This window comes from Meles meles, chromosome 1, assembly GCF_922984935.1.
Source record: "Meles meles chromosome 1, mMelMel3.1 paternal haplotype, whole genome shotgun sequence".
NCBI lineage: Eukaryota > Metazoa > Chordata > Mammalia > Carnivora > Mustelidae > Meles > Meles meles.
In genome coordinates, this window is record NC_060066.1 from 193,196,188 (window position 1) to 193,265,122 (window position 68,935).

The 68,935-nt window shown below is 58.0% G+C and overlaps 1 protein-coding gene across 8 annotated transcripts; it reads left to right on the plus strand.

Annotated features, from left to right (window-relative positions):
* Positions 1-21,140: 21,140 nt before the first annotated feature.
* On the plus strand, positions 21,141-57,547 carry ADGRB2 (adhesion G protein-coupled receptor B2). 8 transcript variants are annotated; one of them, XM_046021677.1, is made up of 30 exons: positions 21,141-21,323; positions 28,205-29,042; positions 40,064-40,147; positions 40,400-40,564; positions 41,756-41,920; positions 42,526-42,690; positions 42,780-42,947; positions 43,024-43,125; positions 43,298-43,404; positions 44,212-44,406; positions 44,556-44,624; positions 44,708-44,816; positions 45,155-45,485; positions 45,816-45,921; positions 46,089-46,132; positions 46,365-46,491; positions 46,949-47,052; positions 47,174-47,276; positions 47,943-48,093; positions 48,274-48,343; positions 48,723-48,789; positions 48,935-49,020; positions 49,312-49,410; positions 51,511-51,682; positions 51,983-52,078; positions 52,421-52,460; positions 53,090-53,706; positions 56,005-56,040; positions 56,406-56,501; positions 57,073-57,547. In XM_046021677.1, the coding sequence occupies exons 2-30, from the start codon at positions 28,220-28,222 to the stop codon at positions 57,256-57,258; spliced, it is 4,683 nt and encodes a 1,560-aa protein (XP_045877633.1). In that variant the 5' UTR covers positions 21,141-21,323; positions 28,205-28,219; the 3' UTR covers positions 57,259-57,547. The 8 variants fall into 8 exon arrangements, with proteins under 8 accessions (XP_045877633.1, XP_045877640.1, XP_045877632.1 ...); XM_046021676.1 differs by having other exon boundaries at positions 21,145-21,323; positions 56,403-56,501; XM_046021684.1 differs by lacking the exon at positions 49,312-49,410.
* The last annotated feature ends 11,388 nt before the right edge of the window (positions 57,548-68,935 follow it).

Here is a 68,935-nt window from a genome sequence, read left to right on the forward strand (position 1 = left end):
GTTAATTTCTCCCTACTGAAAGCTGAGAATAGGTCCCTGTCCCTCTCCCACCTGTGTCTGGGGGCTTTCCATGGAAAACCTGCAGAGCCAAGACCCAAGCACCTCACCTGCGGTCTGTGACATAGGTCGTCATACACAGAAACCCCAGACCACAAGGATCCAGCCATGCGGACACACAAACATGGACAGTCATGAATACAAACATAAAACTCCACTCACGGTCACACCCAGACCCAGCCACCCATGCGCAGTCTCGCCACACGTGAAATCACGCGCACATGGGCACATGTGCAGCGCTGCTCACACACACCTGAACTCCCACGTGCCCCTACGCCCGGCACTCTCTGAGAGGAGCCCAGCGCCAAGCCTGAGGGCCCAGAGGGGAGTCCTGGGACAGGTTCCCCCAACTCTCCCATCACCAGCCTGGCCAGATGGTGGAGGCTGCCAGGCCCCAGGAGAGCTCTCTATCACTGCTAACCCGCCAGCTGACAGGCGGGAGCACTGAGGCCTAGCTCTGCCAGAGGCGGGGGCAGAGGTGGAAATAAGGAGGTAATGAAGCTCACGGACACCCACACCCCACACCAGGATGAGACCTGCCCCGGGGCCTCTCATTGTTGAGCAGGGAGGGGCTTTGGGGCCCGGACACGCAGACACAGAGATGCAGGGGTTCATACAGAGCCATCCCCACATGCTCGGGCTTCCACAGGACATAGAACGACCCAGACACAGGCAGATGCCCCATCCCCCTCTCGCGCCCGCAGGTACAGCTACCCCCCTTCCCAGGCACGAGCCACTCACCAAACCCCGGGCTTTCCAGAAAGCCTGGCCAGGGGCGCCTGGGTGGCTCAGTGGGTTAAGCCGCTGCCTTCGGCTCAGGTCATGATCTCAGGGTCCTGGGATCGAGTCCCACATCGGGCTCTCTGCTCAGCGGAGAGCCTGCTTCCCTTCCTCTCTGCCTGCCTCTCTTGTGATTTCTCTCTGTCAAATAAATAAATAAAATCTTAAAAAAAAAAAAAGAAAGCCTGGCCAGACCCCTAAGCCCCCGCTCTGCCTCCTACCATCTAATGAAAGCAAACAGGAAACAGCTCCATGGGCCTCCAAAGCCAAGACATCCTCTATAGCCCTATCCTTCTTTTTTTTTTTTTTTTAAGATTTTATTTATTTATTTGACAGAGAGAGATACAAGTAGGCAGAGAGGCAGGCAGAGAGAGTGAGAGGGAAGCAGGCTCCCTGCCGAGCAGAGAGCCCGATGCGGGACTCGATCCCAGGACCCTGAGATCATGACCTGAGCCGAAGGCAGCGGCTTAAACCACTGAGCCACCCAGGCGCCCTAGCCATATCCTTCTGTTAGTGAATCCAACTTTCTGTTTGACTTTTAGTCATTTAATTTTTATTTTTCATTCATTCATTTGTTCACTCATTCATTCAATTGGTAAGGACATTAAACAAGCCATTCTACCCTGTCCAATGACCTGGCTGTCCTGGCAGCTGGGCGGCCTGGCCTCAGGGTGTGGAGCTGGGGAGGCAAACAAAGGGGGAAGCTGGGCTTGGAGGGATGAGGGAGAGGAGCGGAAGGGATGTCCCACTTCTTCCATCTCTGAAAGTGAAAGAGAAGGTGCTTCTTCTGCAGCTGGAGGGAAAAAAGCCAAATCCCAGGGTAATATAGACAATAATAGCGAACGCTTGCAAGCCCTTTCTCTGTGCCAGGCGCCGCTCTAAGCGCTTTACGTGAATTAAGTCAGTTCTTCCTCCTAACAACTGCATGAGGCAGGTACTATTATTAACCCCACTTGGGGGCACAGGGAGGTTAGGTAGGTTGCCCAAGATCAAACAACTTATCGGAACCACCCAAATGTTTAAAAAATCCTAGGGCAAGAATATAACAGGAGACCCCCTAGACCTCCCCCCTAGACCTCTCTCTCCTCTTCAGCCCGGGGGCTCTAGACAACAGTGCAGCGTGAGAGGCTTGCTTAGTATGCAGATCTGTGGATGCCCCCATGCTCCTGGAAAAGGCCACCCTCTGCCACCCGTCGAGTTTGAGGAGAAGGGATGTGGGGAAGAGGACATCCAGGCCTTGGCTGCGGGCTTAGGGCTGCTGGGGCAGGGAATTCTGGGGTCCTGGTTTGGGGTGTGGTCTGGAAGGGGGTGGAGTTCCAGGTGGGCACAACCCTGTGGGCCTTGAAATTCTTCATTCCATGCAGAAGAGGGCTGTCAGAAGTAGAGGCCCAGGGCAGAGGTGGCCGTTGCCCAGGGCTGAGATTATTGGGGCTGCTAAGTGACAGATCCAGGAGACCATCCCAGGAACTCTGGCTAGATCAGCTTTTAACTAGGTGGTGGGGGCTGAGGATGCCTGGAGGCTGATGGGGGGGGCGCAGAACTAGCCGAGTTGTCCCTCCCCACCCACCCTCAGTTCTGTTCTTACCAAATTCAGGCCATTTCCACCAAAGGGACTGCTCTGTGCCCAGGTCCACGTGGGAGCCCCGGGCTCTCAATCTTGTTGCCCCTCCATCCTCATTCCCACTGACATCCCCACCCCTCCTGCACTGGTATGCGGGAAGAAATGGAGGCTTCTGGGATTGAATGGAGACCAGCAACCTCAGTGCGTTCAGCTCCCTGCCTCTGTTTCCCTGACCCCCAAATTACCGCTCTATCTCCAGAGGCTTTTTCACACAATTACTCAGGCTAGGAATTTCGATCTCTGGTGCCAGCCAGACCCTTGTTATGCAAATATAGGCAAATGAGATGCAAACAGAGCAGTCCCAGATTAACAGAGAAATCCCCAGCAGCTGGAGGAGTCACCATAAAGTCAGCTCACTGGAGCACGCTTCCTCCAACCCCCTCCTCTCCCAGTCTCCGTCCACCTGGATCCGTCTGGCCCCTCCCTGCCCAGGGCTACCACTCTGCCGCCCAGATCAGGAGCTCTGTGCTCCGACACAGGAAGGGTCTGGCCAAGGGGGGACAGCGAGGCCCAGGCCCAAACATGATCTCCCCCTTGAGATCTCTGCCCTTCTCCCCCCATTTTTAAGAGAGCTAGACAGGGGTGGAGATTAGGGGTAAGGGCGGAGAGGGGAGCTGGGGAAGAGGGAGAACTCTTGTTTTCCCCCCGTGGAAGGGAGAATTCTCATACACACGAACACACGCCTGCAGAGCTGATGTGAGTGTCACCTCTAAGAGGCGTGCACACACACACACACACACACACACACACACTCCTTCAGACACAAGCATCATACCTACCACCTCACAAATCTGGCCAAAGTCCACCCTCCCCTTTTCCCCCCAAAACACTGTAAATTAAACCACAGACATCAATAGCCCATAGTGGGAGGGTAGACTGTGTCCGTGATTCCTGGGGCCTGGAGGTTGATGGGCACTGCAGGTGGGACCCCAGGTCTGTGTGAAGACAGAAGGGAGTAGAAGATCCAACTCAGGGCGTGACCTGGGGAAGGAGGCTAGGAGCATGTGGGAGAAGACTGGCATGGGTAGTGCCCAGCAGAACCCCCCAGCGGGGATGAGGCTGGTGTCTATGTCTTCAGGCACCGCCCAAGGGAGCCGGCCCGCTGGCCGGCCCAACCAGCCCAGGCCCAACTTCTAAAAATAAGAGTCAAGAATCTAAGCTCCTGGTTGGTTCTGCAGGAGCCTGTTGCCTTGGCAACCCCTTCCTCCCGGCTGCCCCGTTTGGCTGCTGGTCCCTGTGCCAGTCCCCCGTGCTGGCCCCTCTGCCAGCCCTCTGCCTGTCCTTCTGGGGAGGGAAGAGCACCTGGAGGACCTGGGGCTCCAGCAGAGCATAGTGGCCTGAGTGTGAGACCTGTGTGGGGCTGCGTTGGTGGCTGTCTGATGGTGGGTGTATGACTGTGTGCGCCACGGGCCTGTGTCGAACAGCCTGCATCAGGCTGTCTCTGTGTATGTCTCCGCCTGTGACTTGACTCTCAGAATCCCCGAGGGTGACTGGGCTCTCTATTTGTGTATCCAAGTCCACGTGTGTGACGGTGTGGAGTATTAGATCCTGAGGAAAGATCTAGGGGTGGCCTTTTATGTCTGCTCCTGCCCATCCCCTCCCCCACTCCCTGTGGGCTTTCCCTTAACCCTGTCCACCCCCACTCTCTGGGGATGCGGGCTGGGAGTAGGGGCACCCAGTTGAGCCAGAGGTCAAGTGTGGTGACTTGGCCAAGGTCAGCCTCTTCCAGTGGGCAGCTAAAGATCAAATACGGTCCAAATCTGCCCCTTTGGGAGACAGGGTGGGGGAAGGCACTTCTGAAACTGTGTGATCTAAATTTCTGAGTGTGTGCCAGTGTGTACTCTAGTCACGGTCAGAGGCAGAGCCTTCCCTCCCCCACCTGGCTTCCCCTCTCCAATCAATCACCAAGTCCTGTCAGATCTCCTCATCGTCACAGCTCCGGCTCCCTCCTCCTCTCTTCCTCTTTGCCACCCTCAGGAAGCCCAGGCCAACCCCTCCCTCACCCAGGCACTGCCACAGCCTCCCAGCACTCCCTGCCTTCCCAGTCAAGGTTGAGCCTCACCCTCCCTCCGGTGCCCCATCCCCTCCTCCATTCTGCAGCCCCAGGGATGATCCTTCCAAACCACAACTTGGATCCTGGGACACCCCCTGCTTGGGACCATCCACCGACTGGGTTCTCAGGGCAAAGCACCAGCTCCTCGGCCTGGTTTTCTATGCCTTCCCCAATCTGGTCTCTGCTCACTGCCTGGGGTTTACCTGTGCACCCTTCACCCAGCCACACAAATGACTAAGAGTTTCCAGAAGAGCTCAGTCTATCTCTTGCCTCTGTGCCTTTGTATGTGGTTTCCTAGGCTAGAACCAGTCCACCTTCCTTTGAATAAGGCATTCCGAGATCAGCACGGACATCACCTCCACCAGGAAGCCCTCCCTGACTGGACTTAGGAGTCTCTATGTTCCTGTGACATTCTCCCTCCCCCACCCTCCATATTGCATGTATTTTTGACTTCTCTCCACAAATTTGGAGATTTAGAAGAAACAGAAAACTACTGATTGAAACCAAAAAATTACCCACAATCCTCTCAGATTAACTCCCAGCTTATTTCCTTCCAGACTTTCTATAAATGAATGGATTAAATTTTTTTATAGAATTAAGAGCATCCTATATGTATAGATTGCTTTAACTTGTCATTACACAATGAGCATTTTCCCAGGTTATTAAAAATTCTTCAAGAACATGACTTTTGGGCGCCTGGGTGGCTCAGTGGGTTAAAGCCTCTGCCTTCGGCTCAGGTCATGATCCCAGGGTCCTGGGATCGAGCCCCACATCGGGCTCTCTGCTCTGCAGGGGGCCTGCTTCCTCCTCTCTCTCTGCCTGCCTCTCTGTCTAGTTGTGATTTCTGTCAAATAAATAAAATATTAAAAAAAAAAAAGAACATGACTTTTAATGGTTGCATAATATTCTTACATATGGATATATCATAATTTATTTAACCAACCCTCCACTACTAGACATTTATGTTGGCTGTGATTTTTCACAGTTATAAATAATGGTAATATGTATCCCTTTGCATGGTTCTTTTTCAGTATTCAGTTATTTCTTAGATAAAGCTCCTAAAAGTAGATTAACAGGACTAAGAGGTCTGTTTTGTTTTGTTTTGTTTTAAAGATTTTATTTACTTATTTGACACAGACAGAGAGACCACAAGTAGGCAGAGAGAGAGGAGGAAGCAAGTTCCCTGCTGAGAAGAGAGTCCAATGCGGGGCTCGATCTAAGGGCGCTGAGATCATGACCTGAGCAGAAGGCAGAAGTTTAACCCACTGAGCCACCCAGGCGCCCCTTGTTTTTTTTTTTTTTTAAGATTTTTTAAAATTTATTTGTCAAAGAGAGTGAGAGGACAAAAAAGGGGAGCTGCGGGTAGAGGGAGAAGCAGGCTCCCTATGATGCAGGGCTCAGTCCCAGGACCCTGGGATCATGACCTGAGCTGAAGGTAGACGCTTAACTGACTGAGCCACCCAGGCATCCTTAAGAGGTCTGTTTTTAAAATTCTTGACAGCACAGCCTGATGGCCTTCCAGAAAAGTTGTTTTTGGGGTATCTGGCTGGCTCAGTTGGTAGAGCAGCTCAGTTGGTAGAGCACCTGAGACCTTGATCTCAGGGTCGTGAGTTTGAACCCCACATTGGACATTGAGCTTACTTAAAGAAAATGTAAGAAAAGTTGTTCTAATTTACTCCTCCATCAGCAGAGTCTGAGAATGCCCCAAATTTCCGTTCACGTCAACACTGGTGCTGTCTCTAAACACACACACACACACACACACACACACACACACAACTGTATTAATTTCAGTAGGTAAAACTGCATCATCGTATTGTTGTTTTAATTTGCATGTCTTTGATTACTGGTGAGGATAAACCTTTTGTATTTTCTCTTTTGTGTCACGCACAGAACACACTGAGCTATAATTATATTTTTGCATCCTGCCTCTCCCTCACCAACCTCAGCTCTTGAGGGCAGGGACTGTTTGGGTCCAATTCTCTGTATCAGGAGCAGGGACAGAGGACGCATTCCCAGAGTGCTAGATGGATTGAATTGAAGACTCCGTCTTCAGCCTGAGCTTTGACATTGAGCAGAGCTGGGGTCAAGCTTAGCTCTGAGACATGAACTTGGGCAAATCACTTTGCTTGTGTGGGTCTCGGTTTCCTCCTATGTTAAGTGGGTTTGAGTGAGGATTAAGCAAATGGAGAGTGTGAAGAGGAGTGTAAAGGGTTGTGAGCAGTGGCTGTTGTTTGAGGTCTGCTCATGTTTCAGATGTTGGCTTCACTGAGGGAGGAAGGAATGTTTAGGAAGAGTTAACTCCCCACTCCCAGAGATGAGATGGTACCCAGAAGCCTGGTGGTCCAGAGGCGGGCAGGGAGCTCAGAGCAAAGTGTCTGGGCAAGACTGGGATGGGCCATGAGAGCAGACAGGCCTAAGTTCAAGTTTGACTGAGACAAGGGGGTTTGTGCTCTTGACTCTGAGATAGGAACTGCTGGGTTTGTTTACACCTGGCAGATGCCCACTAAACAGAGAGGGAGAATACCTTTGGCCTGGCGGCCCAGCATCTCTTTCTGAGATTGGCTCTCTGCCACAGGGAGCGTCTTGGAGACAAACCTTAGCTGGGGGTGCCCTCACCCACTCTGGCTCAGGACATGTTCCAAGACAGACACGCACAATTTCTCTGCACATTACGAGCCTAATGATACTGTCACTCGAGTCTGGAAATGAGGAGAAATCGGCTTTTTCTTGGTAATTAACATGAGTGATGGGCCTTGAGATGGAGTGGCGGCCCCCCAAGAGAGAACCAAGCTCTCAGGGAAAGTCAGCCAGGTCATCCCCCTCCCTCCAGGAAGATCTGATTTCTATCCCTGGCCTCGGCAAGGTCTCCTTTGGAGAGACCAACCCCCACCTCCCGCTGTTGTCCCTTCCCTGTTGCTTATTTCTTTAGAGATCATTTTAGGGGCTGAATGCTGACGGTCAGCAGCTCCCTCCTTGAGTCTGCCCATAAGCCTTCATGTTGCAGTTCCATTTGCTGTGCCACCTTTTTTTTTTTTTTTAGGAGGTATCCTTAGCTTGGTAGGGGTTTCCTTTACATCATTTGCTGAAAGCAGAGGTGAAAACAGCTGCATAAGAATGGGTTGAAGGGAGGTACTCCAAGATTTGGGTGCGTGTTCAGGAAGAAAACCTGGAGGGATGGGATCTGGGCTTGGCACCAATGAACGGGAGGGGGGGGGGGGGATGAAAGCGGACCCAGCTTTCCTTTCTAAATGCAGCATCCACCAGATTCATGAATATTTCTCTGGGTCTCTGCCTCAGTTTCCCCGCCGTCCCCGGGGGAAAATTTTTTTTTTTTTTTTATCTCATCCCTTTGTCTTCTCCGTTCCTTTGCTTTCTGTGCTGGATGAAGGAGACACAGAGTAAGTCAGCTCCAGGTCCTATCCGTGAGTGGCTCCAAGCCCAGTGGGACAGGCCAACGCTGATACCAACAGCTTTGATGCAGAGTGAACAGTGGCACAGAAGGAGGTGACAAAGGGAGCCTGGAGGAGAGACGAATTGGTGCTTCCCGGAGCAATCTGGGAGGCAGAGGATGGGGGGCCTGGCAGGATGCATTTGGTAACAAAGAAGGGGTGTTGGGACAGCAATCCAGGCAGAGGGAACAGCAGAGTCAGAGGCTGGGAGATGGGAATGAGCTTGGAACAATCAGGAAACGGGGTCTAGTTTCCAGGACACACCAGGTGGCTGGTGGGGGGGGGGTGCAGAAAGGAGGGAGGATGGGAGGTCTGCAGAGGATAGGAAAAGACAGTGAATAGTGAGGTGGGGTGCTTGAACTTATCCTGAGGGTACTGGGGAGCCATTGAGGGTTTTGCTGATTTGCTTTGTTCCTTAGGGTGATCACTTGGGGGAAAATACAGACAGGGGATTCAGAGCAGGACTGGCCGCTACAGCTACAGTCTCAGTGGTCCTGGGCAAGGGCAGTGGGTTCCAGTGATGTTAAGAGGGGAGACTTGAGGGGGTCCCATGGCAGCTGTAGGTGGGATGAGTGGTTGCTGGTGGCACCAGATCAGGACACAGCGTGAGTCTCTGCATATCCCCTCCTCTTCCCCTGAGCCCCCAGTGGCTCCCAGGCCTCCAGGAGTGTGCTTCGATCGGCTGCAATGGCATTCGCTGTCTGGCCTTACCCACCTCGGCAGCCTCGGCACCACCCTCCACCTGCATGAGCCTGTGTTCTGGCCTAAATGCTTTCTCCATTGGACCTGAGCTCAAATGACCTGCTCAAGCATCCAAGCCTTTAACCAGTGAATTCCTGTCTCCCATTCCTCCCCATCTACTCAATGAAGGTGGTCTTATCTGCTTCAGCTTCCCTCTCCTTACTATCCACTCTTCCTCCCCCTCCTCTCTACCCTACTCTTAGCAAAGGCCTGGGCAGACCATGTCATCAACATAAACAGCCTTTAAAGATCCTTAAAGGAGAACTGCAGGCTTTGGCCCCGGTCTGGGGCTGAGAGCAGGCAGCTCCCCACCTCCAGGGGCTCTAGGAGGCCCAGGCAGGGTGAACGGTCTTGTGTGCGGTGATCTCCCCCCGGCCACTGGAGCTGTCGTTATTGCTCCAAATTAGGCACCAATTTGCCCGTGTAATTGTTTGCTAATTGGCATGAAATCCTAATGTAATTAGTTGGGCCCCTTATCGGGGAGCCTGGGGAGCCAGAGGCGGTGGGGGGCTGCTGGAGCAGGGAGGGTCTAGGAGGCTGGGGAAATGTTCTGAGAGAGGAGGCCCTGAGTTGCCATCAGGGCTGAGATAAGGAATGAGAGAAATGGCAGAATCTCACAGTTCAAAGGGCCTTTGGAGAGCCAGCGGTGGCTGCCTATCTCACAGATGGGGAGACTGAGGGGAAACCCCTGGGAGCTGGTGGCAGAGACCAGATATATATGTCACCTGTCTATAATGACCACAGCCATAGCCTAGTTGTGGGTCAGGCTGGCATAGCCCATGGCTGTCTGGTCTCTGTTTCCAAAAAAAAAAAAAAAAAAGAAAGAAAAGAAAAAAGGGGGGCCCCCCTCTGAGAAGGAGGCTGGAAAGTGCGTGAGGTCGTGGATACCAGTCCACCTTTTGTAGGAAATGCAATGCGTAGACGCCTAGGAAGAATGTCACATCGTTGCAGTTTATGAGAGCCCGTTGTTAAATGTTTTGGAATTTGCCAGCCAGTGGACTTCACTTCGGGGCTGTTTAAACTGACCACAATGGGAGGATTTACACCATGGAAAGTGGCAAATGCTACAAATCAAGGCTGTGCCTCCCCTGTCCCTCCCCAGGGCCAGTTGTTTGACAGTTAACAACACACCAAGAAAACCATCTGAAACGTGCTGAAGGAGCCTCAGAAATTCTGATTCCATTGGCCTGAAGGTCCTGCTGGGGGCTGTCGCTCCAAACCCCAACACAGGGGGAAATGGAGACTCAGAGGCCACCTGGGAAATCTGCAACCTTCCAGACTCTCAGTCCCGGCTGCCCTGCTCTCCGGGACTGATTCCTGCTGCGGGAGCTGCGGACGTGAGAGGAAAGAAGCTCTGAAGGTAGACAGGTGGGCTCTGATGGTCAGGAAGGTGGCAGAGGGAGCCCAGGGGACTTCCTGGTGGAAACGGGCTCCTGTCAACCCCCTGGCCTGTTTCCCCGCCTCTCTCCCAGGCAGCAGGGTAGACAGGCAAGTGAGGAGAGACTGTGGCCCTGAGGAGGATGGGAAGGAGGGGAAGCTAGTACCAGGACCATTGTGGGGGCGGGGATGCTATTTTGGCCATACGGTCCCCATCCCTGTTCCCCATCCCCAACAGCCATTCTCCCAGAAACTGACTCCACACCGTGGGCTCCTCCCTATTCTCCTCCCTGTCTGCCATCTATCCTTAATCTCTCCTGCTGCAGCCACGCCCGCGCCTCCATTCTCCCTCATCTCTATCTTTACCCACATCTCTCCTGATTCCTGGGCCCTGTCCCCGGATGTCCTGAAGGCACCTCAATGCAGTATGTCCAAAATAGAAATCATCGTCTTCCCATAAGTCTTCCGTGTGTGAAGGAACGGCGCACTCCCCCTCAGGACCTTTGCACTTATCATTGCCACTATACGGACTGCTCTTCCTCTGCGTATCCCTCACCTCCTTCAGGTGTCTGCTCCCGTGGTACCTTCTCAGAGACAGCTTTCCTGACCGCCTCACCTAGAATCCCCCCACCACCCCATTCTCCTCTAACACCCCTGCTAACACCGGACACTATTTTCCTTCTTTGTATTCATCAACATTAACCTTCCGTTTATTTACACTTTTGTGTCTGCCTCCCCTGCCCCACTAGGCAGTGAACTCCACATAAGCTCAGGAGTTAAGTGGTCAGGTTCTAGAAATTCCCTGAGGTCCTAGCTTGTATCCATTTCACCCTTTCTCTGCCAGAGAGTTCTATTTATTTTTTTTTTAAGTAGTCTCTATGCCCGATATGGGGCTTGAACTCACAGCCCAGAGATCAAGAGTCACATGCTTCCCCGACTGAGCCAGCTGGGTGCCCAAAGGCCAGACACTTTTAGTAAGCTCTCAATAAATATTTGTTGAATGAATAAATGAATGAATGAAAGAATGAACGAACCTCTCACCATTCCTTTTCTCCTATCCTGGATTCCTCAAATCCACCTTCCAGCTGCCCAGCTGTTTCTCCTTAAACAAACTTGACTATGATGTTTCCTATCTGAAACCCTCCATAGAATTCGGTTGCTTTCAGAATTAAACCTACTTCTGGTTTAGCTTACAAGGCCCACAGGGATGTGTTTCCTGCCTCACCTCCAGCTTCCTGTGTCCTTCCCCCCAACATAAACACACACGCATACGCGCACACATGCATGCACACACACAGAGCCATGCAGAGAGCCTGGGTATACTATTTCTGCCTCTATATGGTGCTCTTTCAGCCCTTAGGTGGGCCTCTACATTCTGACTCATTTCTTTCTTTCTTTCTTTATTGAGTTGATAGTGTTTTTGAAGCCGCCCTTGGTGCCAGGCCCCTTGCTGAGACTTCCTGGGAGGAGTCAGTGCATACCCCTTCTCAAAACGCTCCGGTCCTGCAGAAAAGGAGGACCTGAAATTGGCATCCCTCCCTAGTTCCTAATTTGTTGTCCTCTGGGCATCCTGACAGCACCTGCCTGTTTCAGCGAGGACCCTGGGGGACCTCCCATGAGAAGGCAGTCCCTGGCTCCTGCCTGCCTCTGGCTGTGGGATGGCACCTTTTAGCAATGACCAGGAATGACTGGATTCGGGGTCTTTATGCCTACATCTCCACCCCTGGTTTCTGAGAGACTGGGTGCAGGGTGAACGCGGTCAGGGCCCAACCCAGGGCCTGACAGAGTAAAGGGAAGACGAAGTGACTTCAGGCTACCCCTTTTAGGACTTCTGAGCTTCCGCCCTCTTCACCCCACAGGGTCCAAAACCCAGGGAGGGGTGGGTTTGTTCCTGTGAGTGCGAGATGTGCCCATGAACTTGCCTGTGTCTCTGGATATGTGTGTGTGTGTGTGTGCGCGCGCGTGTGCACATGCATGCTCACTCACATGCGTGCCTTCCTGGCTTGCACCAGTGGGCCTGACCCATGGGGTTGCTGTCGGTGGCCTGGCCCACACTCCCGTGCATGTTAAGTGTGCCTGAAAGCGTGGCCCAGTGTGTCTGAGTTAGGGTCCGTGTGTGCTGGTGCCTGTTAGATGGCAGCCTGGGGGTCCCTGGTGGTTCTGGCCTGAGTGGGCAGTGCAGCCATAGGGCAGTGACGATCTCTCAGCCACACAGGACGGAGGAGCTGCTCCAAGTCCTGAGGGGCGGTGGGGGGGTGGGGGTGGAGAGCGTGAAACAGGCGCCACCGCTCCGCCCCTCGGGCTCCCCGCCCATCCTCTCTGGCCATTGCCTCCCGAGAGCCCATTGAGCGCCCGCGGGTGGGCCTGCGGGGCCGCTGCAGCAGCGGGTGCGCGGGAAAGGGTGGGGGCTCCTTCGCACCCCGGCTCTCCCCGCCCTCCCCGGCTCCCCCACCCCTGCCCCGCGCCAGGCCGCTGCACATTCGCACAGACACCCACTCTTGTTCACGCCAGCGCTGGGGGACCCACAGTGACACAAACCCCCGGCACACGGAGGCACGGATACCCTCGTAGCCTCTTGCGGGGCTGGACGCGGTCATGCTCAGACGAACACGCGTTCCTATAGACAGACGCCCGCATGGATTCACAGGTGCAAACGCACGTCCACACGTGGGCACAGACACGCGGACACACCCTCACAGCCCTGCGGACATCCACTCGGTGACACAGACACGAGCGCCCAAACGCGTGGCCATGCTCGCAGCCACACGCAGGGCCTGGGGCACGGATACACACACACACACACACAAACACGGTCGTGCAGACTCGTCCTAAAAATACACACTCGCAGATGCAGCGCCGGCCCGCAAGCACGCGCAGACACGCGGCTGTGGACGTTCTCACGGTGACAGAGCCCCCGGCCGCTCAGGCTCCCCGGCACTCGCACTCGCAGCCCACGCGGGGACTCGCGCGCGCTCTTCAGAGGCACACTCACAAAACACGCTCACCCAGACACACACCACACACGCAGGCGCGGCTGGGCCGACACACCAGCCCCGCACACACGAGATCGCACGACGCAGACGCACTTGGGCCCCGGCAGCCTTTGAAATTCAAATCCGCGCTCTCTCCCTCAGCCCTGCGACCCCGCGGCCCCGCACCTCGACGCCGCCCTGCTGGCTCCAGCCTCATTACGGCCGCCCGCCTGGAGCGGAAATTAAAATTCATTTCAGGGGAGACCTGGGCGGCCTCGCCAGTAGGGGTCTTTGTGAGAGAGGAGGGGAGCGGGAAGCCCTAGGAGGAGGAGCCCCTGCGCTTCCTGCCGTGCGACCTTGACCCGTGGCCCGCAGCTTCTGGGTTCCCTTGCTCCCGCCCACTCCTGCTCCCCCCAGGGCAAGGGCAGAGCTGGCCAAGATGGCTGGGAGTGGAGAGCATGGCCAGAGGTCTCAGCCTTGGGGTAGGAGGAGGCTTCCTGGGAGACATTAGCTTACAAAGTGCCGGAAGACAAGAACAACGGTGTCATCCTTACAGATCTGTAGACACACACTACGCACCAATCCACACCCTCATCTGGGCACCTAGAGAGGACACCCAGGGCCACAACCACCCATAGTCACACACCAAATAATGCCATACACAGGGCTTACCCTGCACCCCACCTGTGCCTGCCTACACCCCCCAAATACACACAGGGAAACACCACAGGCTGGCACAGACACCTTCCAAACACTGACACACAGAGGTAGTCACACACAGACCAGCAAATGCCGTGTGCCCTGACTCATACCCTGCCAAAAGGCACAGACAACACGCCTGAAAACACTTCCCCCCAACCACAGGCTCAAGCAGGGAATACAAAGAAACACCACATTCTGGTTGCACACACACACTCCAGCAACCCTAAACCCAGCCCTGTCAACACACCCCACGTTCACTAGACACCGAGCGGATACACAGACGCGGGCGTCCCGTGCCTGTATGCATTATATGCCATACGTATACACAAACAGAAAAATTATGCGTGAAACACCACACACCCTGCCTACAAAGACAAAGACACACACACACACATACACACACACAGAGCAGAGATCCCAGAGCCAGGCCCAGGCTTCTGACGTACGAGGCCTAAGCAGACACACACAAAACCTGCGCACAGGCACACCACAGACACACACACAGACTCTCTCCCCACGCACTGACGCACACAACCACCCACACGTGTACCCGAGCTCAGCCCCGCTCACTCCCACTCTGACATGCAGAACACCGGCTGGCGATGCACCCCGGGGCCTCGCCCCTCCAACCGCAACACTCAGAGCCTACCCCCCAACCCCCTGCCCCCTCCACAGGGCTGGCCCCCAAGCCGGGGACCCCCCCCAACCCCAGAGATCAGAGTTGTGTCAGGTTTGGCAGTAAGAGCTAGAAGGCCCACCCTCTCACCCAGTGGTGACCGCTTGACTGCCTGCATGAGGTGACGTATGTTCTAGCAAAGGAGACGTCCTCCTGGGGCGTGTCAGCAAGGGGCACGGCTGTGCCCGCCTGGGAGGTGTGTGCGTACCTGTCCGTGGTCCTGTGAGATGTCCTTCCCAGCACCCTCAGCCACGTCGGTTGTCTCCCCCAAATCTGGGTGTCCTGCTTCAGCCTTTCCTTACAGCGGGCGGGTCCTGGGAGTCAGACCCCTCCAGATCTCTCATCCTGAGGGGGCTGGTTCTCCCCGGAAGATCAGCTCTAATCCTGAACTAAACTGTTGGCCACAGTCAGTGCTTGGTCTGTCCCCCTGGGGAGGGGGTGGCAGGGGGAAGAGGGAGAGGCAAAACTAAGGCAGGGCTGTTCAGAATGACGGGGGCTTGGGTTCTCCTGCTGCCTCCCTCTAAGCCATGTTTCTCATCTGGGAAATGGGGGTGACCATACCAGTAGAAGGGTTTGTTGTGACAATAAGTTAAAAGCAGCTGGCACGGCGTCAGGCCCACAGAGGGGCTCAGCAGCATGAGCTGGTCCCTCTAGACCTCTAGGTCTCCCCCACCCTTGCCTGCGACGCTCAATGTGTCCTGCTTGGCATGAGCCCAGTCCAGCTGGATCCAGGTGGCACAGAGCCCGGGGGAGAGAACATGGGGCATCCCAGATGGTGGGGACACACTGGCCCCCGACCGCCGGTGTGCCCCATGCCTGCCAAGTGGCCCAGACCCTCCATGAGGGATTCCCCTTCCCTTTCCACCTGGGCAGGAAGCCGGGAGCAGCTCCTCTCAGGCATCTCCACCCTCCACCGTCTGCCTGTCACCAGCCTGGGGGTGTGGGTACAGGGGACCGTGCTGTCATTTCTCGGTGTCCAGAGTGCTTGTGGGGGCTCCTTGTCCTTAAGGCCTATAGCAGGGGAGTGTGGAATTAGGCCTCAGGGAGAATTGACCAAGGGGGAGAGCATAGGTTTCCACCCGGCAACCTGGAAGGGTCGCGTCTAACCTAGCCTAGAGCAGGAGGTGAGAGGATGAATAGATGAGCCAGACAGGTCCCCAGTGGCCAGAAAAATGGAGGGGGGTGTGAGTCCTGGGGTTGTGTGTTTGTGTGTGCGTGTGGTTATTTACACACCTGTGTTTCCCAGGCACATGTATGTCTGGGGGCCAATGACTGTGTAAGTGTGTGGATGTGGGCTTGTCAGCACATGCATCCGTGTGTGCGCGTGTGTTTACACAGACGGGAAGGCAGGGGAGGAGGAAGGACTTCCAAATAAGGAGAGGAGGTGCTGCCGAGAAGTGGATTCAGACTCAGTTTCTCTGCGGGAATCCCACACTCACACTGTCCGGGTTCACTCCGCTGGCTTCCTTCACAGCAGTGATCTCAGCAGATAAGAACTCCTCGCTCCCTGGGTGGGAGGGAGGGGGTGCTGGGAAGGCCTCACGGTCAGAGCCCCATTCTGAGTCATCTTCATGTCCTCAGAATCTGGAATAGCTGCAGCTCTCAGGAGGTCTCAAAGGGGCCACATGCCTGCGGATGACCCCTCCCAGGGGCTGCCATGGTATGAGGCCTTCATCTTTTACCATCTCTTGTGACTCACATCAGCTCTGCTAGGTTGGGATCATTATTTCCATTTTACGGAAGAGAAAACCAAGGCTTGGAGAGCGTACATGACCTGTCCAAGGTCACACAACCAGTGAGAGACAGAGGCAGAAGTCCTTCCTCGTTTACCACATGGGAAAATGCGAAACACTGTTTTATTGGACAAACACAGATCGAGGATCACAGACTGGAAGCTGAGTGAGGGCAGGATCTTTCCTTGCCCTTTGACCATTCTTTCCCTTGACAAATACCTACCTTGTACTTGACATAATGCTGGGTGCCAGGGGATCCCACTGTGAATGGAGGGACAAGGTCTCTGCCTTTACAGAACTCATAGTCCAGAGGGGAAAACAGATGACATGTGTGTAAACAGACAACATATTTTCAAATAATGATGCTGTGACGAAAATGCAAGGCCATGGTTTGGAGCGATGGGGGGGTGGGTGGGTAGGGTTGCTTTAGAAGTGTAATCCCAGAGGCCTCCTAGAGGAGGTGATGTTGGCACTGAGACCTTCCTGGTAAACTGGGGCAAGTGCCAGGGGGAGGAAAGATTTGGACTTTTTCAAGAAGACCCGTGTTACTCCCATATTGTGTGGAGATGGTGTGAAGATGGGTAGTGGAAATGGCTCTGGAGAGGCTGGTAAGGGCCAGATCACGTGGGGCTTGGAAGGTCATGGTGCTCAGTGCAGCAGGAAGACATTGGAGGGTTTATGAAGAGGTGCTCTGATTTACATGTTAAAAAGATGGCTCAGTGAGCTCCAGGAGAATGGACTAGGACTGGGAGGGAGAAGTAGGGATATGGAGATTAAAGAAGGGAGGTCCAGGCACCAGATGTTGGTGGCTTGGGTTCCCATGTTGGCAGTGGGGATGTGAAATAGATTTGGGATATTCCGGGAGGTAGAAGCAATGCAACTTGCTGATGGCCTGGGTCCCAGGGCCTAGAACATAGTAAACACTCAATAAATACTTGTTGAATAGGTGAGCAAAGGCACCTTTTTGCGGCACGCTCTTGTGTGCACCTTCCAGTGTGAGGCGTAGGACCCTAACGGTTTTCTTTGCCCCCTGCCCCGGGAACCAAAGAATGCAGGCACTGCCCAGAGGGCTGCATGTGAACCAGACGCTAAACTTCTGGGAGGATCTGACTAGAGAGCAGCAAACACCCAGCCCGGGCTGCCCCAGGCTCCTAACCCATTTGACATCTCCAGCAGGAAGGATGGAAATTGGACATGCAGGACTTCCCACAGGCAGAGAGGACCAGTCCGCCTTTTCCAGAATGCCGCTCCAAGATCCATGACATCTCGAGCAGTGAGGTATTTGTCACATGAGCTCTGGGACAGACCCTGATAGAAGATTGCCACATGGATTTGGGTGTCTTTGGGAACATGTTATGAGCTTCCTTCCGATCTGTATCTGGAGTGGGGTTGGGGGACTAAAAGGGGACCTTGGTACTCAGAGCTCTGGGCTGCCATGGATGCCTGGCTGAGTGTCAGGGGAGGATAGGGGCTGACCGAGGGATGCTCCCAGGTCCCACCGGCTGGAAGGAAACCTGACCAGGCTCTGGGCCAAATAAATCATTGGGAAGAGAAGAAGAACATTTTCTCATCTGTTTAAAGGGCAACGAAGCACAGCAGTGGCTGGCCCAGTGGGAGGCAGGGCTGAGGCTGGGCGGGTGAGGCCTGGCCGGGGAGGCCAGTGTTGTGTCCAGAAGACCCACTATCCTCTCCTGAACCACTCCGCTGAGGGCTGTGCTGCCTACGGAATGGACCGCTGGTGGTTGTCATTGTTAACCAAAATACGAATTAATTGGCACTAAAACAATGACTTAAAAAGGCCCCTTTCAGGAATGCTGCTCTTGCTAATCCGTGTCTGTTATCTCCCTGGAGCCCTGGTGAGATCAGTTATACCATTTCACAGGTAAGCAAACAGAGGCTCAGAAAGCTGGAGGGATTTTCTCAAGGTCACCTAGGGAGGCAGCGTGAGATCATGGTAGAGAGCTTGCCTTCTTAGTTGCCCTTGGGGGGATGGGTCCCCTACCTCCCATCAGAGGTTCCCAGAGGGAGTCCCAAATGAGGCTAAAAGGCTGGGGCTCATTGTCTTTTGCCCAGTCTTTGTTTCAGCAGAGGGGTGGGAGGGTGGTATCCCTTTCTTCTGCCTAACCCCTCGGTGCTCAGGCTCTGGCTGGGGCCGTTCCCTCGCCCAGTCTCTGCCCTAAGGCTCCCTAGAGGCCCCTCCTGGGGCTTAGACTTGTTCTTTCCACCCCCGCCTGGGCTGTCAGAGAAGTAATTTCTCTTCAACCAGCTGGATTTGAATATGGAAACGATTTGTAATTACTCCAAGTCCTCCCGGGGCGGCATTATCACCAGAGTGAGTCTGGAAGGGCAGGGGCTCTTGGGAAAGGAGGTGGGGAAGCCCTCATGCGGGGAGGCACCTCTGGGAGAGCCTTCTAGGGGTTGGCCCTAATCTAGCCTGCTGCTGCACATCCCCTGGAGGTCTGTTCTCTCCACCCAGCTCCCACAGCCCTTGCTGCCTTGCTGACCTCGACACCGCGCCCCGTGAGCCCCCAGGGACGGGGTACCATCTCTGTCAGTCCCTCACTCTGTCTGACCGCCTGTCTTTCCCAGGGCATACATTTTTGTGGCTGAAAGAGTGGGACTGAGAAGTCAGAGAGCTACCAAGGAATACAGAGACAGACAAAATGCTGCTGTCTTTCCAGAGCCAGCCCCTCCCATTACCCCTGCACCCAGCTGGATCCTGGGGGGAGAGGGAGGGCCTCAGGGATCCAGCTGCATTACATCTGCGAGAGAGACCTGCCTGGGTTTCTCTGGACTCTGGGTCTCTAGTATGCTAATACAATGAATATTCATAAAGAAGGAGGCAGGCTCCCCGTGGGAGTGGAAGGGGCTGGAGCTCTCTGGAGTACTGGGTCCTAGAAGCTTCTGAGGACCTGTCCTTACATCCTTGTGCATACCTCCTGTCCTGACCATTCTTCCCACCTTTGCCCACCTCCTTAAGGCCTGAACTCTAGCACCCCGCCCCTGATTGCCCTTTGCAATGCCCAGGGAAGGCGGCCTGGGATCTCCCACTGCCCTTGGGGTGGCTCGACACACTCTGTAGATGGCAAGGCCTGCCTTGGCTTTCACAGTAGCGACTGAGCCTCCAAACCCAGAGAACTGGGGTTTGCTTGAGATTGCCCAGCAGGAACCCAGGAGCCCTGCCTGCCAGTGCCAGGATTAAGGCACAGGCCTCCTTGGGCTCCTGCTGGGAAAGGAAAGGTGCCGGCCCTCCTCCCTGCTTCATACAGCCTCATAAATTCCCTTAAGGTGACAGGTGAGATTCCTTCATTGCCCCTTATTACCTCCTTCCATTAAAGTCGATAATCTCTCACAATCACTCACAACAAACGTCATCGAGACTACTGGGGGTGGGGGGAGACAGAGGACGTGAACAGGGGGCTTTTCTCTCTGCCTCTTCCTGGTACTGCCCCTGGGGGGACGCGGAATCTTCTCGTCCTGTCATGGTCTCCGGGGTGACAACTCAAGGGGCTTCAGTGGAGAGGTGGGCTTGGGATTGGGTGGACTGGGGACTTCCTTGCTTCCCAGGTTTAGCCCCCTCCTAGCCAGAGAACCTTCAAAAAGTAGGGTTCCTGAAACCGTCCCAACCCTCACTGCAAAGCTGCCCCCTGCTGGCTCCTCCTCTGACCAGAGTCATCCGATTAACCTACTTGTCTTTGGCCAAAGTGGTGTGTCCCTGGTCTGCCCACCTTCCTGGTGGCAACATGACCCAGGCCACAAAACCACCGGACTAGGGCCAGAGCCATAGGCATCTCCCTGGGAACCACCTCCACCATGTGGGCTCTGGCCCCACCCAACTGCACGGTGCCAGGCTGGGGAGGGGGCAGGTCCGTACATTCCGGCTGCTTCTACGCAAACAGATGCAACATGGGGGCGCCCCTGGCACAGGAAAAGGCACTTGTGGGACTAGACAGGCACTCAGGAAAACATGTAACACACTGCACACGTGTAGCATCCTCGTGCCTTGGGACATGCGACATTGCAGTTTACACTAGAGTTTCATGCACCAAGGGGACCACACTGCAGTGTCCATATGTGGCTCCTACATACAAGTGACCCAGAGCACTCAGCACATAGGTGGCACTTGTAAGCTTGTCCACATATAGCATCCCTACCCGCATGAACGGCCAACATACATTCAAGACCTGAACACATGTTAACACACCGTGTACGTGTGTAGCAATTGCATGCACAGAGCCAGACAACATTGCAGTGCACACACAGGCACCTGTGTGCACAAGCATATGCAAAGTTCAGCGCACGGGAGTGGCACCTGCATGCACAGGGATATGCAATTTGCAAAGCACACGGGGGAGGGTGGGGCGAATGTTTCAGCCCCCCCCGGGGCTCCGGAGACTCTGGCTGCGCGAGCTGCCTCAGGCCTGGGGTATCGCCGGAGGGGCGTCGCGGATCGCCGCATCCTGCGGTCCAGGAGGCCGCGGACGGGGCGGGGGCTTACCCGGGGCTTCTCCCGCGCCGGCGCCTGGGGCCCAGGGCGGGGAGGAGGAGGGTGCGCTTGGCTCGGCTGGCGCTGCTCCCCCTTTAACAGGAGGCGGCGCGCGTCGCCCCCGCCCCCCGCCCCTTCTCCCGCGGCTCCTCGCGCCCGGCCTGGCGCGCGCCCCCTCCCGGGCCCAGCCCGCGCAGGCGCCGCGTCCCGCCTCGGCCGTCACTCGGCCCCGCGCGCGCTGCGGGCAGCGGCCGGAGCGGCCGGAGGAACCGGGTTTGGCGGCGGCGGCGGCGGCAGCGGCGGCGGCGCTCAGAGACCGAGGATGCGGCGCCGGCTTTTGGAGCCCGGGGCTGCGGCCGCCGCCCGCGAATAGGAGGCGGCGCGCGGCGCGGGCGGTGCTCGGGGCGGGGGAGCGGGGAGCGAGGGGGGGGTCGGCGCGGCGAGGAGGCGGCGGCAGGAGCCCGCGCCCGGCCCGGCGCCCGCCCGCCCCGCGCTGCTCCGCGGCGCCTTTTCTGCACCCGCCGCTCCGCGGAGCGGGAGCCTCGGCCTCTCCGCGCCGCTGCCGCGAGCTGCCCCGCGTCCGGCCAGGCCCCCGCCTTAGGGATGGCAAACTTGCGCCCCGTGGCTGCCTCCGCCAGCGCCGGCCCCCGCTCCTGCTGCTGACGGCGCCCAGGTGAGTGTTCGGTCCCAGACCTCGATCCGGCCCCGCACCGAGCCCTCCCGGCGCGGTCCCGAGTTTCCGCACCGGCCCGGACTCGGGGCGCTCCCCTGCCCCATCTCTGTTGAATCCTCCCCCTCCCGAACTGAGTTCTTTCTGCATCTACCCACTCCCATATCTTTGGGAACTTCCAAGCCTGGGGCCGAAGCCCCTTTCATCTCTGGTAAGTCCCTTTTCCACCCTCTTCCCCTTACCCATTTCTGCTAAAGCCCTCCCCCACAATCCTGACCCAGACCGTACCCCCATTGCTGTCTGGAGTCTCTTCCTATCTTAGCCTGGATCCTGGCAGTGCGCCCCCCACCTTGATTAGACCCCCTTTCTCCAACCTGCAGCTCGACTGTGTATTACCCCTTAATCGCCCCTCCTCGTCTGGATGCCGGACCCTGCTCCTCCCCTCCACTTCATCTCTGCCCAGAGTCCTTCCTATTCCCATCCATGTCTGCCCATAGTTACTGCCTTTCCCCGCGCCAGTACCCCGACCATGCTTCCCTTCTTATTTCTGTCCCGATGCCTCCTCCCCCATATCTGCCTGGAGTCTCTCTATCCCTCGCCAGTCTCTGCTGCAGGTCTCCTCCCCCTCAGCCTGGACTTGGGGCCGTGTACCCCATGTCTGCTCCGAGCCCCCTCCTCCCCGGCCGGGATCTCGACGGGCCCTGCATCCCTGGCTCTCGTGTCCATCTTTGGTCGGAGTCTGTCCATCCCCCATCGTTCTCTTCCCACCCCTGGGGCATAGAGCCGGGCACCAAACGCACCCTCCCGCAGCCCCGGGGACTGGCATGATGGGGTGGGGGTGGGGGGGTTGTAGGTTGTGAAGTTGGCGGCCACTCCCGCAGTCAGCAAGGTCCGAGGGAAGTCCTCTGCGCCGCGGCGGGTGCAGAGCGGGTGAAGGGTCTGGTGCCCGCGGGGGGAGGGGCTCCCGGGCCAGAGATACTGTCCGCCTGCCCGCTTCGCCAGCTGCCGGCCGGGCCCCTGGGCGTCCTCTGGCGCCCCCTGCCCGCAGTCCTGGACCCGCCGCCTCTTTTCCTTCCGCGAGTAGCCCCAGGTTTCCGCAGCCGGAGCAGCAGTGGTGGCTGCGGGACTGGCGCTGGGAAGTCCCTAGGGAAGCAGAGGTTGGCGGGCGAGGCCGGGTGCCCCCTCGTGCTAGCCGTGTGGGAACAGTTCTGGTTGTCAGATCCTCTGCTCTGGGGATGGGGTGGGGTGGGTTGGGGTAGAGGGCTCATCCCAGCAGGAATTCAGGAGCCCTTTGAGCTTGCAGGGACAGACCAGCAGGACTGGCCGCTGGATTTGAGATGGTCTGGATGGGCTCTTTTGGGCTTGGGCAGGTGTCCCCAGGGAGCCTCTGTCTACCCCATGGCAGTCCCCACTAGGTGGTGGGTGGGGGCAAAGGTGGGCTTAGTCCTGTTTGGGCATGGCATAGGCAGTGGGGGAGTCCACCTGGCCCTAGGACAGAGCAGACACCTGGGGACTGTCGCCCTGCTGCCATAGGGGTCAGTGGGGACTCTGGATGGGTTATGCCTTGATGGTGGTGGTGGTGAGCTTGAGGGAGGGTCTTCCCTGGACTGAGATTGACAGATCCCCCCCTCTTCTATCCCCCTTACCCCCATCACTCTTGAGAAAGGGAGAGGTCTAGCCTGGGGTGTGTGTGTGTGTGTGTGTGTGTGTGTGTGTGTGTGTGTGTGGTAGGCATTTCTGTAACCCCAAGTGACGTCTCAGCTGGTCTCTGCCCTCTTCTCTCCCTCCCAACACCCAGGTAATGGAGCTGAGTAAGTAGATAGTAAGTCAGCTTTTGGCCAGATGACCTGGGTTCAAAAAGCTTTGTGACCTGGGCAGGCTGTGTAACATTTCTGAGCCTCAGGTGGCCCTCTATAAAATGGGTCAGTGATAAATGCCTCATAGAGTTGTTGGGAGAATGAAATTCGATTGTATAGAATGTCTGGCACCTAGTAATGCTCAACAACGATTGGTTTATTGGGCTGTCTTCAAGAGCAAGGTCAAGCCCCTCTCCACACCATTCCTATTCCCAGAGGAAAAGTGCAGAATAGGTTCTAGTGACTTCACTCTAACCCCCAGGATCATAAAGCCAGAAACCACCCAGCTCCCAGAGAGGGTCCAGGGAGCCTGTGACTGTCAGCCTCTCCCCTCCCTCACCCATCCTTCACCATCCCACTGGACTCCTCTGGGATCAGCTCTGGCTGGCCACAGGCTCATCAGTGAAAGCCAGGCCAAGGCTTCTGAGGTTCTGGTTTAAGTGTAGGGTCTGGGGAAGTCCGATAAATGCAAGGAAGAAACCCAAGACAAGGTCCCCAAAGGTAGGCTTGCCTGTTAGGAGGGCCCCACGTGGGAAATCAGCCACAGAAGAGTACATGGTGCACAGAGGAATCTCTTACCTCTCCCCAGGGGATCAGATGCCATCAGGAACTTTCCAGGACAGTTAATGCTCCAGGTCAGAGTTAGGGGGCGACCCGGCCTAAGGACCCCAAGAGTTCGAAGAAACCTGGCTTTGCCGGGAGGAAGGGCGGGTGAGGGGGAGAGAGAACGCTCGAATCCGTGGCGTTTGGCTGCTGGAAGTCCTCCGGGCAGTGTGGCTGGGCCTGGGTCCCACCGGGGAGTAGCAGCCTCCCAGCCTCCAGTCTGCCCCGGCAGCCCTGACATTGGGGAACAAAAGCTTTCGGTTCCTGTAGCAACGGCGGCTCCAGCTGCTGCAAAGTTCCGGGGAGGCGGGCGGAGGGCGGCTGAGTCACCGCCCCCTCCCCCCGCCCGCCGCTCTCGCGGCCCCGCCCCTCCCCCCCAGAAGTGTTGTGCGGGAGGGCCCCTCCCCCAGCCGAAAGACCCCAGAGCTAGAGGAGGAGTGGCCCTCTTTGCCCTGTGGAGAAGGCGGCGCCGCACTCGGAGAGCCCCCTCCCCTCGGTCCTGCCCACTAGCTCCAGAAACTGGATGGAGGTGTGCGCCCTCCTGGGTACCAGAGCTCCAGGAGACCCCCCAGGGTCTTGAGGACCCTGCCACCCGGCCGGTGCATGGACAGGGGACCCGAAGGCCCCGAGTGGGGGGTCCTCGCCCGAGTGTCGGCCTGGGCTCGGCCCCGCAGCGAGTGCCTGGGAGGCGGAGGGTGAGTGACGGGCCGGCGAATTGGAGCTGCCAGGTGGATAAACGCGACCGCCGCGCGCACCGCCGCGCCCCCTCCCCCACCGCCGCCCCTCCCCCCGCCCGCGGCCGGGCCTCCCGGCGCTCGGCTGCCCAGCACCGCTGCTCTCAGCCCGCAGGGCGCAAGGGGGTCGATCCCGGGGATCCCAGAGTCCCAGCCCTTGCCCTGAGGTGCCCCCTGCCTCCAGTCTTGTCCATGCCAGCTGCTGCGAAAGCCTCTGATTCCCTCTTCGGTACAGTAGGGGAAATCCGAGGCCGGCGGCCTGTCGGGTTGGGGAGGAACAGGGTCTCAGTGTGCTTGGGCAGAGGGTAGGATTCTCAGTTCTGCTGGCGGGCGACAGGCATGTGGCGGAAGTAGCCCAAGGGGATAGCCCAGGTCTCCCAAGGGAGACTGAAATTATGCCAACAGGCAGCTCACCCATCTCAGCCCACTGAAGTCCTGAGGGAGGAGGACTTTTGATTATCCTCTCCATTAACCTCCTGGCCCAGGAAGTTCTTCCTCGAGCTGAGCTCCATACCTATCCTCTCCAGCTCTTGGGCACGTTTGTGATTGGACTGGGTTTGGAGGTGGCAAAGTCATTTCCGTGTTTCAGCCCAAAGGGAGAGTGGTGGACCTCAGTAGGGAATCAAGGAGTTTGTGAGGTTCTCAGAAGAAGGGAGGAAGGGGAAGTGAGCGCGTGAGTCCTCAGCCTGGGCCAGGCTCCATGCTAGGAACTCACCCGGAGGCTGAATGAGAAGGGTGGTCCAGTCCTGAGGGCAGGGATCATGGTCTCCATTCCACAGAGGGGGAAACTGAGGCTCAGGGAGGTTGATCATGGTCCATAACCACCTGGGATGCCTGTGACGTAAGGATCCTTCTAGGTCCCCTCCCAGGAGAGGCTTTCTCTGACTTAGCTTGCAATTGGGCTTTTTGCCTTTTTTTATGGATGGGGAATGATGTTAAAATAAAGGGCCCCCAGAGGTCTTATGTCACCGCAGGAACCATGAAGGTCATACAGACCCCAGGTGAAATTTCACAGTTGGTGTGAAGGGGGTGTCTGAAGGAGACTGAGTGGAGGAGGGGGCTTAGGCAGGGTTTCAAGGTAGCTCCGTTGTGCAGAAGCTAGGCTGCACCTCGGAGGGTCTAGACCTAGGTCTTCTTGATGGGTCAGGGCTGTGGAGGAGGGAGCCCCTGAGGCCCAGGAGGCAGGGTTCGGAGGCAGGGTCTGAGCCCCCAGCTTCAGGAACTGCACACAAAGGAAGGAGCTGCAAATCAGATCCTGCCTGACACTTAGCTGTCATGAGCTAAAGCCTCAAAGAACCAGCTACCTGGATGTGTTCATGCGAGCAGAGTACATTTGCCCCTCTGTGCAAGTGTTTAAGTGGTTGGCTCTTTATGCCTTGTACATGTGAGTGCCTGTACCCTAGTGTGCGTGTGAATTCACAGTGGCTTCACTGATCTCTGTGTGTGTTTGTGTGCATGTGTATCTGTTCACATGTAGAATGCCTGTGAACGCCTGTCTTTTCATGAGTCTGTGCATATGTGCCTTGGTGCACACGGCAAAGCAATGTTCAAGCCTGTGCGTGTGTGTGTGTGTGTGTAGATTCCCCACCCTGCTCTAAGTGGGGGAGGCGAGGCCAGTTATAATGAGCCCCCACCTCCCCTCTGCTGAGCTGCAGCTATGGCCTGAATTTTGCAGCCTGCTTAAAAATAATTGGGGGCAGCGGGGGGATCGGATGTCACTCATCATCAGCTCCTGGCTTTGCTGGTGCTGTAGCGGGCGGGGCGGGCTGCACGCACGGTTTGGGACAGGCATGATGGGGGCAGGGATGGCAGGGCTCCTGCCTCCCTTTGTCAGTTCTGGCGGGAGCAGTGGAGATGCAGCCTGTTCTGACTTCTGCTGAATAACTCCACGTGGGTCTCTGGAAGAGGGTGGGGTGGCTCCTCCCCGGTAAATGAGCCTGCCTGAGCTGCCCCCCCCCCGCCCTCTCCCCCATGGCTGGGGAGGGGCAGGTGCGGGATCTGGGGCAGTGAGGTGAGGTGTTCCTTGGATGCTGCACAGGAATTGGAATTCTGGGGTGCTAATTCCTGCCCGCCCACCCCTGCCCTGCCAGCCTCTGTTGAGGCTCCCAAAAAGCCAAGGGGAAATCTGTGCCTGAGGAGCCTCCGGGTCTTGGGAACATCTGGCCACACCTGTGAATTATCCTCTGTTTGTGACTCAGTTCCCAGAGCTAATGGCTTGTCCTTCGGGCCTGAAGCCTGGGCAAGGAAGGGGATGGGGCAAGAGGTTGTTGGTGGACCAGAGGGAACCGCAGGCCGGGGGCTTCAGGTCCGGGCTTCCAGTCCCAGCTGGATCTCTCTTGTGTGATCTTGAGCAGGTCGCTGCCCCTTTTGGAGCCTCATCTTTTCTCCTCTAATGTGGAGCAACCAGGCTCTAGGGGCCCATCCAGTGCTGTGAGCTATGCTGCTGGCACGGAGGAGGGAGGCAGCGTGGATCACCTCGGGGGCAGGGCTGGAAGCAGGACTGAGCCAGCCTAGGTGCCAGGTTCTGTTTTCTGGACAGCTAGGGTAGAGGCTGGGCAGGCTGTGGGCAGTGGCTCTGGCCTGGCCTGGTGGGTGGGAGGGTACCTGCAGGTGCCCTGCCCACCAGCTTTTGTCCACTTGGGCCTGACCACCCTGCGTATCTGTCAGGGTGTGGCCTAGGTCCTGGTTGCCTGCCCACACCAGGAGTATATTCACACCTGCTGGCCATTCAGCTCAGTGCAGCACTTGGCCAAGACGGAGAAATCGGTGAACTCTTGTCTTCACTCCTAGGAGATTGAAGACTCCTTGAGATGAATGACCTAGTCTTGGGGAGACAGCAGGGGATAGAGGTGATGACCCGGGCTAGGGACTCGCAGGCAAGGGCTGCAGGAGCTTCGAGCTGGGGGATGGCTTGGTGGTCTCACTGGGAGTAGCGGGCCCTGAGCCAGGCCTGGGACGATAACCCCATGGCAGGAAGGGAAGAAAGGGTAAGGGGAAGAGTGCACCCATTTTGCAGATGCCTCCCCCCGTTGTTTCCATTAGGAAACCCACCCTACAGATACTCATGACATTCATCCTTGAGATCATCCCCTCCATGGGTGTGGCTCAGGTTGTCCGCAGCCCCTGGCTCGCCAGTAACTCCTCCCCTTTCCCCACGCACTCAGTAAAGCAAGTGAGAATGACATTGTTCCGGGAATAACCTTGAATTGCTCTGATTTATAAAAAAGCAAATTGTTGTCAAACATTGCTCCTTTGACGATTGCTACTGGATTACGCGTGACACGCCTCACAGCTGATCACGATACTCTGCGACTGAGAGCAAGGGTTCTGGAGAATTCCGGTTGGGTGGCGGGGAGGGGGCTAGATCCAAGAGTCAGGCCAGCTGCCCGTGGCTGGTGGGACTGACCGAGGAATCACAGGGTGACAGAGACAGCAGAGACAATCACAGAGACAACCACTGATGTGTTTTCCTAAGGGCTGCCAGAGTCAGGCACTCTCCCACATGCTTTCATTTTACAGGTAAGGTGACCGAGGCTCCACGCAGTGGAGTTCCCCCATCTAAGACCACACAGGTGGACATGGGTGACTTCAGAGTCGTCCCCGTGAGGCCCCTTCCCCGCAGCAAACCACAGGAGACTGAGAGCTCATGCTGGCCGTGCCTGGGACCGCTGACCACCGTCTCTCTCCACAGGGCAAGGGACATAGGATGACCCCAGCCTGTCCCCTCTTACTATCTGTGATTCTGTCCCTGCGCCTGGCCGCCGCCTTCGACCCTGCCCCCAGCGCCTGCTCTGCCCTGGCCTCGGGCGTGCTCTACGGGGCCTTCTCACTGCAGGACCTCTTCCCCACCATCGCCTCGGGCTGCTCCTGGACCCTGGAGAACCCCGACCCCACCAAGTACTCCCTCTACCTGCGCTTCAACCGCCAGGAGCAGGTGTGTGCTCACTTCGCCCCCCGTCTGCTGCCCCTGGACCACTATCTGGTCAACTTCACCTGTCTGCGGCCTAGCCCGGAGGAGGCGGCAGGGGCCGGGGCTGAGGCCGAGGCCGAGGCAGAGGCGGAGGCGGGGCGGCCAGAGGAGGAAGAGGAGGCAGCAGCGGGGCTGGAGCTGTGCGGCGGCTCGGGCCCCTTCACCTTCTTGCACTTCGACAAGAACTTTGTGCAGCTGTGCCTGTCAGCAGAGCCCTCGGAGGCCCCACGCCTGCTAGCGCCCGCCGCCCTGGCCTTCCGCTTCGTGGAGGTTTTGCTCATCAACAACAACAACTCCAGCCAGTTCACCTGTGGCGTCCTCTGCCGCTGGAGTGAGGAGTGCAGCCGCGCGGCCGGCCGGGCCTGTGGCTTCGCCCAGCCGGGCTGCAGCTGCCCCGGGGAGGCGGGGGGCGCTCCCGCCTCCACCACCACGCCTCCAGGCCCTCCTGCTGCCCACACTCTGTCCAATGCCCTGGTGCCCGGGGGCCCGGCCCCACCCGCTGAGGCCGATTTGCATTCAGGGAGCAGCAATGACCTGTTTACCACCGAGATGAGATATGGTGAGTCTGAGCAGGGCCCCGGTGGGGTGGGTGTGTCAAGGCGGCCCAGGGGGCCCTCTGGTGCCTGTCTGGACAGATCCCCGAGGCCATTCGTGTGGTCCTTCACCCACGTCCCCTCTTTGTCCAGCCTTGTCCCAATGTTGGCGTCCCTGAAATGAATTTGGGTTAGACGTCACTCTCGAAGAGGTTGCAGTCTGGGCAGGGTGAATGAGGGGCAGAGATCGGCCAGTGCGGTGTGTTGAACCCGGGGAGAGGACTCTCCACACTGGGCAATCAAGGAAGGCTTCCTGAAGGAAGTGATACAGAGCAGAGATCTGAAGGACGAGTGGAAGCCAGCCAAGCCAAAGAAGCGGTGAGGGCATTCCAGGCAGAGGGAGCCGTGCGAACAAAGGCCCCAAGCTGGGAGTGAGCGTGGCAGGCTCTGGCACTGCAAGTTGACAAGTTTGCCTGGAGGCTGAAGAGTCAGCAGGGAGCAAGGATGTGTTCCGGTCCACACGGGTCAGTGATTTTTGGCAGTGGCCCCAGGGTCAGGGCAGAGCGAGGTGCAGAAGAATGTGCCTGGGTGAAGAGGCCCGGGCTTCGAGGCTGCCTTGGAGGGCCGGACTGGCTCAGTTCCCAGCATCCCCTATCTCCCCCTCTGGGCCCATGTCTTCTGGGACCGAGGCTGCCAGCTGCTAGAGCTTCCTGCTGACTGGGCAAAAGCTCTGCGAGCCCTCGAGTCCTGGCGGCTCTTGCCCCCACCGCAGCTCCCTCGCCACAGCCACCTTCAGCCGACCCTCCTTCCTGCAGCTTCAAGGCCCCCCAGCCCCTCAGCTGGATCCCGTGTCCCGAGACTGGCCAGGGGGCCTGGCAGGGAGTGGTTGGGAGGAAGGCAGATCTGGGATCCGGTCCCCAGCTCTGGTACTAAGAGGGAGTTCCCTCCCTCTCCAGGCCTTGGTTTCCCCATTTAGGGTAACAGGTCCTGGCCTACCAGTATGAGGATGTCATGCAGGGCAGGAAGTCAGAAGAAGCATCTAGGTCTGCCCGAGAGTATTTACAGGGAGGCAAGGGGTCTTGTGTGAGGGCCACTAGGAATGTTGGAGTATGACCTGTCCCCGCCTCTACTTTGGAGGCTAGAGCCCTGGAGTTGGGCACCGCCTTTGACTGTTCCCTTCAGAGGATCCCATTTTTTGGCATCAGTTTCTTCATCTGTAAAATGGGGAGATATCTCTCTATTAGAGGGGCTAGTTATCATGACTGTAGCCTCTCCCAATGCGGTGGGGGGGGCTCCTCAGCCTCCCCCAGGAGACATCTGGCACCATGCTTATCCATGGCAAGTGCCCAGTGGCCTTGCTCTGGCCTCTCCCCCTGACCAGCTTGGCCTTTAACATTGGTCGATGAAGCTGTCCGAGTGACAGCCAGGCCGTGGGCAGGTTACGGGCCCTGGAGGCCAGCCTGGGATTTAGTGCCTGCAGGAAGAAATTGAATTTCGCTTCTTTGTCGAACATCGGCGGAGAGTGCCAGGCGTATATCAGGAGGTTTATGGCTCTTCCTGCCTGGCTGTCACTGCCTAGGTCTCTGTGGGGGCCTCCCCCATCATGCTCAGCAGAGGGCAGGCTCTTTTGTCTGGATTTCCCTGTGGTCCTTTGGCCCAGTGGTCCGAGTGGATGGAGCAAGGCTCTCCCCTCATGGGCGAGCAGCATCTGGGCAGGCTGCCATGTGGAGCACAGAGCCAGGAGCAGCCAGCTGGGCTTGGTGGAAGCCGGAAGCAGGAGTTGGTTGATAGTTGGGGTGTCTTTGGGGGTCAGAGAGGGCTGCTTATGGGAAGGCCACCATGGTTGCCCTCATCATCACAGCCTCTGCAGGGGCCTCTGGGACTGGGGATACATGGAGATTGGATGCTTCCTGTCCCTGGGCACGAGGCCTGGTATCATCTCTGAGCAGGGAGCCTGAGGCTCCCAGCTGTTCCACGCCTGACCTCGGCTCATGCTCCTTGTCCTGCTTGGCCTGTTTTCAGGATGCTCCTTGGGGTTGCCTGCAGGGAGGGCCCTTGGGGGGAGTTGCCAGGGCTGAAGTGGCGTCTGTCTTCCTAAGTGGGCTGGCACAGGACACTGCTGCCCAGACTTCCTTCCTCTCCCCTGGCAGGCAGGCAGGAGACTTTCCCTCTCTGCCATCTCCTCCCTTCTGCTCAATCTCTTTGGGGCAAGAGACAATGGACATATGGCTTAGTTCGTTCCATGTGGCAGGGGGCGTCAGAGGGGCAGGACATCATCAGGGCTCAGGGCACTCTGGCCTGGTGGCAGCACCACCCCTGCCCGGCCGGGCCAGCTGGACACACGTACCAGCCCGGGGAGAACGAGCTCTCCCGTGGAACTGCCAGATTGAGGACAAGATTGGTGGGGATGGTGGTGAGCAGGGAGAGTAAGACCCTTGGCCTGGCCCCTCTGCCAGGTACTGCAGCAGGGGAGAGGTGCTCCCCTTCCCTAGGAGACCCTGAGTGGAATGCATGGCAAGGCCAAGTAGAGTGGGGCTGGGGCGCTGCTGGACAGCGCCGGAGCTGAGTGCCTGGGCCCGCCTCAGAGCTGAGTGCACTTGACAAGAGGGTACAGGCGCCTGTTAATTTCACGCAAACTGCCTTTGATAGATCTCTTGTTATTTTTGGTGAGTTGAGCCATAAATTTGTGCCATCTTGCTGCCGCAATCTGTTAAGTGGGGAGAGAGGAAGAAAGGGAAGGCAGGCAGGAAGGAGCTCAGCGGATGCCGGCTAAGGCCGGGGCAGGAATCGGGGGCGGGGTTGGGGGGTGGAAGAGAGAGCTGCCACCTTGCAGTTCCTGCCCACAGACCCTCCTGACCTGATGAGGCACAGGCCAGTGGGGAGGGCTGTGTGGAGTGATACCGGGAGGTGTCTTTCGCTCTGGCAGCCCTCCCCCTCCTCTCTCACACACTCTGCCCTCCCCAGAGCCACTGTGCCATCCTTGGCTGCTTACCACTCACCCACCTCCCCATCATCCCGGCTCCATTCCTGCAGCAAAAGTTCACATCCCCACTCTGCCATTGCTTCAGGGTGACTTGGACAAGAGGCTGCCCCTGGGGGCCTCAGGACCTCTCGTCCTCTGCGCATCACTTCCCTGATCCAACCCCCAGACTCCCTGTCGCATCCTAGACTCTTGAATCTGGCATTCCGGCCCCACCCCAGACCCCTCCGCCCCCGCCTTCCCTCTGATTCTATCCTGCCCTCGACCGGGGCTCCTCACTGGCCCCCGAGCCCCTGCTTGCTGGACTCCTCACCTGTGCTTGGGCTGTTTCCTAGAATGCCCTTTGCCCTCGGTTAATCTTCCCCATTCTTCCCAAAGCTGCTCAAGCCCCTTTTCCTCTGGGAAACTACTTCTACCTGCCCAACCCAGTCCTCGATTGGTCTTTCTCCTCTTGGTGCTCACGTCCTGCTGTCCTCTTTTGGCCAGCCTCTTCTGGTGGCAGGAAACGCAGCCTTCACTGCTTGTTTGGGGGCTCAGACACTGGGGAGACCGGGCCTCTCTCAGGGCGGGAGCGGGAGGGCAGGGAGACCTAGAGAAGGTCCTTCCAGCCTCGACCCATGCTGCTAGAGCTCTGTGTGCAGGATGGTGGCGGGGGGGGCAGATTCCTGAGACATCTCAGCAGGGACCGAGTCCCAGCCTGTCCAACACGCACATCTTCATGTCTTTATCAGAGTGTGTGCCAGGCCTCGGGGCGGCTCTGAGTGGATGAGATCTCAGATGAGCCAGACACACCTGCCCTCTGATGGGGGAGAGCCACCACTAGGGGACAGCGATCACAGGCCAAAGTTGCCCAGCCCCGCCGCCCCCCCCCCCGGCACCCCTCCCCACCCCGGTTCAGTTCCCAACGCCACCACTGACTAGCTGCATGACTATGGTCCAGTTTCTTCACCTTCACTTTACCACCTGTAAAATGGGGCTAGTAGAGCCTATTCACAGAGTAACAGTGAAGATGAAGCAAGAGACTATGGGTCATTGCTTACTTAGCCCAGTGCCTCACACGCGGTAAATCCCTAGAAATCGTCACTTGGTGTCCTAATTTCGTTCAGTAGGTGTGATGTACATGGACCAGAGGTCAAGGGAGGAGGAAGAGTGAGGGAGTCAACCACAAAGGCGGGGGGGAAGGCAGTCTAGAGAAGGTGATTTGGAGTTGGGTTTTGAGGAGTGAATAGGAATCCACTAGCCCGTGAAATTTTTTTTTAATTGAATCACTTTTAAAGTCGTATGTATTAGGAAGAAATTTCACATCATAAACAGAAAGGGAGTATCACTTATTTGAAGGAGAAGATAACGGAAGAGACAACCGTAGTGAAAACAAAGCGACGGTAGTAAATTCTAACTAGCTGCTTGTCTCTCCTCTCGATTTGTTAGAAAGAGAAATGAGCACGTGGTGGGGACTTTTATCTTGTGTGCATTTGGAAGGATTAAAAGTAAAGCAACCCTGTAATTTATCATTTAACTGGGACATTTCTGAGGTTTTAAAGTAGGGGAAGGGGTCCTTTTCCTGGCATCAGGGCAGGCACAAAATACAACACCCCAGGCAGATTGGTAGGAAGTCACCCTAATCAAAAGAGACCCGGAAGGGGGAACTGCCTCAGTCCACAATCCAGCATTGTTTAATGGAACAAACATTTGCGAGCTACCCCAAGTCATTTCCTACTGCATGCTTTGGGGCAGCTCTGCAGGAGGAAGCAGCCCATGCAAGAACGTGGAGGGGTGGGCATGGGGGTCCAGGGGGCCTAGTAGACTGGCGCTACTGGGCAGTAGCCTTGGAGATGGGAGATGGGGACCAGGCTCTGACTGCCATCCCCAGACCCTAGGACCCTGCCCCCACTGGCTGAGGGCGGTAAGGCAGCAAGAAGTTGGGTGTCATGGGGGAGGCCAGGAGGACAGATGAGGCCGGATGAGTCAGATGTGGTCCCTGCTCTTCAGGAGCCGCCTGGCCAACGTGGGGGAGGTGGCAGTGCCCCAGCTCGCTCTGGTGAGAGGCTGGGCAGACAGGCCCGCAGCTCGGGGGAGGGAGTCATCGGTGGGGAGCTGGCATTGTGGCTGGGCATCTGCTCTCATGGGGATACCCAGTTGCAATGGACTGCAGAGGAAGAGCTTGGGGCTCTCAAAGCCATCTCCCAGTGCAACCTCCCTGCGGGGCTGGGAGGCATTGCTGGTGGTGGGAAGCCATGGAGGGACATGACAGAGCCCCGTTTCAAGGGGATCTGTTGGTGCCTACTCAGGGCCCCGGGGCCAGCCTCGGGGAGAATGTAGAGAGCCCTGGGAGGGAGGACCGCTTTGTAAATCGCACTGCTCTCCCCGTGGAAGTGATGATTATCGTGGTTATTTTTAACACATTCATGACAAAGGAGGCTGAGGGGGCTGCACTGTGTGGGGTTTGGGGGCAGGGTCTGCAGAGCATGGGGGGAGCAGGTGTCTGCGGTCCTGCTCATATGGCAGAGAGCCTGCACCCACCCTGCCTGCCAGCACCAGGGGGGAAACAAGAGCGGCTCCTGTATCACTGGGCTGGGGGAACATTCAGGGATATCTGGCCTGTGTTTCCCGAACGCCTGTCTTCTGTCTAGCGGCTCAGAGCTAGGCCCTCAATGCGAGAGGAGCGAGGGAGATTGAGACCCTCCTGTAGTGCTCCCAAGAGGGACAAGTCCAGGATACTCACAGCTGCAGGGGACACCAATCTAGGGTCTCAGCCACAGAAGGGACCAGGGTAGCCAAACTCCTGTGTAGTCAACCTAGGAAGGCTTCCTGGAGGAGGCAGCATTTAACATGTAGAAGATTTTGGCAGATTGAGGTGGAGGAGAGGCATCCCAAGGGGAGGAAACAGCAATCACAGAGAGAAAGCATGTGGATGACAGGAAGGAGGTGGTGCTCCCTTTCCACGTAGCTCTTATTGTATTCAGGCAGTCCGTCTCTCTCTCTCTTTTTTTAAGATTTTATTTATTTTTTGACAGAAATCACAAAAAGGCAGAGAGGCAGGCGGGGAGCCGGGGGAAAGCAGGCTCCCTGCTGAGCAGAGAGCCCAATGCAGGGCTCGATTCCAGGACCCTGGGATCATGATCTGAGCCTAAGACAGAGGCTTTAACCCACTGAGCCACCCAGGCAGTCCATATTTCTTGTTTCTTTTAATTCTGAACTGTGATAGGATGTATCATTTCTATTTTCAGCTGAAGATGTTTAAGCTCAGAGACGTGAGGCAACTTGCCCAAGGGCACACAGCAAGCCTCTGGGGTGAATTTGGGAATCAAATCTGCATCTGTCTGTCTGGCTCTTAAAGCTATGTCCTTCACACTGGCCCACATGACCTTGCAGCGTGCGTGGCTGCCTGGTGGGGAGAGGAAAACAGGACCGGGCAGGTCAGCAGGGGCCAACACGTGCCGTGCCCCGAGGTTTACGCTGGCAGCAGTATGGAACCACAGAAGATTCCTTAGCGGTGGGGATGGTTTGAGCTGGGCTCCCAGAGGATCACTTTGGAGGCTACAGAAGAGAATCAGGCTCGAGGGTGGGGAGTGGATGTGCAAAGGAACAATTAGAAGGTGGCGTGAAGACTGGATCACAGTAGCAAGTGTGAGGGGCTTTGGGGAGCAAGCAGGTGGGCGGAAGTGACTCGAGGTCCCATGGAAATTAAGGGAGTCTCTGAGGAGGTCCCAGTTGGACTGCATTGTGTTAGAGCCAGCGTGGTTAGGAAGAAAGAGCGTGGCCTCCGGAGGAGTCAGGCGGGCCTGGGTTCGAATAGCACTCAGGCTTTCTGTGCCATGTGACCTCAGAACCGCGGTCCCGGTCAGTAACATGGGAAAACCCACGCTCGTGAGGATGAGATGAGGCGAGGGTCCACGGGTGCATGGTGACTGGCAGGGAGGGGTTGTGCAGTAAATGTTGCCTCATTCAGAACCAAACACAACAGTTAAGAGCCCATCAGGGATTGAGCAGGGACGTGGGTTCTGGACAGTAGGTCCCTCCAGCCCAGTGCGGGCTCCTGGTTGACAAAGCCCACAGATTGAAGGACTGTGAACATCTGAGCCCCGGATCCTCCAAGCTCGTGCTGCTCCATGGATGAGACACTTGGGAGTTCCGGGGGGCACTCACACCTCCTCCTGGACCCCTTCTTGTGCTGTTAGCTCAGCGGCCTCTTAGACTTCCCCAGTGGTGGGCCCCGAGCGGGCTGGGCCTGCCCACGGTATGGGCTGAGTAAACACGGTTTCGGTGGTGACTTCTCTGGTCTTAACCTGTGTTCCTTCCCTTCCGGTAGAACTGCCTCTCACCTGTGGGGACATGAATTGCTGGCTTCCTTTCGGAGGGAAGTGGGGTGGGGATGGAAGGGAGGGCAGTCCACGTAGGCCCCGTGGCCTTGGGCTCCCCTCCCTTCTCTGGTCCAGTGCAAGAGGCCACAAGAGGGACTCAAGAGCTGGGCCTGGGACATGTTCTGATTTTCAAATCGGGTGCATTCTAGAAACCACCACCGTCTCCTCTGGTTCTTTCTTGGGGCTGGCCAGCAAAGGGTTGGTGCCCGGTTTGTAGAGGCCATGGAGACCCTGGGCAGTGGAGGGGGTCCACGGCAAGCGGATCAGACAGTTTTCTCATCGTGTCCGGGTTTGCTGGCCCCACAGGGATGGTCTAGACACCAAAGCAGGAGCTGAATGAGGGGATTCTCAGCTGGATTGGTGATAGGGCGGGCAGCGTCTGCAGTATTTACTAGGACACAGGTGTCAGGATGGAGGCTGGTCTAGGCGGAGGACTGCTGGGTGCGGCTGATACTCAAGGCTCACAAGGGACCATTTCCAGCGACCCCTGTGGGGTTGGGGGGAGAAGCTGGGAGTGGCGCGTTCATTGGTGTTCACTGGTATGCCTCTGGGCCTGCTCCAGGGCCAGTGTGCACTGTGCTCCGGGAGACAGCTTCCACGACCTTCCTTCAAAGGGGTCCATGGGCATGGGGAGGTTCGGACGGTTCGAAGGTGAAATCCTCCATGGGGACAGGGCCCACAGTGGAGGGGACAGCTGACGCTGCCCAGGGAGTGGGGGACAAGGAAGGCTTCACAAATGAGAAGCCGCGTGAGCTGGGTTTTGGACCTTAGGTAGCAGCTTTCGAGGTGGAAAAGGTGGGAAGCCAGCAGGTAGATATTTAAGAGGAAACGGTGGTCCGATTCTGGATGGGCCGAATTGGAGGACCCCTCCTCAGGAGACCTGTTCAGGAGGCAGGAGGCAACAGGGGAGCGAAGCCCAGTGTGGGGGTGCTGCAGGGGTGCCCCGAGAGCAGCCAGAGGGGCTAAGTCAAACCTGGGGGGTGCAGCGGGAACCCGACGAAGCGCGGCTGCCCGGTGTGGGAAGCAGCAGGAAGACAGAGCAGTCAGGGAGACTGGGACAGAGGCCGGATAGGTAGGAGAGAACCAGGAGAGTCAGGGAGGAGGGGAGTGTTCCCAGGCAGGAAGAGTCAATGGGGCCCCATGGGGTCAAGTGGGAAGAAGCCAGCGGCCATAGGACTGAGCAATAAGGAGGGCGCTGATGACTTTGTCAGGAACAGTTTCAGCATAAAGATGTGGTCAGAAGCCAGACTGCGGTGGATTACCAGGCGAGGTGACATTTGTGCCAGCATGTGAGTGGCAGGTGAGAAAACAGAGTGCCAGCTGTGGAACACTTACTGATGGGGAGGAGGGCTGGGGTTGGGGACAGTGGCTAGGGGCGGAAGGAGGGTTGAAGTAGGGCTCTCCCAGAATGGAGGTCCATTTTGGAGCTGCTGTGGGAAGCCCGCACTGACCAGATGCTGAGCCACAGGGTCATAGATGAAGCCCTCCTGGACAGTGGGTGGGATGGGGTAGGAGCAGGGAATACTGGGCCAGGCCAGGGTGGGGGGCTGGCCTTTGTAAGAGGGACTGCAGGGAATTTGGGAGTTGGAGGGGTAAGACCAGAAGTCAGGGCCCAGGGTTGGGAGGGGGGTTCCTAGGTCACAGCGCCTGCTTTCTCTGTGAAGGAGCTCCTTGCAGAGAGCAAGGGGGCAGAGAGGAGCCCAAGGAGAGAGGTCAAGGTCTGGCACAGCTAAGGTGGGAAAAGGGGAAGGCAGGGAGCTGGGGAGTGCTGCTGAGAAGCCCCAGGCGCCCCAGCGGATATGCAGCCCTGAATCTGTCCTGGTGCCAGTTGGCACAGCTGTGGATTTCTTCAGCAGCCTGGGGGTGGGCGTGGAGAAGGCGGCTTGTCACAAGGCTCCCAGGCTGGGGACTGGCTGAGCGGGTGTGGTGGAAGGGCTGGGTGAGGGAATTTGGGAGTGCGCAAGCATGGCACGGGCACCCTCTCTGTGGTCCCGCTGGGGGCCCAAAGTGAGGCCGGGAGGAGTCGCAGATGCTGTTTGAAGGGAGGAGGCCGGGGGGCCGGAAGGGTGGCAAGTGAGGGTGCAGAAGAGAGGCAGGTCGTGAGGGGAGGGGGAGATGGTAAAAATAAGCCAGATGGGTCCTGCCTTCTGGAGTGCTCACCCCATGCCAAGCAGGGTGCTAAAGGCTTCATGGCCCCTTCTCAGGGAGTCCTCAAGTCAGCCTTCAAGGGAGGCGGTATTCCGAGGACTGTTCTACAGAGGTGAAAACAGTCAGAGAGGCAAAGACACTTGCCCAAGGTCACACAGCATGTCAGGGCCGTACCACAGTTGGGATCCAGGATTGTCTGACTCCAGAGTTGTCCTGGGGGCCCAGGTTTCTGAGCTGGTGGAGAAGTTTTGGGGAAGGTGTAGATTGAGTTCTGGGACTCGTGGCTGAAGTGGAGGTAGGGACCTCGGAGCTGATGAGACCAGAAGCTGGGCTGAGTGGCACTTCAAGGCCCCCTGCCCAGTGGGTTTGCTCAAGATGGCCCTCTTCCTGCCTGGTCGGATAGAGCTTTCTCTCAGACGCAGAGTCTGGACTGGGCAGCAGGGGGCAGGAAGAGCATAGCCCTCCTGGGTTCCTTCAGACACCGGGACTTCTTGGTGCTGACCTGGCTTTGGGATATAGAAGAGGGTCCGGGGCTGGGGGCCAGCAGTACCTCCTAGTCCAGTGACAGCCTGGGCTGAGTCTTATCCCAAATGCTGCTCCTCCCTGCTCAGTAGCCTCTACATGGGCTGGGTCTTGCCCCTCTGTGTTTTGTGTCAGTCCCCATCCGCGCTGCCTAGCCTGTGGGAGAGGGCCTGGATGAGCTCATGTCTGAGCAGGAGGGGCCTGCTTTGGAGAATGGGAGCTCCCAGCCCCTCCTCCGGCACTGGTGGTGCTTCCAAGGCCTAGACCAGACACATAAATCAGGGTGGTCAGCTGAGAGCCTGGTGAGGCTGGGGCCGAGTTGGCAGTGGCCTCCAAGAGCACCTGCTGTTCTCCCAACCGCAGGGGAAGTGGGGAGGAGGGTCTATGGGGTTGTAGGCACCTGCTTGAGGCCCTGGGGTCTCGGCAGAGCAGCATTCTGACTTGGGCCTCCGGGTCCCAGTCCAGGGCCGCATGGGTGCAGAATCCAGGCCTAACACTCAGCCCCTGGCTTGGTCTGAATCATGTCCCAGCGACTGGTGTCGGTGGGGGGTGGGGGGAGGGTGGGGGTGGCGGTGGTCTGTTTGTCAGCCTGAGGACTCCAGGGGGGAAGCAGGGCCTCAGGTTCACGCAGCTGTGTGCTCTTAGACAAGTCACGTCCCTTCTCTGGTCCTCAGTGTCCTCATCTTTAAACAGAGACGGTGGTCCCTGCGTCCCGGAGGAGGATTGGGGGAGCTAGGTGTGGGTAGCACATGGCCCAGAAGCCTGATGATGTGAGCAGCCACTCCTTTCTGGTCTCCCTCAGTCCAGCTGAGGCGAGAGGAGGAGAAGACGGTTGTAAGGCTGTGGGCGAGTCCCGCATGGCCTCCTGAGTTGCCTTGTCTGTTCAGTGGTGGTGTGGGGCAGGGGTCGTGACTTGCATCGCCTGTTGTTGGTGCCAGACCCTCGGGCTGAGGGCTAGCCAGGCCGCCCTCTCTGTGCCTCTCCGGCAGGACAGAGCTCCCTTTGCTGAGCCCCTGCCACCCTCTCCGTGTTCCAGGTGAGGAGCCGGAAGAGGAACCCAAGGTGAAAACCCAGTGGCCAAGGTCTGCAGATGAGCCTGGGCTATACATGGCGCAGACAGGTAACTCGGGCCCGCCTCCCTCCCTCTGCGGCGGGGGCCCGATGGTGTGGCGTCTGGTGGCATGTGTGCTTGGCGTGTGCCCGTCTGTGTCTGTGTCCTAGAGCTCAGTCACATCTCTGCCACGTGAGGCCTGTGGGCAAGGCTGGGCGGCCTCCTTACGAGCCTGTCCCCTGGGGTCAGGGCAGGAGGATCCCTAGGAGGCTGAGTGCTTGGGAGGTGCCCCCTGCCGCCGACGCTGTCCCTCTCTCGTAGGCGACCCGGCGGCCGAGGAGTGGTCCCCGTGGAGCGTGTGTTCTCTGACGTGTGGGCAGGGTCTGCAGGTGCGGACCCGCTCCTGCGTGTCCTCCCCCTATGGGACCCTGTGCAGCGGGCCCCTGCGGGAGACCCGGCCCTGCAACAATTCGGCCACCTGCCCAGGTATGCCCGTCCTCCCACCCGCTCGGCCTGCAGGGGTAGGTCCGGCCTGGGGCTCGGGCAGATTTATCTGCCAAAGATGGTGGGTCGCCTCCTTTTTTAATTCAGCAAACTTGATTGTCCCCCATACCGTGCCCAGCCCTACACAGGGCACTGGGGACACAGGTGAATCAGACCAGGGCCCACACCGGTGAGTTCGGTTCTGGGCCCCACACTCTCCTGTGTCCCGGTAATCAAGGCTCATCTTTTTACCCCCATTGCCCTCTGTGCTCCCTGTGCTCTGGCCATACCAGTGCCTCTTGCACTCTCTGGTCTCCCAGCATTGGCTTATTCTCATCCTACCCTCACCTTGGCTGTTACATTTCAGCCTGCCCTTTAAGATCTAAGACAAATGCCACTTCTTCCTTTTTTTTCCTAAATGAAACCTTGCCTGACCATCCCCTCCCTCCTCTGACTCCCCATCCCAGTCCCCAGGGAGCCTCCTCAGTCCAGCATGGAGTACTGAGAATGTTGCATGTGCCTGCCTGGGACAGGTGGTCCGCCAGGGGGAGGTGGGGGACCGCTTCCGCCAGTCCTGTTCCTTGTTCCCCGAGGGAGCGCAGCGGTGCCTAGGCCATGACCAGCTCCTGGCCAGGGATTTAGAATAGGGCTATCTGGGAAGGGGTCTTGGCACCCGGGGTGTGGCAAGAGCTTGCGGAAGGCTGGGGCCAAGCTGTGTTCCAGAGTGTGAGCTCTCTGTGTCAGTGTCCGTGTAGAGGTTTGTGTCTCTTTGTGTGTCCATGCGCTTGGGATCGGGAGGGGCACTACTCTTGCCCCAGGCCTGTCATGTTGGATTCTTGCTTTGGGTCTGGGGATGGGGAGGGTTAGGGTGGGATAGGCTGGGGCAGATATGGAGACTTTTCCTGGGCTCTCCTGTGCCCCCAGGAGAGGAGGAGCCCCCGCTCCCCTCCTGGGTCAGTCCTAGTCTCCTTTGTCCCAGTGTCCGCAGGAGGTCTCCTGTGTGAGTTGGGACTAGAAGCCTGTGTCTTTGACTCCCCCCACCAAGGGTGGAGTCCTGGGGCCCCTTGTAGAGCCAATGAGGAGCTGTCGCAGAGCTGCCAGAGCTCCTGATTGGTGGGCGGATGGGCAGTGGGCGGATGGGCAGTGGGCGGGGCCGAGGTGCGGCCCAGCCACCGGCCACGTGCTTCCTTGCAGTGCACGGCGTGTGGGAGGAGTGGGGCTCCTGGAGCCTGTGCTCCCGCAGCTGCGGGCGGGGGTCCCGGAGCCGGATGCGGACCTGCGTGCCCCCCCAGCACGGCGGCAAGGCCTGCGAGGGTCCCGAGCTGCAGACTAAGCTCTGCAGTATGGCTGCCTGCCCGGGTCAGTAGCGCCCGTGGGCTGCCAGGCGGGCGCTGCCCAGCCGGGTGGGGGTCGGGAGACCCAGGGGAGGCAGTCAGGTCCAATGCCCTGCCCCCGGGGCCCCATGAACCTGAACCAAGCATGGGGAGACTGGTGAAGTGTACTGGCCAGCGTGGGAGGTGATGTGGCCCGGCCCAGACTTGGAGTTGGCACACTGCAACCCCATGGAAAGAAGACTGCCCCTTTCCCTAAGTCCTGGGATACCCTTGTGGTTCATCACCCTTTGGTGCTCATGGCCAGCCTGGCTGTGAGGCGACACATATCTGAGCTTAAGAGTGGGCAGAGATCCAGAGGCATCCCTGGGGCCCATTTCCCTAACCAGGAGAGGGCAGGTGCCACCTCGGTGCAGAGTGCGGAGGGATCCTGTGTTCCTGGAGCTGGTGACAGGCAGGCAGGCCCAGGCCCAGGCACCACCTACCCACTGCAGCCCCCCTGCATCCACCCCTCTCCCGTGGGTCTGGCCTGGTTCAAATCGGAATGCCTAGCAGGCTCTGCCTCCTCCCTGCCCCCACTGTTCCCCATGCCCCTTGCTCAACGGCCACCCCTGCTTGTGTCTCCCCATGCAGTGGAAGGCCAGTGGCTAGAATGGGGTCCCTGGGGCCCATGCTCCACCTCCTGTGCCAACGGGACCCAGCAGCGCAGCCGGAAGTGCAGTGTGGCAGGCCCAGCCTGGGCCACGTGTACAGGGGCACTCACGGACACCCGCGAGTGCAGCAACCTCGAATGCCCGGGTGAGTGCTCACTGCCAGGGCTGGGGGCAGGTGGCAGCCCCGCCTCCGGGGGGCGACTGGGGCCACTCACGCCCCCCCTCCTCCCGCAGCCACGGATGGCAAGTGGGGGCCGTGGAATGCATGGAGCCTGTGCTCCAAGACGTGCGACACGGGCTGGCAGCGCCGCTTTCGCATGTGCCAGGCCTCGGGTGCGCAGGGCTACCCCTGCGAGGGCACCGGAGAGGAGGTGAAGCCTTGCAGCGAGAAGAGGTGTCCAGGTATTGGTCACAGGCCCCCCGGGAGGCTGAGGGGCAAGCCTGTGGGCCTGGCTGAGCCCCGACACTGCCCCCACAGCCTTCCACGAGATGTGCAGGGACGAGTATGTGATGCTGATGACATGGAAGAAGGCAGCTGCTGGCGAGATCATTTACAACAAGTGCCCCCCCAACGCCTCAGGTGAGGGCTGCACTGGCTCTCCCCGAAGCCCCCATCCCTGCCCTTCCTGCTCACCCCCTTTTGCTGCTCCCACCCCCTGCCCGTTTGAGCCTGCGTGCTCAGGTGTGGAGTGAAGTGGGTAGGAGTCCAGACCCCACGCCCAACCCCGTGCCCCGTCCTATCCCCCCCGCAGGGTCTGCCAGCCGCCGCTGTCTCCTCAGTGCCCAGGGTGTGGCATACTGGGGTCTGCCCAGCTTCGCCCGCTGCATCTCCCACGAGTACCGCTACCTGTACCTGTCTGTGAGTGTGCCCTATGGGGCTGGGGAGGCACAGGATCTGTCCCAGGCTCGGGCGGGGGGTGGGGGGAGCTTGCCTCCTGCTCTGGCCCATGTGCCTTGGCAGACATACGCTATCTGGCTGTACCTCTGCCTGGCTGTGCCCCTCCTTGCCCAGCACACTCCTACTCACATCTCAAGGCCCAACCATCAAGTGTCTTCCCTTGTTCCTGGCGGCTCCTTCTGTGCTCCTCTGGCCCCCCGAGCCTCGTGGTCATGAGGTGTCATGAACGTTCATCGAAGTGTCTGTGTCCCCTTAGACTGAGGGCTCCTTAAAGGCAGGCACAAAGTTGGATTTATTTTTGTGTCCCCAGTGCCCAGCCCAGGAGGGCCTGCTGGGGGGTAAGAATGTCGGTAGCAAATGTGGCCTCTGTGTCGTGCGTGTCTGACTGTATTTGGTGCCTGTGTGTTTGCACTCAGAGCTTGTGTTTGAGAGAGAGAGAGTGAGAGTGAGGGTGCGTTACGCTTCGGAGCATGCCTGACCCCTCTGGGATGGGGAGGCGCCTCGTCCCTGTGCCATGCTTGTCATCTTTTCTGTGCACATCTGAGCACCTCCCTTTTCTAGCTGTTTCTATTTCTGTCTTTTTCAAGTATCTTTAGGTCTTTTTCTTGGACTCTGTCTCCTATGAGCCCCTTTGAGCAGCTCTCTCTGACCTTTTCCCCCTCTCTCTCCCTCTTGGATGCAAGCAGTGGGTGGACCTGAGTGGGATGGGCCCGTGGCCGGTCCCAGCTCCTGACCCCGTGGTGACAGCAGCCCGCCTGTCCCCCGCAGCTTCGGGAGCACCTGGCCAAGGGGCAGCGCATGCTGGCAGGCGAGGGCATGTCACAGGTGGTGCGCAGCCTGCAGGAGCTGCTGGCCCGGCGCACTTACTACAGCGGGGACCTCCTCTTCTCCGTGGACATTCTCCGGAACGTCACGGACACCTTCAAGAGGGCCACCTATGTGCCCTCGGCTGATGACGTGCAGGTGCCACCCTGCCCCACCAGAAGGAAGGAGGGCACCCTAGACTGAAGTGGGGGGTTGGGACCCCATGGCAGAGTCTGTGTTTGGGGTGGCGGGGGAAGCCACCATCCCTGGGGCTGGGACCTCCTGACTCTTGCGGGTTTTGCCCCCAGCGCTTCTTCCAGGTGGTGAGCTTCATGGTGGACGCAGAGAACAAGGAGAAGTGGGATGACGCTCAGCAGGTGAGGGGTGGGGCTTGCAGGCTCCCCCTGCCACCGCCAGGACCTACCCTTGCCTGGGATCCTTATATATTGTCTGTCTCCAGGTATCCCCTGGCTCTGTGCACCTGCTGCGTGTCGTGGAGGACTTCATTCACCTGGTGGGCGATGCCCTCAAGGCCTTCCAGAGCTCTCTGATTGTCACAGACAACCTGGGTACCAGGAGGCAGGCTAGGGAACCGGGGCTGGAGAAGGCAGAACCCAGGCCGCTGTGGGGGAGGGATGGTTTCTGCGGGGCTCTTGCTACTTTTCTGTCTCTCTGGGTCCTCTCTTTCCTTCATTTAACCCCTTCTTTGTATCTCTGTCCCTGTCTTTTCTCCCCTCCTCCCTCCCCCGACCTGGTTGTTTCTCTGTGCGTGTGCCCCCCACCCGCGTGGTTGTACCAACCTCCGTGTCTGCGTCTGCCTTCCTGGCATCTGTCTCTCCCCTTTCTGTTTCTTCTCCTGTGACTCTCCCGGCCGCCTCTGTCCCTCCGTCTCTGGTGCCGGTCGCAGTGATCAGCATTCAGCGTGAACCGGTCTCGGCCGTGTCCAGTGACATCACATTCCCCATGCGCGGCCGCAGGGGCATGAAAGACTGGGTGCGGCACTCGGAGGACCGCCTTTTCCTACCCAAGGAGGTGCTCAGCCTCTCTTCCCCGGGGAAGCCAGCTGCCTCTGGCCCAGCGGGCAGCCCTGGTAGGGGGAGGGGCCCAGGAACCGTGCCCCCTGGCCCCGGCCACTCCCACCAGCGCCTCCTGCCGGCAGACCCTGAGGAGTCGTCCTCCTACTTTGTGATCGGTGCTGTGCTCTACCGCACGCTCGGCCTCATCCTGCCTCCCCCAAGGTGAGTCCCCAGGGAAGGGTGGATGGGGCCACCCAGGTGAGAGAAGGAGGACTGAGCCTGTGCTGGCCATGGGAAGCTCCCTCCGCAGCCTCCTGAACCTTGGTCACTGTTGCCTGGCTAGGGACACAGGGGCTCCCAGAGGCTTTATGGGGACTGGGGCTGTTGGACTGAGCTCTAGAGCTCATATGAAGTCCCGGGCCCCACTGAACTCTGGGCCTTTCCTGGGCCATGGCTCCCTGGTGGCCCCTACCCCTGATGGAGAGCGCCTTTGGGGTTCTTGCCTGGGTCTGGGTCCCGCTGGCACGAGCTGACCTCAGTACCTGTCCCCAGACCCCCACTGGCCGTCACATCCAGGGTGATGACAGTGACCGTGCGGCCACCCACCCAGCCACCAGCTGAGCCCCTAATCACAGTGGAGCTCTCCTACATCATCAACGTGAGTGGGGGTCCAGACAGTAACCTCGGGGTTACCCCATTGCAGGCAGCCAAAGCCCTGATAGCAGGCTGAACCTTTGGCCTGTGAGGGGTCTGCTGTGGCAGGATGGGTAGTAGTCTGGGGGGAGCTCCTCGCCCCTTGCTGCACTCGTGACTTCTGCTCCCCAGGGCACCACGGATCCCCACTGCGCCAGCTGGGACTACTCCAGAGCGTGAGTTGGGTGGGGGCTCTGTCGGGGTGGGGGGTGCCGCTCTAGCACCTCTCTGTCGGGGGGCTGTCTCACCTGGAAGGCAAGAGAGTTCTCTGGGGCTGTCCTCAGCTGTAGGGATCCAGGGCTCATCCTGGGGCTCCCAGCCACTGGCCTCATCCTGGATTTCCTCTAGCTCCGGGGGTGGGGTCTTAGAATTGGGCTGGGTATCACTCCACCTCTCCCCTGACTCCAGAGATGCCAGCTCAGGGGACTGGGACACCGAGAGCTGCCAGACGCTGGAGACACAAGCAGCCCACACTCGCTGCCAGTGTCTGCACCTGTCCACCTTCGCTGTGCTGGCCCAGCCGCCCAAGGACCTGGTGAGCAGGAGGGAGGTGCCTGGGCTGGGTGGGTGGCAGGGGATGCTCCCGGGTTGCCAGGAGCCATATGTGGCGTTGTCGGCGGGGACCTGGGTGATCCCGCACGCAGGTCCGAGCAGGTGCACCTGGGGGACTGCACACATGAGTCCGTGCTGCTGGGAGGGTGCTCACAGGGACGACATGTGCCTGGGGCCAGCTGCATGCGTGTACACACACGTACATGTCTGGTTGTGTGTAGTAGAGTTGTGGGTGACTGAGCCTAAATGCACGTCCACGTGTGTGACTGTGTCTGTCCATGCACACGTAGATGCGGCGGGGAGTTCCATCCCGTGTGTGAGTGTGGGTGAAGGTGTAGGTGCCTGTTGTTGCCAGTCAGGGTGGGGGAGGGGGTGGGGGCGGGCCCCCCTGCAGCTGCCCAGCCCTGTGCCCTCATGGACCACCTACTTATCCTCCCTAGACCCTGGAGCTGGCAGGCTCCCCCTCGGTCCCCCTCGTGATCGGCTGCGCCGTGTCCTGCATGGCGCTGCTCACCCTCCTTGCCATCTACGCCGCCTTCTGGAGGTAGGTGGAGGTAGAGGTGGAGGTGGAGGTAGGTGGGACGCTGGGCAGGGTGAGGCGGGGTGAGGCGGTGGCCAGCCAGCCCCACTTGGGCGCTCTGCCCCTGCCTGCCGTGCCCTCTCAGGTTCATAAAATCCGAGCGCTCCATCATCTTGTTGAACTTCTGCCTGTCCATCCTGGCTTCCAACATCCTGATCCTCGTGGGCCAGTCCCGGGTGCTGAGCAAGGCAGGTGCAGGTCACGGGTGCCAGGGTGGGGGAGGAGTGAAAGGGCTGAGGGCAGAGAGCGCTTGCTGGGGACAGCGCACGGCAGCTGTTTGTGAACACCCGAGCCCTGTGCTGGGGGAGGGACTGAGCGGGAAGAAGTGTGTCTGAGTGCACATGAGGCCATTGGAGAGGGGTGTGTACCCGAGGGGTGACTGTCCGTGTGCCTCTGGGAGCACATCTGTGAGCTGAGCTCCCGTGCTCATGCTTTGGGCCACCTTGGGTCTGCGGGAGCCCGAGCAGGGCTTTTCGTGCCACCTGCCTGTGGGTGACCTTGCCTGGCTGTCCCCTCTGCCCCCTCGGCGGGCTCTGTGAAGCACCAGGCGCGAGCCCGTCTGGCCGTGACGTGGCAGCGGCTCCTATCTGTCCCCTCCCTGCCAGCCCTGTCTGCGTGTGGGTGGCCTGCCCGCCCGCCTCCTGGATGTCGAGTGCTGTGTGCATGTCACCGAGCCCGTGTCGTGCTGTGTGTGGGTGCAGAGAGGTGGGGGTGCCTGACAGGGCTCTGTGGGGGGGCGGGGTGGAGCTCGGGTGGGCGGCCATGGCAGCCCCCAGCGGTGGATGTGGGAAGTCCCGGCACCTCCCACCCTGGTGGTTGCTCAGGGCCACTCCCTCCCTCCCATCTCCCTGCAGGGTGTCTGCACCATGACTGCCGCCTTCTTGCACTTCTTCTTCCTCTCCTCCTTCTGCTGGGTGCTCACGGAGGCCTGGCAGTCCTACCTGGCTGTCATCGGACGGATGCGTACCCGCCTCGTTCGCAAGCGCTTCCTCTGCCTGGGCTGGGGTGAGCAGGGCCTGTGCCGGACTCTGTCGCTGGGCCTTGGGGGCAGGAGCAACGGGACGGGGTCAGCTTTAGCCCTGGCCCCGCTCTCTGGGCCCAGGGTCAGCTGTGTTGGGGCTGGGAGGCTGAGAGGACGCCGAGAACCCGCAGCCATCTCACTGTGACCCTCCCCTGCTTCTCCAGGTCTGCCGGCCCTGGTGGTGGCTGTGTCTGTCGGCTTTACCCGCACCAAAGGATACGGTACCTCCAGCTAGTACGTGGGCCTCCTGCGGTGGGCAGCAGGGCGATGAGTGGACCTGTTTGCGCATCACACGGGGCGTGGGGTATACTCAGGCCGCGGTCCTAGCCCCTGCCTGCTGTGCTTGGGGCAAAATCTCGCCTCTGAGCCTCTGTATCCCTGACTGGAAGGATGTGCTGGGATTGGGGATAATCGCTAAGAACTGTTTAGCTCAGGGATCAGACCACCGTTCGATACCCATGGTGGGCTCAGGGCTGGGTCTTTGTTAGAGAGGAAACAGGCTCAGCAGGAGCCCAAGGCTCACTGTCACCCAGCTGGAGGCTCTGCCCCACCGACAGCCCGGGGGCACTGAGTGGTGGTGTGTCTGATGCCCCCTCTTTTCCCTCCACCCCAGCTGCTGGCTCTCCCTGGAGGGCGGCCTGCTCTATGCCTTTGTGGGCCCTGCAGCTGTCATTGTCCTGGTATGTGCCCCGTTAGCATCCTGGGAAGGGTGTGGCCATAGGGGCTCTACCTTCTCCCTGCACTCCAGCTCCCACCTGGGGGTTTCCCTACCAGGAGGGCACCTGGTGATCCCGTCTCTCCCCCCACCCCTCACTGGGCCCCCAGGTGAATATGCTCATTGGGATCATCGTCTTCAACAAACTCATGGCACGTGATGGCATCTCCGACAAGTCCAAGAAGCAGAGGGCCGGGTAAGGGGGCTGCGACTTGGCCTTGTGGGAAACGGTGCAGGGAGGGCAGGCCGGGCCTCTCGGAGACTCAGGGCTTGCCGATGCAGCCGGGGCTCCCTGACCTTGGTGCATCAAGGGTGCAGGCAAGGTGGGCACCTGGAGTGCTCCACTGCATCCCCTCGCCCACCCTAACCCACCTCTTTCTCTCTCGTCTGCCCTCCCCCTCCCACCCCACTTGGGGCTCATGCTGCCCCGTCTCCTCCCGCTTCCCATGTGTCTCCCCCCCCCTCCCGTGTCTGTGCCGCCCCCGAGGTCGGAGCGGTGCCCCTGGGCCAGCCTGCTCCTCCCCTGCTCAGCGTGTGGAGCGGTCCCCAGCCCCCTGCTCAGCTCAGCCTCGGCCAGGAACGCCATGTTAGTTGTGCCCCCCGGGGGGGAGGGGGTGGGGGCGGGCGGGGGCAAAAGTAATGGGGGGCAGTGCCCATGGTTGGGGGGAGGAGGGATATCAGCCCAGTGCCCTGAAAAGCTTGCCCTGCCCTGCCAACTGCCACACACTCTCAAGGGCTTGGCACTGATGCAGCAAAGGGCAACGGGGAGTGAATGTCTGTGCCTCTTGGAAAATGCTGGGTTCCTGTGCCCACCCCTTGCTCCCACCCCTGCCCCCACTCCCAGCTTATGTTTTATCCAGGCACAGCTGCAGAGCCCTCCTTACACCCCCCCAACCTACAGAGGCTTTCAGAATCTTAGGCTCTTAGAATTCTTGAGCTCATAGAACCTTAGAATGATAGAATCTTAGAATAAGACAATCAGAAGCTAAGAATGTTAGAATGAGTGAATCATAGTCTTATCATTTGTCACAGAATCTGAGGTTTAGAATTTTAGAGGCATTGAATCTCACAATCAATTGGGGGGACAGAGACTCTAACAGACGGAGAACTATTTCACAACATAACCCCCGGAGGCGGAGAATCCTAAAATCAGAGTCACTTAAGAGCAGAATAAGTGAATGAATGAATCCACAGGGGCCTTGGGCCCAACCTCCTCCTACCCAGGGCCAGAAATCCATCGGAGCCTCCCTGACCAGTGGGGGTCCAGCTTTATCTTGCACACCTCCTGGGTCAGGGAAGCTCACAGCTTCTGGAAGCAGCTGGCACCATCTCTGGGAAGCTGTGCGTGGTAGAAAGCTCCCTCTCCCTCGGGCTTCCGTCTGCCTCCCTGACCCAGTCTCTAGAACTAGCAGTTAAAAGTCTGGGCTTTGGAGGCGGCCAGGCGGGGTCTGCATTCCAGCTCTGTTTCTCTCTCCCAGTTGGGCACACTCCAGTTTCCTCATCTGTAAATTGGGATAATAATCCCCATGCCTGTTTACTGGCGTTGTTTTGATCACAGTGTGAACTAATGTATGTAAATTGTTCAGTGTAGGGCCTGGCAGAGGATGGGTGGTTAATCAATGGTAGCTCTTATGACTGTGATTAGGCCCTTTCTGAGTCTTGGCTGCGCCCCCGGGGGCTGTGGAGACCACTGTGCCCGCCCCCTGCCAGGCTGAATAGCCCCCAGCTTCTCTTCCTAGGACAGGTCTTGGCCCCCTGCCCATCTCTCTGCCTTGTCCGGGGCTGTTCCCACCCCTGCCTGACTCTCCTGCTGGGGTGTCCACGAGGCAGAGTAGGCTGGGCGTGGCACCTGGCCCAGTAGGGCAAGCTGGCCCTGTGCCCACATGGGCCCTAGCTGGTGAGGGTGGGCTGGCTCTGGGGCCAGGATGCCAGGGCGCGTCTGCCTCTTTCCTTGGCCGTCCCTGCTCAAGGAGGGTGGTGGGGGATGTGTGGATTTGGTCATGACCCCAGCTTTTCCGGCCAGCCCCAGCTATGCACTTTCTGTCCAGGGCTCTGAGCGACACCCCCCCCCAACCCCACCCTGGAGCCAGGCACAGCCTCCTTGAGGGGGAAGAGGCTCTGCTGCCCCGGGCCTGGGCCCATCCCCAAAGATGTGTGCGCTCACATCCTCCGTGCTCTCTGACTGCTGGATCTCTGCGTCAGCCTGTCTCATGCTCTCTCCCTCCTGCGTCTGCTGTCTCTCCGTGTCCGGCCCCCTCCCGCCTCTCCTGGAATCTCTGGGGGTGCATCCCAGGCCTGTGATTCCACGCAGATTGGGGCTGAAAGTCAACAGCATCTGCATCTGCCTCCCTCCCGGTCTTCTCTCCCATCCAGCTCTGTCCACTTGCTCCGTCTCCGTGCCAGACGCTGGCCCTGGCTCTGGCTGAGCCCCGCCCTGTCGACCCCTCCCAACTCTCCTCCGCCGCGCTCTGGCCCCCGCTGCAGCCCTTCTCCGCTCTGTCTCTGGTCTCTGTCTCTCTGCTGTGGGCTCCTGGCCTCTGTCTGCTTGGGGACATGGCTGAGGTCTTGGAGTTTGGCTCTCTACCAGTCTTGGGCATCTTACGGGCCCCAGGCCGAGCGCGGGCCTGGACTCAGCAACCCCGTCCCCGGACGGTCACTCTGATGGGCCCTCTGCTGCCGTTCTCAGGGCCTCGCTCTGGAGCTCCTGCGTGGTGCTGCCGCTGCTGGCGCTCACCTGGATGTCGGCCGTCTTGGCCATGACAGACCGGCGCTCCGTCCTCTTCCAGGCTCTGTTCGCGGTCTTCAACTCCGCGCAGGGTTTCGTCATCACTGCGGTGCACTGCTTCCTGCGCCGGGAGGTGGGGCTGGGCTTCTCCCCGCCCCTTCCCATCCACCTCACCTGTGGGGGACGGGGCGGAGCCAAGCCGCAAGGTTTTGGAAGGGGGCGCTCCTAGCTGGGTGCGGAAGCCGGTGGCCTGGGGAGGTCTTGACCTTGGCCTTTGGGCCTCTGGGACTCCTTCTTCCCTCTGACCTTCCCCTGCACTGGATGCACTTCTTTTCTTCCACACCCACCTGGGTGCCTGGGGTGGGAGGCACAGCCAGCTGTGGCCAGGGGGCCTGCGGTGGCATGAAGCCCAGCGGCTGCCCGCTGCCCCCAGGTCCAGGACGTGGTGAAGTGCCAGATGGGCGTGTGCCGGGCGGATGAAAGTGAGGACTCCCCGGATTCCTGTAAGAATGGGCAGCTGCAGATCCTGGTGAGCGAGGAGGCCGAAGCAGGCTGTGGGTGGGTTCTGAGCATGCTCCCCTGCGCCAGTCCTCCTGCCCCGGCAAGAGAGACAGGGACGGGACAGAGACCAGGTTTGAGTCAGGCCCGGTCACTGACAGCTTGGTGGCATCGGGCTGGTCTTTAACCCTCTCAGTTTTCCCACCTGTTGGGTGAGGCTGGAGAAGACCCTGTCTGGGGCCCCTCTGGGCTCTGTCAGGCAGTGTGCCAAGGGCGGTCCCTCTGGGTGGCTGGGGAGGGGCGAGCCCCCTCCTCCCACCCTGATACATGGATCCTCTCCCTGCCCATCTGCTCTGTTCCTCTCTGCCTATAGTCAGACTTTGAAAAGGATGTGGATCTGGCCTGTCAGACAGGTGAGTCTGCCTGAGAGCCGAGAATGGGCCCTGAGAGTGGGCGGGAAGGGAGGGCCTGTTAACGGTCTGGTTGTGGAGTTTAGTCAGAGAGCCTGAAGGTGGAGTCAAAGCTGTGAACACCACTTACTGTGTGACTTTGGGCAAAGGCCTTACTTCTTGGAGCCTTAACTGAATTAGGGGCCATCAAATGTCCAGCAGGATGATTGGTATGCAGTGGCCGTCATGTTGTTGTGTCATTTCCATGCTTTGTACCAGAATCCACTTTCTACTTCTGGCTCCTGGGGAGGAGCTACCAGGCCAAGGCAGGGAAAGGAGCAAGGCCATTTTGACAGTCTTGGGGCTGTGGGGGTCACAGGTCAGGACCTGCACTGGGAGCTGACCTGTGGGAGCTAGCCCTTGGCTAGCCCTTGCCCTTGCCCTGCCTTGCTGTGGGGCTCTGGGCCGGTCTGATCCCTCTTAACCCATCCGGTGTGTGAGAGAGTGCCTCCCGCCTAGCCATCTCTCCAGGACTCAATTTCCTCTCCTTGGACTCAGTCCAAGCTCAGGGGCTTGGAACCCACCCAGCCTGGGCCAGGGCATCGGGAACCCCTCCTCCTCAGGACTTACCTCTCTCCCACTCCTGCCCTCAGTTCTGTTCAAGGAGGTCAACACTTGCAACCCATCTACCATCACGGGCACACTCTCCCGCCTGTCCCTGGACGAGGATGAGGAGCCCAAGTCCTGCCTCGTGGGTCCTGAGGGCGGCCTCAGCTTCTCACCGCTGCCCGGGAATATCCTGGTGCCCATGGCGGCCTCGCCAGGGCTGGGGGAGCCCCCGCCCCCGCAGGAGGCCAACCCCGTGTACATGTGTGGTGAAGGCGGCCTGCGGCAGCTGGACCTCACATGGCTGCGGCCTGAGCCGGGCTCCGAGGGGGACTACATGGTGCTGCCCCGGCGGACTCTGAGCCTGCAGCCCGGCAGCGGGGGCGGAGCTGGCGAAGAACCCCCAAGGGCCCGGCCCGAGGGCACCCCTCGGCGCGCTGCCAAGACGCTGCCCCACCCCGAAGGCTACCCCAGCTTCCTGTCTGTGGACCACTCAGGCCTGGGGCTGGGCCCTGCCTATGGGTCCCTACAGAACCCCTACGGGATGACCTTCCAGCCACCCCCGCCGACGCCCAGTGCCCGCCAAATACCTGAGCCGGGGGAGCGCAGCCGGACCATGCCCCGTACTGTGCCAGGCTCCACCATGAAGCTGGGCTCCTTGGAGGTGAGGGGCCATAGGGCGTGGGGTGGGTTGGGGGAGGCCGGCCCCAATGTGCCCCAGATGACGTCTGAGTAGCAGGTAGCAGTCAGGGAGGGACAGCAGGTGCTGCCCCCTGCCAAGCGGCTCCTTTGTACCAAGTGGTTGGGAGTGTGTACACCATGACTTTCTTCCTCGGTGTGTGCTCCCACTGGTACAAGGGAATCCTGGCTTCTCTGGACTCAGATGCGCTGGGACTCCATGTGCGGAGGGCTCACTTTTCATGCTTTCCTGCTTGCTTCGGTTCCTCCTTTGGGGTGACTGATTAGGCCGTGTTGGGTTGTTAGGGAAGCCACATCAGGGGCTGGGAGCCCAGGTCGCTGAGTCTGGCAGGTCTGAGTTTGGATCCGGGCACTACCGATGAGCCGTGAGGTCCTGAGTGTCATCTGTCTCCGAGCCTCAGTCTCCTTGTTTGTAAAGAGGGCAGCCTCCTTGTAGAGTTGTTCCGAGGACTAATTGGTCTAAACGTGGTATAAACGTTTGTCTCTGTGTGGAGCAAGTAGAAAGTGCTAGATAATTGGAAGTTGATGCTCTTAACATCCCTGAAATCAGCCTCAGGCACTGGCCCTAGGCCTCTGGTCTGTTGACCCTTTCTTCCCTGAGAAAGCCCCTGAGAAAAAGCCTCTCTTCCTGAGAAAAGCCCCTTTGTCTCCCTGCCTGTGTGTTTTCTGTGGATGCCCCGCCTTCCCTCCAGCTTCCTCAGGGAATTACTGGGAACAAGCAGGTGACAAGCAGCGAGCCACTGTAGAACTCTAGGACATTCTAGAACTCTGGAGGGATGATGGAAACACAGATAAGGACGGGCTGGAGTCACAGCTCAGACACCGTAGGCTGCTCGTGTTTGGCCTCCGACATCTCTCCTCATCCTCCGCACAAAGGAAATTAAGTTAGCAGCTAGAGGTTCGCAAGTTGAGTTTCTCTCCCAAAAATGTTTCTTGAACATTTGGTGCCCGCTCCTGCTGCAGATGGCAGAAACAGGAAGGCATAACAAAGACAAAACGACACCAGAGCCAGGGAGGAGCTCGGTTGGCGTCACGGCAGGTTTTGTTCTGTGGACACCTGCCCGGGGCTGGGCCACGGAGGAGGGGCCAGTTTGGGGCTCTGTGTGTGGGAGGTAGCAATAAATGTGGCGGTGTCTTGAGGGGTCAAGGATGACGTCCAGGATTCTGGTGCAGACAACTGCAGTGGAGTGGAGGCGGAGGAATGGGTTTGGGGTGGGGAATTTGGAGTTTTTTTAGTTGGGCACAGCTGTGTGTGTGGTGCCTGTGGGCAACAGGGGACAGGAAGAGATGTCCTGCTGCCTCCAGAAAGAGAGATGCGGCCAGAAGGGAGGGCACACGCGTGGTGGTGCGTGGTCAAGGGCACGAGAAGGTCTAGGGCTGAGCATGGAGGGCCTCATGCGGGGGATGCCAGGGATGGTGGGAAGACCAGGAGGGCGTGCTGTCATGGAGGCCAGTGGCGATGACCATGTCTGCTGGGCCCAGGACTTAGGAAATCTTAGCTGGTGGTCTTAGCATCATCCCTGAGGGCCTTGGGAGAAGTCCCTTCCCCTCCCTGGACCCCAGTTTCCCCAGTGTAACCCGGGACAGTTGACCTACTCTCATGAGTACTCCTGGTGCCAACACTAAGACTCTAAGGCCTCATCCTTGAACGGCACTGTACGCTGCATAGGTCCACAGGGCCTTGAACGTGCTTTTGGGCAAGCGAGGGGCTGGAGGGGTGCAGAGGCCAGGGAGGCAAGACCTGGTTTGTCAGCAAGGCGGGGTCCAAGGAAGGACTGAAAACCGAGACCTTGTGTTCACGGGGCAAGTGGAAGGTTCCAAGGAGAGGGGCGCCTGTGGCTGGCAGAGAATGGGGAAGGATGGGGCAAAAGGGTAGAGTCCGGGGCCCAGAGGAGGGACGGTCTGCTCTGTGATCCCATGTAGAAATCCATGTCTCGGTGACACTTGGCTGGAGTGTCTGTGGTGTGTCTGTGTGTGTGCACTCCCTCTGTGTCTGCCTGCAGGTTTGGGTGTGTGCGGGCCTTGCAGGAGCGGTGGGAGTGCGGGGCTGCGGTGGGGTCACAGCTCAGCTCCTCATCCCCCAGGACTCTGTCTTATTGCTCCAGTCCCAAGGGCTCCCCTTATAGAGCTCCTGGCTCCTGGGCCCGGGCTGGCAGGGGGCTGTGAGGGCAGATGTGGAGTAGCAGGGCTCCTGCTCTAAAGCCCCCGCGTGCAGTTAAAACACTTTCTTCTCCTTCACTGTCTCCTTGTTGCTCCCTCCCAGCGAAAGAAGTTACGATATTCAGACCTGGACTTTGAGGTAAGTGGTGCATGTGTGCGTGTGTGAGTATGCGTGGGTGTGTGCGTGTGAGTGTGTTGGGGGGCATCTGTCCATGGTGTCTGTCCCCAGAGGGTCCATTCCTAACATGAGCCAAAGCCTCACTGCAGAGCCTGACCCAAGGACCCCAAGCATGTGGCTTCCGTGGGCATCTTCCTACCATCCCCCAATCCGAGCCCAAACCCAGAGCCGGGAAGTCGAGGGAGAGCCGGGCCTTGTCCTAGCGGGCCAGCGGCAGGCAGAGATGTGGGGTGCCAGGATGCTGGGGGGCAGGGGTAGGGGCTAGTTCACCGTGCTGCTTGGTGCAGTCCCCTCCCCCTCCTCTGACCCCCTGCGGCTCCCAGAAGGTGATGCACACCCGGAAGCGGCACTCGGAACTCTACCACGAGCTCAACCAGAAATTCCACACTTTCGACCGCTACCGCAGCCAGTCCACAGCCAAGGTGAGGGCCCCTCCCGAGTGTTCCCTGTCCACAGCTCAGGGCCCAACCTGACACATGGCCCCCCAGGGTCGGACCTGGACCCGTGGTCCCCGTTGCAGAGGGAGAAGCAGTGGAGTGTGTCCTCAGGTGGGACAGCCGAGTGCAGCATGTCGAGTATAAGTCCCCCACGCTGGGTCAGAGTCAGGGTCAGGCGGGCTCTGAGGGGCTTCTGCCCTCCCAGCCCTCCTCCCCTTCATGGGCAACCTCAACCCGCCTCACCAAGGGCCTACCCATGGCACAAGTGACAGTTCTGGGGCTGCCCGGGCATGGGGAGCCTTGCTGGGGCTCTGCCAGGATCTCGAGGAGGATGGGCACACAGAAGACATGACCCTAGGGGCCTCTCAGTGCACAGGGCTCATTCCTTCAGCTCTGGAGCCGAGCAGGTCTGGGTCTGAACTCTACTCAGGCACCTGGATGCTGGGTAACTTTGGGCTTTTCTGGCCCTCTCTGGGCCTCCTCCGCTTGTCCTGCCTAACGACGAGCGAGAGGGTATGGGCCCATCTCCAAGGGTCCTTCCCACTGCCTCTCACAGGAGAAGCCCAGCCCTGGAGAGCATCCTGGCTTGTCCCAGCAGCGGAGACACCAGAGCTGGAGCACCTTCAAGTCGATGACGTTGGGCTCACTTCCCCCCAAGCCCCGAGAACGGCTGGGCCTGCACCGAGCAGCCGCCTGGGAGCCCGCAGAACCACCTGATGGTGACTTCCAGACAGAGGTGTGAGTGCACACCGGACTGCCCACTGCGTATAAATATATATATCTCTCTATTTTCACACTCTACTTTGGAACGACCCAGGAGCCGGCGCCCCCTCCCCTCTCCCGAGGGCTGGGCAGGGAGGCGCGGTGGACTCAGCCGGGCTGGGGGAGCCAGACACGGCATGGCCTGGGGGGGGGCCAGGGCCCTTCCCTGTTTCTCAGAGGCCCCCCATCTTTACCCCAGCTGTCTGTCCCTGTCCCGGGCTGGGGAGGGGGGAGGGAAACTTTGTCGGGAATAAACTTCACTCTGTGGATTTTGCTGCTGAGCCGTTTGCTTCCTGTGGGTGATGGCCCAGCCCTGGGACCCCAGTTTTGTTCTCCTGTCTCCTTGGTTCACCTCACTGGGTCTTCTCGAATTTTATAATGGGGTCAGGCCTACCCTGACTGGGAGGAGGCACCTGGGCTCTGACTCTGTCTTTGCCCCTGACTCTCTGGGTGACCTTGGGCACATCCTGTCTCCTGTCAGGGCCTGGGCTGGGGTAAGCAGATTGGGAATGTGGGATGGGGCCCCTGGCAGCTGGCCTTCCCCCTTGGCTGTGATGGTCATGGTTGCTATTCCCTGGGACTCACAGGCCAGACTGCCAGGGCTGGAGCCAAGGCAGAGCTTAGTGACCTTGGTTTCTGTGAAACAGGGCTGGTAATAGTACCCACTTCACAGGGTTGTTGAGAGGATGAGGCGTGTTAATATGAGCAAAGCACTGAGCGAGGGCCTGGCGCGGGAGATACTTCCAAAGGCTTTTATCTATTATCACTTGGCACTTGGTCTCGAGCTGTGCTCTGTGCTAGGAGCTTCGGACACACAACCCCTGATCCCTCAGAATAACTGGAAGGTTTTAGGTCTGTGGGTGGGAAAATGAGGCCAGAATTGGGAAGTGACTTGCTCAAGGCCACTCTCAGAGTCAGAGCTGGGATTTGCAGGCCCAGCTCGGTGGGCAGTGGAGCTGCCTGCCTCCGTCTTTATCAGCCTTCCCTGACAGGACAGGAAGCTGGAGCTCAGCTCCCTGGGACCTGAGCTTCCTGGCTGCAGGGGAGCGGCAGGGCGCTGGGTGGCCATGGAGCCTCGGGGTCCAGAGTGGTCTCAGGGTGGGTGTAGGGCGGTGGGGCCAGAGGGCCAGGGTGGGAGGCTTGTGCTGGGGTGTATTCCTCACACGCCCGAGTGGATGGTGGCGCCCAGGAAGAAGAGGTGTAGGATCGGCACATGGAAATGTCTTAGAGGGTGGGCAGTGGCGCTCTTGTGGTCAGGCAGCATCGGGAGCAGGGGCCACAGGTGCAGCTGCTGGCCTGGTCATTCAGCAGCACAGGCACCCCTGGGCCACTCCCCAGGGACCCAGTTTCGGGGTGGTCAACCCTTCAGAGGGAGGGGTTAGGTGCTGTGGGAGCCTAGATGGGGGAGAAGCGGGGAGGGACTGGCTGCTGCGGCAGGGGTCACAGCTAAAAGCCCTGGAGGAGGGGCTGGCCACAAGGTCCAGGCTTCCCCAGTCTTCTCTGAATCCTGCCTGCTGTGGGCCTGGTCAGAGGAGCAGCAGCAGAGTCCTCAGACCTGTGCCTCTAGGCCCTGGGCTTTTCCAGGCCTCCCTGCCACTCCCCGCCCCCAGCAGCCCAGGCACGCACAGTGCACAGGGCTCTCTCAGGATCGACCTCATTTGAGTCTTCAAGGTAGGTACTGTGACTCCCCCATTTGACAGATGAGAAAATCAGAGCTCAGAGAGGCGACATGATTTTCCCAAACACACACCTTGTAAGTGACTCTGCTGGGGCCTGTGGCTGTGAGCGGCAGACTCTTGATCCCAGCCAGCCTGCATAAAAGGGAACTTTGTTCACTCAGGAGTTGCAAGCTGCAGGGAAGATAGCGGTGGGCATGTGTGGCTGTCCATAGGTCTTGGGACCCAGGGTGAGAGTGCCTCCAGATGATCTGTCCTTTATAGCTGCTCTGTGTCAGCTTCATTCTTTTAGGCAAGCTTCCTCACTCCCCCCAACTAGACCTCCTAGCTCCCGTCACTGGCTTTGCCCCCAGAGAGGAAGAAACTTTCTCTTAAATTCCAATCAGAAACTCCCCAAGGAAGGGCTGTGTATGGCCCAGGCAGAGGTTGGGGTGCTGTGATGGGTGCGGTTGACAAAGCCCCTGGCCTTGACCTTGGGCCAGCAGTGCCAACCACTGCCCCCCGCCCCCAGCTACGGGCGAGGCTTTCCTTTGAGCTACCACCTAGTGCCTTCTCAGTGTCTTTCCTATATTCCTGTCTCCTTTCTTCCTGGCCCTGGGCTTCGCTGGCCACCACGGGGTTCTCTGGGGCTGAGCTACCATGCACTTTCCCCTCCCCTCTTGTGGTTTCTTGCCGTGCATCTGGATTGAGGCAGCTTAGTAGTCACCTTGTTGATTCTGCTCAAGCAGCAACCACAGCTGAAGCGGAGAGGCTCCTGAGGCAGGAGACTCACATCTGGGGTCGGGGCCAGAGCTTTCCTGGGCTGAGGCTCTGTGCCTCTTGGCCCCGCAGTCCTCACGCCCCCAGGCACTTCCTAGCAGCGGCAGGTGTGACCTTAGACAGGCCCTATCAGCCTTGGGTTTCCTTATCTATAGGCCTGATAGCCCTTCTTTTAGGGCTTGATAGCGATCAACCTGTCGTTTCTTTCCTGGACTTGAATCTCTCCGCTCATCCTCCTTATTATCTCCACCTCCTGTCTCCAGGATTTTGTCCACCTGGCCTGCCCCCTTCCCTGCCCAGAAGCCTCCTAGGGATCGTAGAATTAGCCTAGAATGCAAGGCCCTTGGTGATATGACCCTTGTCTACCTCTCCTGACCTGTCTCTCTCACCTCTGTGCCTAGGCACATGGCATTTCTTCTGCTTGGAACTCCCTCATGCTCGCACTGGCAAATCCCTTCACCCTTCTAGATCCAGCCCAAGTGGCCCATCTATGAGGCCATCGCTGAACTCCCCATCTCAGCCCTGGCACACACTTTCACTGTCACACTGCTCACAGAACTGGTGATATTTACGTTGATGTGGTTCATGTTTGTGAGCTCAGTCAAGGGCTCCAGAGTAGGCATCAGCAGATCTTTACTGACTGAACAGAGGGAAGGCACAAACAAGCGTTGGTTTCTTTATCTGCAGAATGGAGATATCGATAATTCCTACCCAGCCTTCCTCGCTGGTATTATTCCTGGGGACTTTTTGCCAATGACATGTACCCGGTACCAAGCCCAGAGGGGGAGCCCGGGCGCTGTCCAGGGTGCTGAAAGGGACCTGCTGCCCTCCGAAGAGATAGGACAGCCCCGGAGGCTCATGCAAGTTCAGTCACAGCTTCCCTTTCCTTCTGGGCCATGGCAGGGTCATGGGTGAGCAGACCAGCCCTACCTTTGTAAGAACAGACCGTGGGACAATGTCCAACAAGAAAATGAAAACTACATATGCAATTGTAAATTTCAAATTCTCTAGTAGCCATTTTTAAAAAGAGAGAGGTGAGATTTATTTTGTTTGTTTTTAAAGACTTTATTACCTATTTGTCAAAGAGAGAGAGAAAGCACAAGCAAGGGGAGCATCAGGCAGAAGGAGAAGCAGGTTCCCTGCTGAGCAGGGAGCCTGATGTGGGACTCAGTCCCGGACCTGGGGATCCTGACTTGAGCCAAAGGGAGATGCTTAACAAACTAAGCCACCCAGGCACCCAAGATTTTTTAAAAATAATATATTTAGCCCAATATATAGAAAACATCATTTCAACACATATTCCATAAATTACCAGCGACATATTTTTTGTTCTTTTTCATACTAAGTCTTTGAAATCTAGTGTTTGTTTCACATGAACAGCACATCTCAATTCAGCCTGGTGACATTCTGAGTCTTCAGTAACCATGTGTGGCTAGCGGCTACCATACTGGATGACACAGCTCTAGACAGAATAAAGACAGTGACCTTGGACAAGTCAGTTTAGTGTCATCTGTGGAAAGGCGGTCACAAGTACCACTTGCCTCACTGGGTCATGGTGAGGGTTCAAGAAGGTGATGCAGGGAAGAGTCCCAGCACAGTACCAGCATGAAGTAGGTCCTAAGTCAGTGTTCCTAGAATCTAGGTATTCAGGGAATATAGGTGGACATGGAGTGTGTCCCAAGGACACCTTTTCCTCACCCCACAGCCTGTCTTCCTTCCTTCTACCTGCAGCCCCAGACCCTGGGAGAAGGGAGGCAGGTTAGGGCTGGCACTTGAACAGACATAATAAAACTCAGTAGGGTGTAATTCACTTCCATTAGGCACCAATTAAAAAGAAATTAGGTGACCAAGGAGGCCTGAGGGAGACCCTGGGTGCAGGATGCTGTGAACTTCTGCCTCTCTGGACTTAGTTCCCTCAAGGCTTCTTGCCTACCGTGGCAGTTCATGGGGTCCCACAGTTGGGCTTTCAAGGGCCAGTCCCTAGCACCCCCTATTATTCCCTGCACTTCTCCAAGGCCACCAACCCCAGGAAGACCCCTACCCTCTCAGGCCCTCAACATACATCTTAATGTCCAGGACAGGGGAGCCTCCCATAAGGGCTTTGGCGTGCAGGCTAGTGGGAAGTCAAGAAGGGTGTCGAGCCAGGGACCGGCATGATCAGATTTGTTTATTAACAGGATTTCACTGAGTGGATGGGAAATGGATGGGGGTGGGTTATTAACGAAGAGTAAGGATGGATGCAGAGGGACCAGTGAGGGGACCATTCATGAAGGGAACTTAGAGTAGAGGGAGCACGGAATTTATGTAGTGTGTGGAGTTGCCGGCCCCTGATATGGACAGTATGGGAAGGAGCCAAGGACAACTCATGGGCTTCTTTCTTATGATGGACAATTATGCCATTAGATATGGAGCACCAGAAGAGAACCAGCTTTGGGGGAAACACATTATGACTTTGGCCTTGAGTGTGTTAACCTGGAAATACCTTGGAGGTGGTCAAAGGGGAATTTCAAGTAGGAAGTAGGTGGTCAGACTCACGGAAGTGGAACACAGAGGGTCATGGGTGCGGCAAGAGGCCATATTGGAGTAGGCTGTAGAGTGGGCAGGAGGTAAAGAAATGACGATATAGACAACTCTTGCAGTGGGGCTACGAAAAGGGACAGGAAGCTTAGGGTCTGCTTTAGGGTCTGAAGGTAAATTAGCTGGCAAGGACGATGAAATATTTCCAAGCAATGAAGAGGTCATCCTTACCCCATCCCCAAGTTCCTACATAATGACAGACCAAAAATAACCAGCTCTGCCATTCGGGGAGGCAGGGTCCTGAGACCTGGGAATGGATATCATCATGGAGATTGATTCTACTCATTTATTGGGCTGTAGGCCAGCGGCAAGTCCTGCAGAGCAGATGGAGGGTAGAGGTGGGTGTTCAACAAAACCTCAGCTCTAAGACCTCTGGGAGGAGGAAACTTTGGATTCCCCGGGGAGTTGCCAGGGTACAAGATGGAGATACAGGCACATGCCCGTGGCTCTCTGCAGCCCTCTCTGCTTGGTCAGAAGGAGCAGTGGGAGCCCTCCCCCCAAGCCTCCCCACTGGGCTTGCTCCAGGCTGGTATGTCCCCATTCCCTGCGGTGCATGGCAGAACCCCAGCCATCAATCCAGGAATCCCTAGAGTCAACTAGGAAAGTCAATATTTAATTTGGGCATCATGTTAATGCTATTGATTGCTGCCTCCCCTTCTCCGCTTCCTCAGGCTCATTTGTCACTTCCCACCCACTGGGGGTTGCGGGGGTGGAGTGTGCTAGAGCCCAGTGGAGGCAGAGCTTACACTGGGGTTGCCTTGGGGAAACTGGCCTGCACGTGGGGGTGCTGCCCTGAGCCACCTACCTTCCCATTCTCCCTGAGAATCTCTGATCTGCTTTGTTTGAGTTTCCAGAGCCCTGTCTCCAGGGAGCGCATTGAGGTGGGGAAGGGAGGTCTACCTTCCTCCCCCTTGGGGACTGAGTCTAATTCCCTACAGGGTCCATAAGCAGAGCAGGTGTGGTTGGCATTGAATGACGGATAGAACCTGTGAAATCCGCCACTGTGGGAGTAAGCAAGAAGTAAGAGTGAATCCTGGGACCCAGAGCCCAAGCCCAGAGCTTCTGTTCAAGCTTCTGGAGCCCCTCTGGGTCCCTAGCACTGTGTCTATATAATACTGTGGGACCCACATGGAGATGTGGTGATAAGGGTAAGCCCTGGGAATGGCTTAGGAGTGCTTTGAGCTTAGAGATCAGATGGGCATCCAAAGAGGCTGAGCCCACCGTAGAGCCTACCGCAAGGCTGAGCTGGGTTCAGCACCACAGTTCATTCTTCTCATCTCTGGGAATCAGATCTGGACAGGTAGGCTGTGCCCCTTGGTGCTCTCGCCTTGTCTAGCCCACCCAGAGGAGGAGGGAAATGAAGCCGGCTTGGGGGCTAGTCTCATGCTTAAATTGCAACTTGACCTCTGCTTGCTGAGTGACTATAAGTTAAATAACCTTTCTGAGCCCTAGATTCTTCTTCTGAGAAGTCCCTCAGTGCCTTGGTTACTTTGTACAGTTTTCAGAGGGTCAGAGACAGATGGGCAGGGGCATCAAAGCCTTGGTGGCCCAGGGGGTGGCATGGGTTCTTGCACTGAGCCCCTGCCACATCAGGCGCAGCCTTGGGGAACTGCCAATAGTGCTGCTGTGGGCCACTTGCTATCAGGCCTGGGCCACTGGGGCCACTTTGGCATTTGTCATTGTCCTGAGCTCAAAGCCAAGACCATATCACTGAGGGGATCATTGGGTCAGGCCTGCCTTCTAGCATGGTTGACCCAAGGCTCAAATAATCCAGCTTGGGGCACCTGGAAGCCAGCAGCAACACACGCGCGTGTGCACACACACACACACACAGAAAGAAATTCTGCTTCGATGAACTTATCCAGAATTTTGCAATTGAAAAATCCCCCAAAAGAAGTTGTTTCCATTTCAGCATGCTTGTAAGTATTATGCTTCACAGAATAGTATTATTTCTATTATGAATTATGTATGAAGAACACCAGATTCTTTTCAGTGGGCAGGGCACCTAAATATATTAATCTTGCTCAGATGACTCCCATCTGAGCTGCCTGAGAACTCCCCAGTGGCCCAGCTCACCCACTCTGAGCCACTCACTCATTCAAGCCTTGAGCCAGGACAGCCTGAACTGGCCATTCATTCATTCAGCAAACATTGTCTGATGCCAGCTCATGCCAAGCCCTGTGCTGGGAACTGATGATATGATGATGAGGAAGACATATTCTTTAAGAAGGATACCAAGAGGGCGCCTAGATGGCTCAGTCGCTAAGTGTCTGCCTTTGGCTCAGGTCATGATCCAAGAGTCCCCAGATAGAGTCCTGCATTGGGCTCCCTGCTCAGCGGGGAGCCTGCTTCTCCCTCTCCCTCTGCTGTTCCCCCTACTTGTGCACTCTCTCTGTCAAATAATAAAATTTCTAAAAAAAAAAAAAAAAAAAAAGAAGAAGAAGAAGGATACCAAGGAGAAGAGGCATAGAGAGAAGGGATAGATTTGGTTTCCTCTGCCTGGAACCTTCTAGGAGCATTCCCTTGCTCTCAGGATAAAGTTAATGCTCCCTACTGTGTCCAAAGCTCTGACATGTCCCCTGCCACTCTCTCCTCACTGATGGAGCTCCAGCTATGTGGCCTCCTTTCTGCTCCTCAAATACATTTCATGTTTTCGCCTACCCCAGGCCTTTGCATGTGCTGTGCCCGCTGCTTGAAACGTTCTTTCCTAGTTATCTACTTTGCTGACTCCTCATCTTTTGACAGAAGCCATCCCCTCAGAAAGGCCTTCCTTACACACACTTTGCCCCTCTGAGTCATTTTGTATCCCATCAACCTAATCTTTCCTTAGTACTGCTTTTCTGAAACTACAGCACCTGTTTCTTGTTTGTTGTCTGTCTGCCCCACTAGACTGTGAACCTCTGAGCACAGGACAGGGTGATATTCATTGACATATATGCCGCCGCCTGGCACATGATGTGAACTTAAGAGCCATTGTTGAATGGATGAAGGAATGAATGTGGAGTTTAAGGTTCCCATAGGACATCAAGTGGGGGACACCTGGAGCTAAAGCTCTGGCTCTTCATACCACAGGCTGGCCGTGTCTGTGTCTAGACCTGGGGGGTGGAGGGAGGGTATTGCACGCGCAAGCCTGGGAAGGACAAAGCCCCATGGGACACCAGCCTCAGGCCATGCATATTGCAGGAGGCTCATTCCTTGCATATTAACTTGCTGCTGGACTGGCATCTCTGGCTTCTGCTGAATTTCTCACTGTCAGGGCCAGTGGTTGATTGGGGAGGGGGGTTGGGTGGAGAGAGAACATCAACGTCGAGAAGAGCATGCACTTCTTTGCTCAAGTGCCCCCATATAGGCAGGAACTTGCTCTCAGGTGGCCGCGCACGGGGAGCTACAGGTGCAGCTACACATCTGAGTGTGCTCTGCCCTTGGCCGGCCTGCAGGACACACAGGTGAATGGTCTTCCACACACCATCACTGCCCCGCCCAGCTGAGAGAAAGAAGGGCCGTGAGAGACCATTGAGTTCCACTCCCACCCCCATAGGGCAGTGAGGAAAAGCGAGGCCCACAGAGGGGAGAGGTGGCTCGAGATCACATCGTGAGTCCGTGGAGGGTCAGGACTGAGGTTCAGTGAACAGTGAGCATTTCTGGAAAGCCTATGGTGTATGTGGCAGGGTGTGGGGCACTAAAGAAACCGCCACCTGGGCACCCGGACTAGGGGGAAGAGGGAGTCTGACCTGGATGTGAGCAATCGGCTCCAGGGCCGGAGGGGTCTCCTCTGCCTTTGTGGGGAGGACATTAGGGAAGTCTTCCTAAGGAAGGAAACATTTGTGCTGAGCTTTGAAGACTGATTGAAAACTCAGTAGGTGGAGAAAGGGGCAGGGGCCAGGTAACCAAAGGAGGCATGGGCCTGAAATAGGCTGGCAAGTCTGGGAAGCTATGAATCATGTGGTTTGGCTGGAGAGGAGAGGAGAGTGCAGAGTAGGGGTGGAGTGAGGGGAGGAGATGGGCTGCCTTGATGAGGCAGTGAGGGAGACGGGTTCTGATCACAGTGGGCCTTGCTGGACAGGATAGGAGTTTGGATTTTATTCTGAGGGTTGCAGGGGAATCACTGAAACAGACATAGGTTTTAGGAAGATCTCTGTAGCTACCAAGGAAAAGTGAATTCAACATATGTATTTTGAGCACTTACTATGTGCCAGGCACCCCGCTAAGTCCCTACAATTCAGTTCAGGATGAGGCACAGCCCCAGCCCCATGGTGCAGATACAACAGACAGGTGCGCCAGGGAGAAATCTTGGTGCACAAACTCAAGAAACACTCCATATCTGTATTCTTGTTAAGTCAGCTCCAATCTGACCCACGCTAAGCCCTGTCCTACAAGTTGGCAGCAAATGCAATCTCAACCATCCCTGGGGTCCCCTTGCCACCTCCTCCAGAGTCTTGCGCAAGGAACTGTTGTCCCACTGGGGCTAAGCATGGAGGAGGCAGCACCTGCCTTCCAGCAACCTCGGTCACAGAGATGCCCATTGTCTCAGTTCATGTGGTCGCTCAAGGTTCGAGGCTTGGCAACTCAGCCGTTCCCCTGCCACTTTAGAGCACTGAGGCTAGAACCCTAGTGCTTGGGCTCCCTCTCTGCACCCTCTCCCTCCCCCCGTGCACCACTTTCGGTCCTCCACAGCTCCTGCCACCAGTCAGGGGTGGGGCTGCTGGACACACATCCCTTCCACTGCTAGGATCCCCCTTCTGCCCACTCTGCAGCTAGTTGCTCTGTCTCTGTTCTCTGCCCTCACTGGCCCTCTTCTTCTCCCCATCCCTTGGGAATACCCAGCACAGTCAATTCCAGGTTAGCTTTTTCCAAAGTCAGGATGAGCCATCAGACTTCAAACAACTTTTGTGTTCAGCCCTGCACACTTCCCCGAGGCTAGGAAAAACAAAGGGCTGGGCGATCAGCATGGAACTGGGAGGGGAGCAAAACAATGAACATCTCTATAAATTATCCTGTCACAGGAGTGCATAAGTGATGAGACCCAGGCAGTGATGCTCTGAGAGGGGCAGGGAGGCACCCAGGACTGGGAGCTCAGACAAGGGGCACCAAGCTCATTCTGAGAGGGGGCCAGGAAAGGTCTCCCAAGGAGCAGAGTTTCTGCCAGCCTGAGTCTTGAGAACAGCAAGAAGAGTTCTGGAAGAGTGTTCCAGAAGAAAGGAACAGCAGGTGGGAAGGCCTCTTGGTGAGCACCAGCAGGGATGTGTGAAGAACTGACAGCTGGCCTGTGTGAGGGAGATGGGGTTAAGTGGTGAAAAGCCTTCTAAGTCCCCAGCCAAGGTCTGGCTGTTCATCTTGATCATAAAAAAAAAATCTTTGAAAGATATTAATCAAGGAAGTGACAGGACCAGATTTCTGATTCAGAAACGCTAGTTGGATAGCAGTAGAAGAATGGCAGGGGAAAGGGGAAAGTTGGAGGCAAGGGCAGCAGTTGGCAGGAGCTGCAGAGATCTAGGCAAAGGAGGGCAGCAGCCTGAACCCCAGGGTGGTGGCCTCGCTGGACAGAAGGGAACACCATCCATATGCATAGGGGAAAGGGGAGAACAGAGCTTCAAATGACTATCTGGGGCCAATCCCTGAGATGGAGCGGATTGGGTTGGGGAGGATGGTGGCGGTAGGGGTCAGCAGGACCGCCAGGGAGAGGAAGGATTCGAAGTGCAAAGAACACCTCCCCCTCACCCCAACTCTGCATCCCCTCTGCGATTCCCAAACTTCCCACTAGATGGAGGGCTGGTGCTAAGAGACCAGCTCCTCCCCCGCCAATCCTCTGCCCCTCCCCCCTCCCCCCACTCAGGGATGGGCCTTCACTTGGGCCTCTCCAAACCCTGAACTCGCCAAAAGAGCTCAAGCATTTGGGGCCATCAGCTGCCCCCACTCCCCAGCACTCAACCGCTAGGGTCCAGTGGTGGGGGTATCAGCCCAGAGGCGGTATGCCCCGGCATACCGCTCTGTGCCCGCGAATACAGCAGTGTTTCTGTGTTTCGAGGGGCCTCAGCCACTTGGGCCTCAAAAAGCGCCAGCCTCCCACAGATACGCCCTCAGCTTAGAGACCTCCCTGTCAATGGCGTTGTGGTTGACCGCACCCCCCGACGCTCTCCTTTTCCCCGACCCCACGCTGGGGGAGGAGGCACCCATTCCTGTCTCTTCGATCCCAGCCTCCCGAGGCAGGCCCAGGTCCAGTCTCAGGCCGTCAGACGCCTGGCATCTAGGCCTTTCTGGACCTTGGAGGCAGGATGCAAGGTTGGCCAGGGCCGGATGGAGCCAGATGGGAGGCGGGGCCTAGTGTGGAGTCCGCGAAGCCAGCGGCCGTGGGTGTGGCCTAGGGGGCGTGGCCAGAGTAGGCGGAGGCGTGGCCGACGGCGGGATGTGATGGGGATCCCCCAACTTGGAAGCCTCTTCTCCTCCTTCCCTAGCCACTTGGCTCTCGCCCTGGCCCCCAGTCCCATAGCCAGCCAGACCCGCCGTCGCGAGGCTCCTGGCCCTACTTAAGAGAGGTCATTTCTCTGGGAAGGCCGCGCCCAGCTCCTTGGAACTGCCAGGCCTTGCAGGGAGGCGGGTGGAGCGGGGGACGCATTCTCGGGCCTACACCTCACCCCCTGTCATTCT

Bases quoted from the DNA above. Each gene is read 5' to 3' on its own strand.
- ADGRB2 (XM_046021676.1), top strand. From the start codon at position 28,220: ATGACCCCAGCCTGTCCCCTCTTACTATCTGTGATTCTGTCCCTGCGC. The intron at 29,043-40,063 runs GTGAGTCTGAGC...TCCGTGTTCCAG, and splicing joins TACCACCGAGATGAGATATG to GTGAGGAGCCGGAAGAGGAA. The intron at 47,053-47,173 runs GTAGGTGGAGGT...GTGCCCTCTCAG, and splicing joins ATCTACGCCGCCTTCTGGAG to GTTCATAAAATCCGAGCGCT.